The 72,089-nt window shown below is 32.9% G+C and overlaps 5 protein-coding genes, 1 long non-coding RNA gene and 1 other non-coding gene across 37 annotated transcripts in view; 4 read left to right on the top strand and 3 right to left on the bottom strand.

Annotated features, from left to right (window-relative positions):
* Positions 1-4,807, top strand: part of LOC146940787 (inositol transporter 1-like) — a 5,591-nt gene extending 784 nt beyond the window's left edge. The window contains exons 2-6 of the mRNA XM_085754548.1: positions 517-587; positions 1,003-1,338; positions 2,837-2,944; positions 3,065-3,250; positions 3,660-4,807. Of these exons, the coding sequence (XP_085610674.1) occupies positions 517-587; positions 1,003-1,338; positions 2,837-2,944; positions 3,065-3,250; positions 3,660-4,310 (1,352 nt within the window). The 3' untranslated portion in view covers positions 4,311-4,807. The remainder of the gene's footprint in view (positions 1-516; positions 588-1,002; positions 1,339-2,836; positions 2,945-3,064; positions 3,251-3,659) is intronic.
* Positions 4,808-21,355: 16,548 nt separating this feature from the next.
* GAE6 (UDP-D-glucuronate 4-epimerase 6) lies at positions 21,356-23,491 on the top strand. The gene has a single exon (XM_085754547.1). It carries the CDS (start codon positions 21,753-21,755, stop codon positions 23,094-23,096), a length of 1,344 nt encoding a protein of 447 aa, XP_085610673.1. The 5' UTR covers positions 21,356-21,752; the 3' UTR covers positions 23,097-23,491.
* A 9,007-nt stretch (positions 23,492-32,498) lies between these two features.
* Positions 32,499-32,570, bottom strand: TRNAQ-CUG (transfer RNA glutamine (anticodon CUG)). The gene has a single exon. It is a non-coding gene; the product is annotated as a tRNA-Gln (tRNA).
* Positions 32,571-38,239: 5,669 nt separating this feature from the next.
* Positions 38,240-40,045, bottom strand: LOC146940784 (glycine-rich RNA-binding protein 4, mitochondrial-like). Its single transcript, XM_085754550.1, has 5 exons — positions 39,978-40,045; positions 39,345-39,503; positions 39,183-39,251; positions 38,695-38,798; positions 38,240-38,613 (listed from the first exon to the last, which is right to left on the bottom strand). Exons 2-5 carry the CDS (start codon positions 39,466-39,468, stop codon positions 38,488-38,490), a joined length of 423 nt encoding a protein of 140 aa, XP_085610676.1. The 5' UTR covers positions 39,469-39,503; positions 39,978-40,045; the 3' UTR covers positions 38,240-38,487.
* Positions 40,046-48,105: 8,060 nt separating this feature from the next.
* Positions 48,106-60,716, top strand: LOC146940782 (uncharacterized). 31 transcript variants are annotated; one of them, XM_085754521.1, is made up of 11 exons: positions 48,106-48,474; positions 48,677-48,745; positions 49,297-49,502; positions 51,507-52,689; positions 52,966-53,037; positions 53,336-53,407; positions 53,703-53,774; positions 54,071-54,142; positions 54,447-54,518; positions 54,811-54,882; positions 59,644-60,716. In XM_085754521.1, the coding sequence occupies exons 3-11, from the start codon at positions 49,425-49,427 to the stop codon at positions 60,120-60,122; spliced, it is 2,172 nt and encodes a 723-aa protein (XP_085610647.1). In that variant the 5' UTR covers positions 48,106-48,474; positions 48,677-48,745; positions 49,297-49,424; the 3' UTR covers positions 60,123-60,716. The 31 variants fall into 31 exon arrangements, with proteins under 31 accessions (XP_085610647.1, XP_085610643.1, XP_085610645.1 ...); XM_085754517.1 differs by having other exon boundaries at positions 49,250-49,502; XM_085754519.1 differs by having other exon boundaries at positions 48,620-48,745.
* On the bottom strand, positions 55,495-56,879 carry LOC146940783 (uncharacterized). Its single transcript, XR_015032152.1, has 2 exons — positions 56,017-56,879; positions 55,495-55,930 (listed from the first exon to the last, which is right to left on the bottom strand). It is a non-coding gene; the product is annotated as an uncharacterized LOC146940783 (long non-coding RNA).
* A 1,340-nt stretch (positions 60,717-62,056) lies between the features above and the next one.
* Positions 62,057-68,938, top strand: LOC146940781 (Rhodanese/Cell cycle control phosphatase superfamily protein). The gene is made up of 14 exons (XM_085754513.1): positions 62,057-62,094; positions 62,303-62,407; positions 62,503-63,291; positions 63,586-63,686; positions 63,792-63,906; positions 64,163-64,240; positions 64,406-64,498; positions 64,992-65,075; positions 66,043-66,141; positions 66,647-66,709; positions 67,090-67,120; positions 67,514-67,560; positions 67,764-67,822; positions 68,410-68,938. Exons 2-14 carry the CDS (start codon positions 62,330-62,332, stop codon positions 68,621-68,623), a joined length of 1,851 nt encoding a protein of 616 aa, XP_085610639.1. The 5' UTR covers positions 62,057-62,094; positions 62,303-62,329; the 3' UTR covers positions 68,624-68,938.
* The last annotated feature ends 3,151 nt before the right edge of the window (positions 68,939-72,089 follow it).

Raw genomic sequence — 72,089 nt, 5'->3', positions numbered from 1 at the left:
TTCTTTCTGTCAAACCGCAATCTCGGCGTCGTCGTGTCGATAGCTAGCTGATAGGATAAAAAGAAGGAGAATTCAAGGACGGTGAAGGAAGTGATTATGTGTGGGGGTGCCGTGAGAAGAAGTCACAGTTAAGGTTTGCAGACTTACAGTAGCAGTACTTGAAAGAAAGAAAAATATTGGGGGGAGCCGTGGCTACCTTCCGCCACCATGAAGATCCGCCACTGACTGCGACTGCACTAATCTTGATGATCCATAATTTTATGTAGTAATTGTGCTACCATAAATCACATTCATCTGTACCTTACTAGTTTCTACCATATCAAACATTGCACCTTAACAGACCAGTAACTGCAAATAGTTTCAACTTCAAATTTAACAAATAAATAGAGATGTACCAATTTTCAATTTAATTTTAATTTATGATAGTTTATTAAAATTACACATTTTGTGAGCAGCTAGAGTCTGAATGATGAAAGAAATTAGCTTCTCAGTTTTACTGTTATTTGCTCCGTGCAGGTGTTATATCAGGGGCCCTTTTATATATTAAAGATGATTTTGATGATGTTCGGAAAAGTAGCTTCCTTCAGGTACAAGCTTTTCCGCATTATTCAATGTTGTTGGCTTCAGAATGCATAAGAGGGATACACCCATAATTTTAACTGTTGAATTGGATTTTTTTTATGATGTCCAAGAATTCAGCTGTTAAAACTTGAGTGCATCGGTGGATCACTTTAATTTTTTACAAGTAGTATGCGGTATTTGTCACCAAGATTCATATGTTTATTGCCTTTTCTGTTTTCCTGGTTCTTCTGTCCTTTTCATTTTTTGTATACTAATGTGGGGGTTAGGGTGTAGGTGTTGGATTTTATCTCTATTAAGAGTGAGAAACATAACTATCTAACTGGATAAGCGAAACTTGCTGCTTGTAAATCTCATTTAGAATATATGTTCAATTATTGCCTACTTTGGATTCTAGATTGTTTTACATCTTTACGTTTGCAGGAAACTATTGTAAGCATGGCATTGGTTGGTGCAATTATTGGAGCAGCAACAGGTGGCTGGATTAATGATGCTTTTGGACGTAAGAAGGCCACACTTAGTGCTGATGTTGTCTTTACTCTTGGATCAGTTGTTATGGCTGCCGCACCAGATGCATATGTTCTCATACTTGGCCGTCTTCTAGTTGGCATTGGTGTGGGCGTAGCTTCTGTGACTGCTCCTGTATATATTGCAGAATCCTCACCATCAGAAATAAGGGGTTCGTTAGTTAGCACAAATGTGCTTATGATAACTGGTGGACAGTTTCTTTCTTACCTCGTAAATCTTGCCTTTACCGAGGTTAGGCCTATCTTTCTTTGCTTCCTTTAAATCTCCTCGTAAATGTGCTTATGATACTTGGTAGTCAACTTGAGTAGATAAAAGTTTCTGTGGAAGAGACCTAGTTTAATAGTATGTAGGAATGTATCTGGATTATGTTTCTTTTGATCACCATTTAGAAGTTTAAAGAGGTAAAGATCTCTATTTCGACTTTCCAATAGGTCAGAAAAGCCATAAGAGATATAAAAAGCATATATAATGGAGCATAAATCACATATTTTGAGGTTATCTTTTATGATTGTTGTTGTGTGAGGTTTAAAGTGATAGCATATATTGTTAGGAGGTTTAAAAATGTCATAAGTGATAAACTTTTGGATTACTATTCCTGTTGAAACAGAATCCAATGCTTGATTTTTTTCCTGTCTTCAAATAAATGTTTATTTCATACTCTTTCCCAAAAATTGCTTATTTCATATTTGCTGGCACATAAGAATTCCGTTTTTGCGCAGCTTGAAGGGGCAACATTCCCATCAGGATATATATTGGGGCAGCATCACTGAAGGAATTCTTCTGTTCTTTACTGCCTAATTTAGTGATTTATGGTTATTTGATTTTTATAATTGCATGCTTCTCTCTGTCTCTCTTACATATAAAAGGAAAGTTGAGTAATACCAGTGCAGTCCCCTCTCTAGTCTAAAGCTTCTATTCACGCAGTCCCCAATATTGCATGTTTTCATTAACACAGCATGTACTAGATAAGCGTGAGATAACCCAAACCATCCTTTGCGAATCTGATTTACCACCATTTCCTGTAGTTTTCTCTGCAATTGAATATTAAAAGAGTTTCCCTTTACATTTCTCTGTCTTCTTTTAGTATAGTAAAAGAAAATCATGAAAAGAAATGTCAGGAGCTTTGTGAATTCTTTTTTTTCTTCTTCTTAATGAACTTGTGTAATGGATGTTAGACCATGGTGTTATCTCTTCTACTGTCAATTGTCAGTTTGTCACCCAAATGAGCTTAAATTGCATAACTGCTGAAACAGTTTGTAAGTTAACTCTTGTGATGCCACTAGTCAGTAACTAATAAGCTATAAGTGGCATGTTGTTTGTGGGAAATCGTACACGTAATGTTTTACAGACAATTATTAAAATCTAAATTTGATACTTTAATTCTGGTTGGGAATATAGGAAACACCAACCTCTACTTTAGAGAGTAGAAAATAATTTTCTTTAAGAATTTTATACTATTTCTCAGTGATGTGCCACCATATAGTTTAAGTCATTAAAGGACTACACATCAATGAGTGATAATGTAAGACATTTTTGAATCACCATGTACTCAAATTGGGTAAACTTTTTATATATCTAAAGAATTGCGAGGGCTTTAATATTATTCGCGTAACCATTATCATAGTGAATGGCTAAATCGTTTTTATTTGGCTCAATTGTATTGCTGTTACCTGTTAGGATTTTTCTTTAATTATTTGAGAAATCACCTAATGAAATTTTAATAAAGCAGGTTCCTGGGACATGGAGATGGATGCTGGGAGTTGCTGGTTTGCCAGCTGTTATTCAGTTTTGTGTCATGCTTTTCCTGCCTGAGTCTCCAAGGTGGCTTTTCCTGAAGGTGATAAACTTTTTTTTTTTTTTATGCATTATGTTTGGGCTCTTGATTCCTCATTCCTTGAATGCTTTCCTAAATTCCTTATGCTAAAAGGTGTCTTACACTGGTATCTCTTATGTACAGAATAGGAAAGATGAAGCTATTTCGGTGCTTTCCAATATCTATAACTATGAACGCCTAGAAGATGAAGTCAATTACCTCACAGCTGTTTCTGAGCAAGAAATGCAGAAACGAAAGAACATTAGATACATGGATGTTTTCCGATCAACGGAAATCAGAAATGCTTTTTTTGTTGGGGCCGGACTTCAGGTTATTGAGACAAGTTTAAATTTTCTGTTTCTAAATTCCACTTTCTCATGACTTGCTGGGCCAATCTGAAACACCCATTTATTTAGAGGATTAATAGGTCTACTTTAATAAACTGTTATTTGTGATTTTAGGGCTATACTTTTTGGTTCTACTTAAAGAAACAAAAACAAAAACTTAACTGTAGTTAATTAGAAAACTGGCAGGGAAACAATAATGAACTTCCATTTCTTATTTCAATGGGCATGATTATGACTCTAAAGAATTCTTTTTCAAATGGAAAAGTTACAGTCAGCTGCAAGCAGCTTTCTATGATCTCAACACTCAAATGATATATCTGTAGATATTGAATGCATGTGACTATTTGCATCTTATGCTGGGTAACTTCTCCCATATTTTCATTATTATGCAGGCTTTTCAGCAGTTCACTGGTATCAGCATAGTCATGTACTACAGCCCCACAATCATTCAAATGGCTGGGTTTAATTCCAATCAGTTAGCTCTTCTCCTATCTCTCATCGTTGCTGGCATGAACGCTGCTGGAACAATTCTTGGCATTTATCTAATTGACCATGCAGGGCGAAGGAAGTTGGCCCTCTCAAGCTTGTCAGGTGCAACTGTAGCGCTGGCAATCCTTTCTGCAGGGTCTTACCTTCAATCATCTGACTCCACAAATACAACCTATGGGTGGTTAGCAATTATTGGGTTAGCCCTTTATATTATTTTTTTCGCTCCAGGAATGGGACCGGTGCCATGGACTGTGAACTCGGAAATCTATCCTGAAGAGTTCCGAGGTGTATGTGGGGGCATGTCAGCTACTGTAAACTGGATTTGCAGCGTGATAATGTCTGAGAGCTTTCTTTCAATTTCTGATTCTGTTGGCCTTGGTTGTAGTTTCGTGATTCTTGGTGTTATATGTGTGGTTGCTTTTTTCTTTGTGCTCTTGTTTGTGCCAGAGACGAAAGGATTGACATTTGAAGAAGTGGCCCTCATATGGAAGAAGAGAGCCCGAGGTAAAGATTATGACTCACAGAACCTTCTTGAGAGAGGAAGCCAGTTCTAAATGTTTCATTTGTGAGCTGCAGTATTATTGGACGCGAGCTAGGAAACTAGTCACAGCCATTTAAGTTGTTAGCTGCCACATTATGGGATGATGGTTGTAGCTTTTCTGTGATCATGATTTGTATCGTTACAAAGACATTATTGGTATGTATGATTGATATGTGGGATCTTGATCTTCCATAGCTTTTTGGGAGAATTTTAATTTAGGAAATTTTGCAAACTTATCTTCGATATAAGAATTAAGCGAAATAATGGTTCGTGGTTGGTTAAATACCAACTCGATTAACCATGTATCCCGACTTTGGTTGATAACCTTTTCAATTGAAGAGATGTTTGCTACTTCCGAAGTTAGGAATCTGCCAAGAGTAGTTAATTTAGTAAGAGATGGAATGTGTTCTTGGCAAATAGGAAAATTAAGTAGACTTGTGTGTGATTGACTACTTTTGTGATGTATGAGTATTTGATGTTTGAATATTGCATGTGTTTTTTGTTTTTGAAGACCAGGGTAGTGATATTTTCTTTGGATAAAGTTAGTACAATATCTCTCGGACCCAAATTCCTCGTTGTAAATCAGCACGCAATTATGTGGTATTTGGCGTCTCGACTGTTAATCAAAATTGGACGGTTCAAGTTGCACATTAACAAATCAATCGTAACAAATCAACTAAGCTGAATAACTGTGTTATCTTATGAAAATAGAAACCAAATAATAGAAACTAAATAATAACGTGAATGCATTCATTATTAGTTATTCTTTTTGAAAATAATAGGTTCTGCTTGCGACACACAGGGCTGGAAATTTACTAGTAGGAGCTAGGTTTTGCAGGTTTAGCTTGGTCTGATAAAAAAAAGTTAAAGGCCAAACCTGTCACGTTACTTGTGATAGGCTTATTTTAAGATTGAGTCTAGCCTTTTTGAAAGTCTGAAACACCTGGTAGCCTCCTTTAACGTTAACTTCCCATCCCAAACCCTAATCCTCTCTTCTGGCGAATTGGCCATCGAGTTTCCAGTTGTGTTATGTTGTAGGCAATCCAAAATGGGTGGTCTGCAGAGAATGGGCAGATAACTCAAATGTTTAATCTGGTATGAGTCACGAGTTCAATTATCCCTTTTTCCTCTTTTTCTATTGCTATTGCTTTTGCTAATTCACTTTGCATTCTCATTCTTCGTACAGTTGGAATTTGCTACATTCTGCAGTTTCACTCACCTGGAACCATCTTTTCTGCAAGTAATACATTAAACACCATTCAGTTTCCTCTCTTTATCTTTTCAACAGTGTGTTAGCATGAGTTGCTTTCTAAATTTATATTTGTCTTGCTAACTGTTGAGAAATCTAATATACCGAAAGGAAAAGATTGCACATTTTACAGAAAGCATTGTACACTTTTATGCTTTGATATTATTAAGATCATGTTACAGATTGAGGAAAACAACGTGAAAGTGATGCTGATTCTGGTGGAATGCATAAAAGGGTTCAGATGAAAGATTTCTTAGAAGTATGTTAACAATGCTTTAATTGAGAATTTGATATTTCCACTACTAAAATTGTACAATGAGAAATGTATTTACAGCCTAGAAGGTATTGTAACATAACCTAAAGCACAAACTCTCACAATGAAAAATATTATCTAAAAGATCTAAATGGAGAAAGTCTATATATTAATATATGTGCATCTAAATTGAGCAACTATGTTTACTAAAAAAAAGTTCTTAAGACAAAATATGACAATTTTTCACCTCATTCATCCATATACTATACCAAAAAGATAAAAATGTTGTTATCAAATTTAATATCTTCAATCCCTTCATTGATCATCACTACTTCCACACATCTTTAACCCCCATAGAAGTGTTTGAGAAGTGTCCAAGCAGTATTATGGTGTGTCAAAGCATTAGAAAAAAAATGTTTGGACACATGTTGTACGGGTATCGGGTACCAACACATGTCGGACGTCAAGACACACCTAATGTCAGATGTATTTGTGCTTCAGAGAACAGAACTAACACAAGCTGACATAGTAGCTAATAGTAACTGAAAGACCCATTGCTGACTAACTCAGCATGGGTGCATAGAAGGGTTGGGCTGCATCAACAGAGATATGCAATTGGGCCTGAGCAAATTGTAGAGAACATGCAGACAATTGTTTTTTTAACATCAAAATCTTCCTAAAAACACAAGTAAAATACTAAAATACCCTCAGCGGTAGTTAACTACCGCTGACTTATAACTAGAAAACCGACAGCAGTTAACTACCGCTGGGTTTTTTAGTCTTTTACATGTGTTTCTAGGAACTATTGAATGTCAAAAAAGCAACCATCGAACATGCATGCACGTACAAACATTTGATGCATAGAAGATTACAATATTACTAATAACACCCCCTTCCCCTTCCCCTTCCCCCTTCCTTTGCAAGCAGAGGGTAGAGAGGGAAATCTGAATTTGTCAAACAGTCTCAGTTTGTCTGAGTTGAGTGCATCTGTCTGTCACATGATCTTAAGATATAGATTGCAGGCCACTAGCGTGTCATGGTCGGAACATTTTCTCGGACAAAGAAAATGTTTGTGCAGCTGCTAGAATAGGGTTCAGAGATAATTGACTGTACAGTGTACACAAGTTGTCACTGCAAACAATTGGTGGTAATGAAGGGGGCCTGCAGATATGTAAGGAAATTCTGCATCCAAAGGACCCCTGCAGTGGTGCTAGAGGCAAGGGTGTGGTATTCTGCCTCACTGTTGGACAGCCTCTGGCAGTGTTTGTTTCTTGGCCCACCATGAAAATAAATTGGGACCTAATAACCTAATAGAAATAACCTAGTATTTAGGCTTTGTATTATCTACATATAGGATGATTGTAATTAGCAGAATGGTTGAATTTAATGAAAAAATCTTTTAGAAGTGATATGTTTATCAAAATGAAGAAAGCTTGTCATTTTATATGCTTGAATAATCCAATCATGATAACGATAAGATATTGATGTTCCTCCTACTCATCTAGTATTAGGGGAGATGAATCTTGCTCTCATTGTTCACTTGATGTTTCTAGAATAATGAAGAGTCTAAGTGATCTTTGTAAGTTCAAAAAGATTGTAGAAATACAATGATATTATGTTTTTTTTATTAACTGAGTCCTTACAGTTTGAAAAAGCAATACAATGAAATTTATACTGAAAGATTGAAATTTGAAAGTTTTGTAACTTGGCATTCATGGACTGAAGTCATCAAGAAGAACCATGTTTCAAAAGGAATGTGAGAAATTAGAGCAACTATGCTAGTGGGTTAATCAATTAAACTTGATTCTCTTCTATTGAGTTCAAAATTGCTATGTATAAAATTCCAAATTTAAAAGTTTACAAATTTAAATGAAATAAATTCACTCGTGTGTTACATAACTTACATTCAAGAGTTGTCTTGAATAGTTTTAAATTGAGATACACAAAATCCACAATTATTTGAGTAACATAAAAGTTTTGGAAATTCCGCAACTGCAACTAATTGCAGTTGCATTAGTTGCAATTTTCTACTTTAGCGAAGATCATGACATAACTGTATCTTCGATCGCAGCCACAATTTAAAACTGTCTATAAATAATCATGTATGGATTTAGTAGTATATTTGTAGATTTTTTGTGTCCTAGGTTTGTTTGAGTTGAGTGAAACACAGCTGAGGAAAGGGTTGGTTGAATGCATCTGTCACTTGATCTTCAGATGTATGTGGACCACCGAGAGTGTCATGGTCAGAAGCTTTTCTCGAATAAAGAAAAGGTTTAACTCCATGCGTTTAGTTTTCAATTGTGTATAATTGGCTTGTGAGCAAATTGACAGTACTCGAGTAATTACAATGCAAGATTGGTGGCTGCTATGTAAGGAAATCCTGCACACAGAGGACCTCTGCATGCAGTGGTGTTGTCTTATTCTGCCTATATGGTGGATTTAGCAGTGTTTGTTTCTTGGCCTACCATGAAATTGATATCTAAGATTTGCATTGTCTACCAATAGGAAGATTGTAATTAGTAGAAAGGTTGATTTTATGGAAGTGAAATGTCTTTCAAAATGAAGAAAGTGTTTCAATTTTTTGATTCAATAATCCAATTGTTCTTTGTAAGTTCATGGAGATCGATCGTAGATATATAATATTACTTGTGAGAAATGCTAGAGTCCCTTGATCTTTTAGTTAAGGAAACATAATATTGTTTTAGTTATTTGCGAAGTGGTGAAAAATTGTATATTCAACTTTTTAAAAGTAAAAAAATGTTTTTAATAAACCGTTTCTATTTTTTACTTTTTTAATTGCACCGGTTAACATGACCCTTATATTTCATTATAAACGTTGAGTCCTTACACTTTGAAGGAGCAACATAATAAGAGAAATGGAGTCCTTACACTTTGAGGTATTCTTAACTGTAAGTAATTGCAGCTGTATTAGTTGAAATTTTCTACTGCATTTAAGATTGGGATCGCATCTACAATTTAAAGCATTGTCTATAATATGGCATGTACAAATGTACAAGTATATTTGCAGATTTTTTGCGTCCCCATTTCTTGTTATAACTTTATTCTTTTCGTATACTAAACCAACCTGGGACTGCAATAGGAAAGTGCAGGATTAATTGCTAGTAGTATTCTATACCATGTTCTATCCTTCCTTCCCATTCCCAATGTGATACTTATAAAAAGGCATGGATAATTAAAGGTGAAGGGGTAGCTCTTACTGTCCCACCACAAAGAATCCCCATTGGTGAATGAACCTCATTGAATTCAGAGTTCCAATCACATTATTAATAATTGATGTTAACTCATCTCTTGCTTTACAATTGAAAGAGACCTGTTAATAATTAACAAATACCTTAAATGAGCCACTAGAATTATAGACCCGTTTACGTTAAAATTAAAAAAAATCTACGTTCAACAATTATTGAGTAAGTGTTACTGTTTATAGAAAGTTGTCGGTGTGTATTTTTGTCGTATTTTGGGAATGGGGCTTCTAGTAAACAAGAATAAGAACAAGAGCTAAGTAAAATCTAATTAAATATTGTCATATTAACTTGTGTCGTAAGTAATAAAAACATAAACTTTGTATTGAAAATATAAGTTTAATTTTAAGCTTCTAAGATATGTAATGCACACAATTTACAAGATTAAATTTATACTATGTTTGATTTCTTAACTTGTGCTCTTAGGACACAAGTTAACATTTTTAATAAAAAATTGTTGATGCCAAAATTCAAATTTACGTTTCTATAATGTTTCGTCCTTACTTGAAACTCATAAACGATTTGAGTTCGTTTCAAATTGCGTGTTTATGAAGGAAAATTCACATCCTATAAAATGTTGTATTGTTTTTATTTAATGTGATGCGTGATGAATAACTTGTATATACAAATATTCGTAGCTGATATGGAAGCTGTTAGGTGACTTATAGTCATCTTGATTTTATTCAGTACAATTGGTTATTGAATTATAAGTTGTGTGTATCATAAGAGTCAATTATTACAATGAAACTTTTAATTTACTATAAGGTTTGCTCAATATTTTTCTAAAAATTTTGAAAATAGTATTTATTGAATGAATGAAAGTTCTGTTTGTGCTGCCGACAGGGGAAAGATAGAGACAAAGTTGCTATCAAGAGTCATGTAGAAACACTTTAACTGCATCGAAAAAGACAACTTATTTCTTATGCCGGTGGCAAATGGAAAAATGAACACACAAACAGTACAATGCTCAGTTACGTGATTTTCAATTTATTGGCTAAAAAGAACTAACTGTCAAAGAAGAATCTCCTCAATCATTCAGAGCAGAGAAGAGAAAAAAAAAAAAATTATGATTATCAAATCTATTCGAACCGAATAAAGTTTATGAGTTAATTAGTTACCATATCTCTTATAGTTTTAAAGTCTAATACTAAATCCATTGTTGGATAATAAATATTTACTATCTCACAAGAAATTAATTGTTGAACAAAACATAACGTGTGGAACATCTTTTGAATAACACATTGGATTCTGAAGGGATGTTTCCTTGTTCTATAAGACATGCAAATCATATGGAATTCTAGTACATGGTCGACATTTACATAGTCTCATAACTATGACTCTATGAGGAAGCAAGACTTGGAGTACATGTCGTTTTCTGTCTCATCTTAAATTGTTATTAGAGTCAAATATTGGGATCCACCAAGCAATAAGCATATTCTTCAATCATAGCTTTTTTACAAAAGCATTGCTAATTGCACTTAATTTATATAGTAAGGTTGTAATAATCAACAAAGTAATAGTTCACACCTCCTATTTGCATTAATTAAATTACTCAAGTGTACTTAAAATGCACTTGCAATTAACGTATTCTATTCAATCTTCATCCATATCCAATTTCATGTTGCATTTTATATATGAATGGAAGTAGTTGTATCATGAAAATAATTGATTTTCTGCTCGGTGTTCACATTCACATTAATTACTAATAATGAATAAGATTTTGCGTACTTTCCCTACCAAAAGAGATTGTCTTCTTAATTATTGAGATGGGAAGATAAGGAAATGATCATAGAGAGATAAATATTGAAAGATACATCAAAATTACAAACAGATATTCTAGCACAATTTTTAAAAGCCAGTTAGTTGGGATTTGGAAATCAACTTTATCCCAAAGCAACGAGTTGAATACATTGCAATTTAAGCAAGATCAAGTCATTTTTTAATCTAAAGACATAAAGGCATAGTTCATTATTCTGCCAAATTTGAGTCGATCTCAGGTTGAATCATATTTATTTCTTAGAGCTTTTTAAAATATGTTGATCATAAATTATGTTAAATAGAACATACTCTCTCTCTCTCTCAATTTCAAAATGGGTGCACTTTAGTAAAAAAAATGTTTCAAAAGAATGTTTCAAAAGGCTCGCCAGTGTTGTTGGTTTTTGGGTTTTGGATGTTCCGTATATATGCGGCATCCAATTGTATTTTCCCTGCTTTTTTCGCGAGCCTTTTGTGCACCTTGCACTTACTCGACGAGAATAATATTAGCCGTTTCTAAAAAAAATAGAAGATTAATTTGTTTTTCCAATTCGGCCTTCTAGTAGTTATTGTGTACACTACTTCAAAAATATTATACTCGATTTACATTTATAATGGTGGAAAATACACAGATAATGAATTAAAGTTAGTTTAATAAAAGTGTATTAATGCCTTTGACAACATCATTGTATTTTTCAATTTATTTATGTATAAAAACTAATTTAAATGATATTCATTTTAAAAGGAGGAAATAACACTAATTCAATCACACATGCACACACTATCTGTGTTAGGAAGTAAAATTTTAAGATTTTGTTAGAAGAATAATATTTGGATGGAAAACAATGCACATTGTCATTATTAAAATTTGCCGTATATATCACACCACTCTTAGAATATACTTCACAAAGATCAATTAATATATAGTTTATCAAAATATTAATGGTAATTAACGAGTAGCCCATGTGGTGATGGAGAGACTATATGATTTTAGAGGGAATAAAGTAAGGGACAAAAACAACTAACCACAAAACTCCATTTCAAAGGCACCCTATGCCCTTGGGTTATGAACTTTCTTGCATGTTTCCCTTCATACGTGGTAATGTCATTTTTTATTAATGGAAAATGACATCGTGTACACGTCGCATTGGGTCCATCAATTATGAAAACCCCACATTTCTAAAGCTTGCCTCTTAGTCATACACATGTAAGTACATTTATCGATGGTACATAAACCTCATCCAAATTGTAACTTTTGTTGAATGATAGGCCCATTCCCATATTATCGATATTAAGACAATATATATATATATATATATATATATATATATATATATATATATATATATATATATATATATATATATATATATATATATAGGGGAATGCTACAACACACCCACTCACTTTTGTGAAGGTGTGTTTTAGCATTGAACACCTTTTATGCTTAGACAAAAATACCCTATTTTTCCTATTTAAAAGCAAATAAGTTGAAGGGCAATTATGTAATTCAATAGTTTAATTTTAATTTTTTCTACTCATCTTCTCCACTCATCTACTTAACAGTTCAACCTTTTTTTTTTTTTTAGGATTTACATTTTACACCACACACCATTACAAATTCATTCTTATTTTTTTAAATTTTCAACTCAGACTCTCTTGTGGGTTCTTGCTACCATTTGTGTTCCCTTCTCTCTTCTCAATCTCATTCCTCAATTCCATTGCCTTCCTGCATGCCAGTGGAATATGACTGCGTCAAGTGAGTTGCAGCGTGGTGGTAGATTTAATCAGACATTCAAGAGTTTTTTTGTTATGTTAATTATTTCTTTTGATTTTGATTTTAACGTGGAGAAGCAATATGCTTTTAATTGTTAATTCCAGGAAGCATATATTGGTTGCAGAACCTACAAGAGAAAGAGAATGAATTTTTGTAATAGTGTAAAGTAATTTGGGTGGATTAAATAAATTAAATTGTTGAATTACATAATTGTCCTCCAGCTTATCTATTTTTAAAAAGCAAAATTTGGTGTTTTTTGTCCAAACATGAAAGGTGTTCAATGCTAAAACACACCTTCACAAAAGTGAGTGGGTGTGTTGTAGCATTCCCCATATATATATATATATATATATATATATATATATATATATATATATATATATATATATATATTTAGTATACAGTGTAGTTTGATGTAGATTGTTTTCTAAAAAAATTGATCTCATCTGATCAGTTTAAGGGTGCTTTGAACTACATCCATACCAATAATTAACTTGAGGCACAAGAAAGAAATACATCTTATTTTGCAATTTTATAATGTGTGAACCTTCGTTTAACCAAGAGTCCTCCGCGTTACATACAGGCTCTTCTGCAAACTCATTCTAAAGCTTGATGTAATCTAAAGTTATTCAGCAGCATTTTGTGTACTGTAATATGCTTGGAACAACCAGAAGAAGAAGAAAAATCACATTTACTTGGTGTGTGTAAAGGAGTCATATCCCTGTCATGTGGTCGATATTCAATTGGATGATAAATAAACCTCTAATCCAGTATATGTCTTATCGATTTGACGGGAAAAATTTCTCAACAGAACCTTTGTAGGCCACAAACGCATGGTTTTATCGTATAGTAAAAATATCGATCCCACAAGAATTAAAGTTGATTACCAATTACATTTTCTAAGTTGATTTGCTAAAAAGATTTTGGTTTTTTAGAAGTTGATTGTTCATAAAAAATAAACAATACTCCCTTCGTTCCAAATCATCTGTCACTTTGACAGTTACACATAAATTAAGAAATACAATTAATGTTGAATGAAGAACATAAATTATAACTCACATTACGAAAATATATTTCATTAATGGTTTGGGACAGATAAATTAAATGAATTGTTGGTAAACGATAGAGTAATAAGTGGTAAGTGTAACACCCCGAATTTCTATTTTATTAAATTAATGATGTTAAATAGGCGGAGTTTTAATTATTGTTATGATGATAGTGCAATCTTGCTTAAGTATTATACTATTGCCAAGAAAAATAGGTTTGTGATAGTGATTGATAGGTGATGAGAATTACTGTGATGAGAAAATAGAAGTGAGAGGTGTGGAGTAGAAGTAGTAAAATAAGTGGGGGAGGAATAAGTAAAATTATGGTAAGTTGAAGAGAGGAAAGTAATAATAGGTGAATAGCCCAATAACCTAGTATAAATATAAAGATAGAAAATCAGAATAAACATTGTAACGCCCGTTTCAATTATTTAATTATTTTAAATGAGTTTTAGAATATATTTATATGATTAGTGTGATTTATAAGATTTATGTGATTTATATGATTTTAGAGAAATTTATGAGACATTGTGACTTATTTTATTGTTTAATAAAATAAGATTCGAAAATTAAATAAATATTAAGTTGTGGGGTTATTTTGTGTAGAAATATATTTGTTATTTGATGTAGAGATATATTGTTATTTTGTGTAGAAATATATATTTTATTTAGTGTAGAAATATATTTGTTATTTTATGTGGAAATATATATGTTATCTGGTGTAGAAATATATTTGTTATTCAGTGAAGAGGTATATTTGTTATTTGGTGTATTAATATTATTAAGTGGCAGAGATATATATTTAATTTAGAAATAAATAAGATTATGAGGAAAAGAGTAATTTTGAGGTGTAAGAGAAATTAGATGAGGGGTTATAAATAAGAGAAGTTAGGTTTAGAAAGACATAGAACGTACGATCAGTTTTTGGAGAAAACAAGGTTTAGAGAGAAGAGAAGAGAAGAGAAGAGAAGAGAAGAGAAGACAAAGAGAAGAGTGAAGGGCTGTCAATTGATAATTCTAAGGTAAGGGTGATACTAACTTTCAGTAATATTAAGTCAATAATTCTGATAATTAGATTTAACATGTTGTAGGTTGAGTTTATGAGAATTTGAGAATTAGGGTTTTGAGAGATATTTGATGATTAGATGATGAAAACTTGTTGAATTGATGTAGAAATTGTGTACAGACCTTAGATAATCCATAGGATGATTATTGGAAGTAATTTTGAGGTTAGAACCATGAGATTAGGTGAAACTTGGAGAAAATCTGCATTCTGCCCGAATTTTGATATTAAAACTGGTATTGATCGGTGCGACATTGGTCTTAGGTGTAAACACGAAAGTTGTAGGTATGGATGTTAGCTTTCTAATGCCGTTGGTCTCACGTCAAAACGATTTATAAAACTTGAGTTATGGTCAAATTACTGCACCTAGGTCACGGTGAATTTTTATGGACTTTCAGCACAACTTTTCCGAATTTAAAATGAAAACTGGTATTGATCGGTACAGAATTGGTCTTAGGCGTAAACATGAAAGTTTTAGATAATTTTGTTAGCTTTCTAGTGGCTTTGGTTTGACGTGAAAATGATGTTTGGTCTTTGAGTTATGATGAAAATAATACAGGGAGGTCTCAGCGAAATTGCACAGTGACAGCATTCTCTGTTTCATGTTTTTGCGTTTTGTTCATATGTTTCTGTTTTGAATTGATCTTTGTTGTAAACATGAAAGTTGTTGATATTTGTGATACCTTTCTAGTAGCTTTGGTTTGACATGAAAATATGTTGTGGATAATTTATTATTTTTTTACAAAGATACATAGTGAATTATTGTTGATGTTTAAATACGATGTAATATGATGTTGTTTATGATTGATGAATATGATGTTTTAAGATGTTGTTTATTATCATTTGATATTGTTATATTATGATATGACATGAATTATTTATGTGATCCATATGTTGTTAAGATGCTAAGATGTCAATATGTTAAGATGTTAAGATGATAAGAGTTGTTAAGTCGTCAAGTCGTTATGAAGTCATCAAGTTGTTAAGATGTTATGTTGCCAAGATGTTAAGATGTCATAGATGTTCATGAAGTTTCTAAGACGTATGATGTTGAGTCTATGCATACTCATTTAAAGATGAGGGTTCATGCCCTGGAGCTTTTGATCAACCACGACGATGGAGCTTTTGCTCAACCACGACGATGGAGCCCTTGCTCAACCACGACGATGGAGCCTTTGCTCAACCACAACGATGAGGGCTTATGCCCTAGGAGTATATTTATGCTCAACCACGACGATGAGGGCTTATGCCCTAGAATGGTACCACATGCATTTGCATTTGTCAAGATGATTTGAGAAGTTGAAGTTGCATAGTCGAGTCGAAGTTGTTAAGATGTTAAGATGTCAAGTTGATGAGCTATTAATGAAGTGCATTATGAATGATTATGATGCTTATGATGATTGATTATGAAGTTGTTTATGATAAGATGCTATGTGATTTATGATATGATGCTATGTGATTTATGATAAGATATTACATGTTTACTAATGATGATATGTGATGATGTTCGTGATATTTCTGATGATATATATGATGTTATGATTAAGGTGATATATGATGTCATGATTAAGACGATATATGATGTTTATGATTGTTTATTATGATAATATAAGATGAAGTTTATGACGAATGTAGGAAGATTAATGATACTAGTTAATGAAGTTTAAGTTGTTAAATGTGATTGAGGAATTATATGCTTAATATTGTTGTTGGTGAAATCTCACCCCTTTGCTTGAAAATGTTGCTCTTCGTATGGGTAACTTGCAGGTAACCAAGATTAGTTGCGGTCGTGAGTGGACTCCTCACAAGTGTGTCTTAGGTGCTCTGATACGTAACGGGAAGGGATTATGTCGTTACTTTCTGTTCCTTACGTATTACTTTATTATGAAATTTTTATGTTGGGAAAACGGGGTGTTACAAACACTCTTGCTGAACCGGAGAAAAGAAGAGAGGAGAGGAGGAAACCCTAGCTAAAGAGAAAAGAGCCAAGCGTCGCGTTTTCGAAAAATTGGAGGTAAGGGGATTCCTTTCCCTTTAGGGTACCTTATTCTATGATGGGGTGGGGGGGGGGGGGGGGGGGTATTTTAACTCTTTAGATGTTAATGTTGTTATAATGTGAATTTCGATGAGAAAACAATGATGAAGGTGCATGTTGATGATGTTGAAAGATTAGAACTGAGGGAATCTAGTTTAGGGTTTTGAATTGAGTTTATTACCTTAAAAAAGAGTAGATAATCTGGTAGGTTGATGGAAAATTAGTGTTGGAATGATAGGGCAGCCTTATGGTGATGATTTGGGACGAGTTTCGCGAGTTTAGGGTCGAAAACGGACTTAGGAAAGGTTCCCTAAGACGAAAAAGCAGAAAATCTGTGATTTCTGAAGCTTGTCACAGGCGCATGATCGTGCCACATGGGAGCATGACCTGTGCGCATGACCTGTCTTCATGAAAGTTCTAGATATGGATGTTAGCTTTCAATTTTCTTTGGTTTGACCTCATTTGAAGATCCACAACTTGAGTTAATATCAAAATACTACGCATGTGTCAACACGGTCGTGCACTCTTCCCGGGCTTAGGGAAGAGTATGAATAGAATCATTGTTGTCACAAAAAGGTTCTTCTTGAAGCTCTATATCCCCAACAATGTAACCCTGCACCAAAGAGGAAGAAGCTAAGTTGGGGAAAGATAGCCTTCCAACCTCAGAAAGCTTCTCAAGCTGTTTAGTACCATGTACAACAAAAGGATTGCACCCAGCCTCAACATGAGCAAGTGACTTCTTTGGTGTGCCAAACACTAAACAAGCATCCTCTTGAGGATCGACAACCATAGATTTACTAGCATCTACAACCAACACAATAGTGTCTATAGTGTCATCCAAGACTTCATTCAATGCATCCCCTTATATCCCCTTTATATCATATGGCAACATATCAAAGGAATAATGTAGGTCAACATAATTCTCAACATCACGATTTTGCTCATATGAAGCACTAGAAAAAGTAACATTCTTCTTAGTTATTGCTACATTTGCCAGGGTATTAAGATCAGAAGCCTTATCAGCTACACTAGCATTTCCTATATTGTGTTTACCTTCAGCATAGGTAACTAAAGTAGAAACATGTTGTTGAACTACCTTGCTAGCAGTCAGAGCAGAGGAGCCTGCCTCCAAATTAACAGCAGGCTCTGGTTGTTTGTTAGAAAAGCTAACCTTTGATGCAATAGATGGTTTTGGTTGATGAATTGGAGCCTTATTTACACCCTGCACGGAACCTCCCTTACTATGAATGGAGCTAGTCTTTTTACATTTTTTGAATACGGTGACCTATAGCCTTGCAGTGAGAACAAAAGTCAATATGTCTCTCATAGTGAACCTCAACAGGGAAAGCGTGTTCCTCTCTTTGCACAAGCACATAATCAAAGAACTTACCCGATAAATCGACATCTGCTAACACCCAAGCATAGAGCCCAAACAATCTAGCTTGGGTAGCACCATCGATGACCAGAGGAGTGCCTATACCTGATGCAATTTCGAAAAGGTTTGCTTTCACTAGTATTCCTGTGGAAGGTGCACAAGGCGCACCCAAATTTGAGCATGGATCTGAGTTTGCTTTTTGGGATTGAAGTCTTTAGACCAACAATAGAAATGGATGATACCTGGTTTAAGATTAACCACACCCAGCGCCCACACTTTCTTCATATCCAAATACAATTACTTGAGTGATAAGTAACTTGTTAGTCTAACTAACTTTATAACTAGCAACCTTAGTTTGAATTAATCACAACAAGGTACTTGTAGTACGAACATATATAGTTAGGATGACCGCCTATAATGAAGCTTTTGCACTTCCTCTTGGCTTATTAAAAGACGACTCTTAATGAGGTTATTAAGACGGATTTTGATGCTCTAATTTGGCACGGAGATAGTAATATACTACTAGGTTTCCAATCAATTAACATTAAGATACAAGATCTCATTCATTCTCTTCCTCCTAATAATCCATTAAATATTTTTTTTTGAAAGAAATAATCCATTAAATATTAGTTACACGTACCGGTAAAGATTCTCACGGATGTAAGAAGTAAATATATGTGTAAAGTTTTGTCCCAGATTTTTTTTAATAAAAATAAAAATAAATGCTTTCTAGTTTCTAAAATTAGCTATTGAAAGTTTTTGTCATTGTTATGGGAAGTAGGTACTATGCGTCAACAAAAACGTCTAGAACGTACTTGTTACATTTATCGAACGCGTCATGTAATTATTCCCAGAATGGACTCTAGCTGTAAAGGATAAGAATTACCATATATCATGCTTCAAATACGACCAAAATTATGTGTTTGTTGCTATCACCTATCCTGTTTATATATACATGAAGAATGTTTATGTTTTTGTACAACACTGATTACCAAATTGAACACAAATACGCATTGGATAAATATATGCCAACTAAATAAAGTGAAGTGTTAGGTTTGATCACTTTCACCAAAATTATGTGTTTGTTGCTATCACCTATCCTGTTTATTGCTTATTGTTATTTTTCGCCCCCCGATATTTTTTTCTGGCTTCGTCCCTGTTTATGTTATTATAAAAATATATATACAGAGCTACATTAAATAAAGTAGTAACATAAATAAATTTATATTTTTGATGGAATACCAGTACTACAAATATATACGTTGAATCTATTTAATACAAGTGGGGCTAATATATAATGGATAATTTATTAGACATGATTTATGACAACCTCATGCATGGAATCAGAATCCAATGCAATTCCCAGCCATTGGAAGAGTAAGTTTTGGGTAGAAGGATGAAAGAGATGTGTGGGATACGAGTTCTTACACTAGATGATCATGTTGTTTTTTTTTTTTATAAAAGTACAAGAAGATTTAAAACGTTCGTATATCGATGAACAAAGGTGACAAACAAGTTGTACTGCAAGTTTGATTTTATTCAAGTTTCGAGTCGGTCCAAAAATATTGATGATTTAGACAGCCGACTAGAGACCACCCTCATCCGTATTTACATCAATTTCTAAGTCCAAATAGGACTACTAATTAACCAAGTTTCCTAATTAAGACTAAGATAATTAAGCAACCAATTAATTTTTATCAAACTTAACTTCTATGAATGAATAATGCATTATTCAACGTCATGACCGGAAAATGTTGTAACAACATAAATAAAGATGCTAACTATTTATCTAATACTATTATTAGATAATTAATAATGATAAATGGAAAAAGGATCGAATTCTTAAACATTGTCGGTGGGCATTTGTCACATTCGCACAATCTTAAAAAATCTAAACAATTATCTTGGTCGATAATGAGGTTGAAAATTCTGGGCACAGTCAGAATTTGAACCCTTTGACTTCTAAGTAAATCTGATCATCCACCATTCAGCATAATCGTTTTTGATCCACGCAGAATTTCTTCTATATTATTTGGGTTTGGTTATTGGCCAAACCAGCCAAACATGTTACAAAATGCTCTTATAACAAACAATTTAACAGTACTGCTATTAAAATATTAAAATAAATAGTGTAAAAAAGGAAAAGGAAAGAGCAAGAAGAATTGAAGAATTCATTTGTCTGGTGTTTGCCTGCCCACAAGCTAATGAATGCCATATGGTAGCTTATTGGATTTGTGAGTTTAATTAGACCAGAGGGTTGACATATTGGCACGTGAAAGGCACATGGTGTAAGGGCAAGTATTTCTCCATTTTCATAGCTGGCATTGGCAAGGCCCACGCAGCACAGTACTTAATACAACAAATACAAGAAAGGGTTATAATATGACTTTGCAATTACATTACCATAATTAAGAAGTTTAAACACACTTTGGTGCTTTATTAGTAAAACAAAATTATAGCCATATCCTTGCTAACTCTGAAAGTTTAGAGTATCTTTTCACTAACTTTTTATGATGTGAAATTAAATTTAAGGATTGTACATCACTAATTTGAACGAAAAACATAATGTTAGAAGAATAAATTTATATTTGATTGATGAAATTTGAATTTAAAAAGTTGTAATTACATTTCAAGTTTAAATTAGCAATAACACATTATTTGTCTATTTCAACTTTGATATTTAACCTCAAGATCAACTAATTTAAAAAATCATTCTTACCGTCCATAAGTGGAGTTCAATTGAAGTCGGTGTAAAATTTTAAATAGACAAATCAAACACAAAATTTGCTAGCATTTAAAAGATTCAAACAGGATACTTAAATATAAATATGTTCTGTAGTCTACATTAACATATCCACGATCTTGAGGATTAGAAATAACACACTATAAAATATAATTTCACAACGTTAATAAATGTGACAAATCATATAAGTAAACTTCAAACTAAATTTGTACATGAAAATCATGAAACTTGTAAAAATGGAAGAGTAAAATCTCATATTTAATAAATGTAAAATGTTAACAAATGTTATAAGAGTTTTTTGTTTGGAAATCATATATTTAGTAATATTTTATTAAAATGTGTGTAGTTAACTCAGTTAAAAACATAAAAAAATAAAAAAAAAATTGTATTTCAACATAAAAAATTTCCTTTTAAATTTCATAAAGACACTTAAAATCACTTGTTAGTTGTTAACATAATCCTTAATATTGAGAGACTAAAAGTACCAGTAGGAAGGAGGTACTACAATAGTAGAGCAAAGAAGTTGATCCAACTGTAATTAAATATTTACACACTAAGCATTATTACTACTAGCACTTTCTAATTCCTATGAGTGTGTGAAGAGTTAAGTAGAAAAAGAAAGTGGTCTCCAACCAACACCAACCCATCTCTGTCTCTCTTTCCTCCTTTTCTTCCTCTCACACTCTCTCTCCTTTATATTAATAATCCTCTCACACCCTTTGAAACTTCAGGGCTCAACCTCAAATCATCAGCTCTCACACACACACATTTTGAAGAGGTAACCCCTTTTTATCCATCCCTTTTGCTGTGATCATAAAACAATCCAACAAACACTGACATCAATACCAATTTCATAATCCCAAATCCACTCACTTTGCAGCTTTTACATACAAACCAAAATGGCTTCTCCACCAGACACAAGCAAAACCATAAAGCTTGAACGTTACAACAGCTACATCAGAAAAGTTAACAGCACTAAACTCCTTAACGCTTCTTCCAAACTTCTCTTCCGTGCCACACTTTTAATAGCACTTGTTCTTGTTTTCTTCTTCACCTTCAATTATCCACCACTCTCCGACTCCACCAGCCACCACTTCCACACCCACTCCCACTTCCTCACCTCCGCATTCGGCGGTGGCGGAGCATGGGAAAGACAAGTCCGTCACTCCGCCATTCCCCGTCGTCCTAATGGTTTCACCGTTCTTGTCACTGGAGCAGCTGGTTTCGTCGGTTCACACTGTTCCCTTGCGCTTAAAAAGCGCGGTGACGGTGTAATCGGCTTAGACAATTTCAACAGCTATTACGATCCATCGTTAAAACGCGCTCGTCAAGCTTTGTTAACTCAACATCAAATCTTCATTGTTGAAGGTGATTTAAACGACGCGCCATTATTAACGAAACTCTTCGACGTTGTTCCGATCACTCACATCCTTCACCTCGCAGCACAAGCCGGAGTTCGTTACGCAATGCAAAATCCACAATCTTACATCAAATCCAACATTGCAGGTTTCGTAAACCTTCTAGAAGTTTCCAAAGCCGCAAATCCTCAACCAGCAATCGTTTGGGCTTCATCAAGCTCAGTTTACGGTCTCAACACTGAAAATCCATTCTCCGAACTTCACCGGACAGATCAACCGGCGAGTCTCTACGCCGCAACAAAAAAAGCCGGCGAAGAAATCGCACATACTTATAATCACATCTACGGTCTCTCCCTCACCGGACTCCGATTCTTCACCGTCTACGGTCCTTGGGGAAGACCAGACATGGCGTATTTTTTCTTCACCAAAGATATCCTCCACGGAAAAACTATCGATGTTTACCAAACACAAGAAGGTAAAGAAGTGGCGCGTGACTTCACTTATATCGATGATATTGTAAAAGGTTGCGTGGGAGCTTTGGATACGGCGGAGAAAAGTACCGGAAGCGGAGGAAAGAAAAAAGGACCGGCGCAGTTAAGAATTTACAATCTCGGAAACACGTCGCCGGTGCCGGTGGGGAAACTTGTTTCGATTCTTGAGAATTTGTTGAGTACGAAAGCGAAGAAGCATATAATTAAGATGCCGCGAAACGGTGACGTTCCGTATACACATGCGAATGTTACAATGGCTTATAAAGATTTCGCGTATAAACCAACGACGGATCTCGCGACGGGGTTGAGAAAATTCGTGAAGTGGTACGTTCGTTATTATGGGATTCAGTCGAGGCTAAAAAAGGAAAATGAATTACCCGAGGATTCCGCTTGATTATTATTGTTATTCTCATTGCATCACATCACATCACATCACATGCCTTCTCATTTTCAACAGCAACAAAAAAAGAACCTTCTCTCATTTTTCTTGTTTTTTTTTTTTTGGAATTATTTGTTGTTAATTATTATTGTGTCGGTGAATTAAGTTATATAGATATATAAATCTGGTATAGAAAGAAGAAGGATATAAATGTGAAAGAAACAGAAAGCAAAAAAGCAAGGAAAGAAGGAGGAAGTGTAGATCTATGAGTTGGAAGGAAGGAAAGAAAGGGGAGGTGTAATAATTATGGGTGGGGTCTGCTACAAAGGTTGTGGATCTCACTCTTTTTTTTATTTCATATATATAAATGAAGAAAAAAAAATGAAACAATGTTGTTATTATTGAACAAATATTACTCTATTTACATTTACATTTACATTATATGTTGAACAGTTATTTTCCTAGGTTACTTTTCTAGCTAATTATTGCTTGTCATTATATTTTGCTTTGGCTTTTTGGTTTGGTTTGGAGATGCTATCTTAGTCATCACTCTTGATCAAAAAAACACAAAATACTACAAACGGAGTCATGTGTGGAACTCAAAAAATTAAAATGAATTGTCATGTTAAACTGATAGAGTTTGGTTGGCTATATCTGTACATCCTGACATGGACGGTTGGAGTATGCAAAAATGACATTTGAAACTTGTTGGGGCAAATATTAGTTACTTTGCTATCAACTAGGTAACGACAGAAAGTGGTGGTTGCTGAAATGATAACATGTCTAGTGTGAAATATGCTTGATTGGTCTCTACCGTGTTAATCCTTCAATTACCAATGTGATCGTTCACAACACATGTATGAGTGTGTGAGTGAGTGTTATGCTACCTCTTCATCCCTCGTTCACAACCATATAATCAAACCATATCATCGGATTCCTCTCCAAAAGTTTGATATTATCTCTTTCACAAGATACATTTCTTTTATCTTTGTTGACCAAACTCCAAAGAGGTCATTTGTTTATACTTGAAGTAAAAAAATAAAATCTTTTTCAATTAGGATGAGGGAAATGTTAATGAGTGCCTCCGGGGCACTTTTTAAGACCTTTAAAAGGTAATTTTTTTTTGAATTTTTTTGTAATCAATGCATTGGAATTGAAACATTTGACTTTTTTTATGGAATAATTTCTCATTTTGGAATGTTTAAAGAGTGCCTCAGAGGCACTCGTTAACAAGACCCGATAATGGAAATATGCAACAACATTATGTTTAGGGATAAGAATAGACTTGATCGAGGTAGATATATATTCCTTAATATGTCAGGTTTGGTTTAAAAAATTAGAGTTGAGTCTAACTTATTACCTATTAAAGATTTTATTTAAAGTTTGGTTTAACATTTTTAAAAGTTATGATCTATTAGTTATGTAAAAACCTATTTATGATGACACTTTTAAAAAAAATATTTAACCTATTTCTCAAAAGGTTAATATACCAATAAATAGTTTGACATGTCTAATATTTACATGAGTATAGAACTGTCTGACAAGTCTAATATGTTTTTTAACGAATCTAAGTTAACATATTTATATAAAAAAAAAAAAGACTATATAGTTATATGATTCAAACTTCAAAATAGAGACACTAGGTGTGATATTGCATGTGTGCATCTCTATTAATCTATCTATCTCATTTTTTTTATCTTTCACAATTTCTTTGCATTTTAAAATTACACACATGATAGCCAAATGGGTTAGATATAAAATTGGTTTTTGAGGTGTAGACTATCCCCACTTTTTGTTGAGCTATTTGAGGTTTATCATGGTTTGATATTGGTAATCAACAACTCTATTCAACGAGTTATTTGCAAAAGTGATTCTTTAGTAGTCTTCCGTCTTCTTCAAGATTCGGATCACTCTCATATGCATGTATAGTATACGCTTCTTTGTTGGTGAAGATTTTTGGGTTAAAGGAGCATATTCCTAACCTTTTTTTCCAACATGTGCTTCGAGAGGATTACCATTGCGCAAATTTCTTGGCCAAACTCGGGCTTGATAAGTGCTAGAAAGTGCTAAATTCATAATGTAAAGTGAGCACTTTTGGTTACTTGTTTCACAAGTTATTTGAGGAAAAGCTATGATAAAGTGAGAAAATGCCTCATTATGCTCTTTATATCTTACTTAACCCATTTGTGCAGGAAAAGAAGTGATCAAGACATGAACAAATGAAAGAAATATAAAAAGGAGCAAAAACAGCAAATGTCGCCCTGGCGGGAAGTGACTTCCAGAAGCTATGTTTTTCAAGACCAAATGTCACCGTGGCCACAACCTGTCGCCACGGCGGGAAGTGACTTCTTGAGGCTATGTTTTTAGAGACCAGATGTCGCCATAACGACCAATGTTCTGCCTGGCGAGGAAAGGCGATTTGAGGCAAGTGGATGATGACGTGGCAGAAACCCACTGACAAAGAAAGCTCATGTCGCCATAGCGACATATGTCCTGCCTAGCGAGATTTACAAATTATGCAGCAAGTATAAAAGCTCATTTCATTCATTTCAGACAGGTCATTACATTTTTTAGAGAGAGAATAGGGTGAAATTGTACTGTTTTCATAGAGCAATAGTGATTGAGTGTGGATTCATCAAGATTCTTTGAGAAATCAAGTTCTTGGCATGGATTCCCAACTTTCCTTCCACTTTTGTAAAGTTCTCATGACAATGATGAGCTAAATCTCCTTAGTTGGGATTAGAGGTACTTGATTAGGTTGATAATGTAATCTTTTGATCTTATAAATATATGATTCTAGCAATTTACATGATATTGATTATATTCTTGCATTTCATTACTTATCTTTGATTCAAATGCTATTGAGAAATACTTTTGAATCTAGGTTTAGAATATTTATCTATCAAAACAATGATTCTAGACATAGGATTGATGTTTTGATAATCACACAAGTATCAGAACTTAGAGTTTTCGGATCGTTTGATAGATTGGGAAATCGTCGATCAAACGATATGATCGACTATTGGATTGTTTAATAGTTTGGGAAATCAACGATTAAACAATATAATTGAATTCACAAGATCATTTGGACACGAATGATGTTGTTGAGCGATACGTGATAATATCGGTAAAACACTAGAATCCATATATGTGATTATTAGGTTATGTTTGACACTTAATCAACGAACTCTAATACCAACGTTTTTACGCCTTATTACTCTCAACTTTTATTTTCGTATTTTAGTTATCATAGCTTTAAACAAACAATCAAACTACTCTTTAACTTAGAATGATAATCGATGTTGAACGGTCCGTGATATCGCACTGGTCCCTGAGGAGACGATATATAAATACTTACTTTTGATTGATAGCAAAATACTACATCAACGCTCTTCAAGATTAGGTGAGACTTTTTGGCAGGCTCCTCCATCGGATTTGAAGTCGGTGTTGAGGCTTGATGCCCCAAGTTGAGCCCTGTTTTTAGGGTTTTTTCTTTTCTTCTTTTTCTTTTGTTATTCTACAAACAAACAAAAAAAACACTTTTTTAGGTCATATCACTTCCAACATGAGGCTCTTAACACCCCTTCCTCACGTCAATGCTATTTGGTTTGGTGCATGAATGTAAATGGTGAATGACTCAATAGCGGAAACCTAATAGCAGATGATCCAACAGATCTTGGATAAACTTTGATACTATCTTAAAATAGTGGTTGGATTCAACATAACCTCACAAAATCAACTTATAAACACTTCTTAAGGTGAAATCACTTCAAACTATAACATTTTACATCTAAATATGATATTTATATTTAAATGTATCTTTGATTTTCTATTTCAACTTATTTTGGTTTTCATTTTTAATTCTTGTTTCACAAATTTCATACTTTTTTCTCACAATCTAATTTATAGCTTTTTTTGTGATGTAATTCTTTAATAATGTGAAATTCATGTGATGATGTGATATTGCTATTTTTTTATGATGTGATATTGCTAATTAAGGAGAAAAAGGTCATGTTAATCTGAAGTTTGGTCGTAAGGTAGGGATAATCTAATTAAGAATTGTTCCATTCAGGAACTAGGGTTCTCCTGAACGATTCGTCTTTGATGAAGTTCATTAACCACTTAAGTTCAATTACTTGGTTTGTGATATTGTTAATTTAGATCATAAACAATGGATTTGTGATATTGTTAATTTAGATCATAAACAATGGATTTGTGATATTGTTAATTTAGATCATAAACAATGGATTTTAGAATAATATGTTTATATTTGATCAATGCAACCGGAAGAAAAAAATGTAACATGGTTTTCAATCTAAATTAACAATGTGCCACTATTAAATATAGTGTTTTTTTTTGAAGGACTATTAAGCATAGTTATACATCATCAATTAAATGCATTGTCATGAAAAATAATCTCAAAATTGTGGAAGAACTAAAATTTTGTTTATGGTTGGTTACATATTGTTTATGTTTAAATAGAAGTAACAGAAGTACATTTAGCCCTTAAAAAAAGAGAAATGATATTTGTAATACCATTTTGTGACAACTTTTGTACAATTTTCTCTTTCATACTCACATGATATTCTTATTCTCTCTTTTCCTTTTTCTCTCTCCATTGTTTTTGACCAATCAGAAGAGAGAGAAACAAGGTTGTCACTATAGTTGTCAAGAAATGGATGACAAATACCAATGCTCTAAAAAAACAGAAGTACACTTCCATTATTCCAGGCTGGTCCCTATCCAAGCGGCGTTTTGGTGCAAATCGGCAACAAGGAGGACACTTCCATTAATTTTTTCCGTTATATTTTCACATATAATAAATGTTAAGAAAAAAGCATAAAGAGAAAATGGAATAAAATTAAAATTATATGCATGCAATTGCAAGCCAATATCATTTCAAGTTTTATATATTTATTTAGGTCATAAATTAATTTAAATTGAAGATATAACAATTCAAAAGGTAGTGTCTTCTTCTTTAGTGTAAAGTTTGGATGCTAATGATACTTAGAGCAGAAGGTTTAACTAGTTTTTTAAGTACTTACTAGTTACTATTTATACAACAAAAGCTGAATCCTTGGAAGTTTTTAAGTACTTACTAGTTACTACTTAAACTTACTAGTTACTACTTATACAACAAAAGCTGAATCCTTGGTTACTACTTATACAACAAAAGCTGAATCCTTGGAAGTTTCTGGTAGCAGACAGCGTTGAAGTTGAAGGCTTACGCGTACAAAAAGGAGCATTATCTTAGTTGTCTAAGGGCACTAAGTCGGTATTTGGGGGTCCTCGTTCATTAATTAATTAGGACTTTCTTCCTTTTATGGGTCTTTTTGTACGACACATTCTTTAGTTTATAAGGTCATTATTTTACCTGACAATTTTATCAAGTACTAGAAATTTAATCAATATGTTTTATTCCAATTAAACTATAATATAATATTATGTCGATGATAGTTTGAGTGTTTATCTCATATGTCAAGGTCAGATACACTTACAAGTTACCATCATATTTTGAGAATTGTTTTTTACATTTATTGTCTCCTAGAAATATATGAAAATGATCAAAAACACTCTTGTAAAGTTGGTTTATAATTAGAAAACCGACGATAGTTAACCGCCGCTAGATTTTTGGTCATTTTCAAGTATTTCTAGGAAACAATGGATGTCAAAAAAGCAAACCACTTATATTTTTATGTATTAGTTGAATATCTTTTACGCTCAATTGTAAAACTAATTTTAATATATTCTATGCACAACTTCTTTGAAAAGAAAACTTTTACGTATAAGTTTAAAAACTAATCATTTGATTTAGATAAATTACGATGGACGACAAAATATTTCTCTCTCTAGATTAATCGCGGCTATGTTCTCGGGACATATTCTAACATGTTATAGTTATTAATCACGAGGCAGCATGTGGAGGAGTTTTTAGATATGAATCAGATGTGTGGTTAGGTGGTTTTGGTCGGAATTTGGGGTATTGTTTGGTGCTCATGTCAGAACTTTGGGGAGCATACTCTGCTCTTGAACTTGTTTGAGATAAAGAATATCTAACATTTTCTCTTGAATCTGACTCGGCTATTACGGTATCTTTGGTTAATAAGGGGTGTCCCTCGACTCATCCTTGTTTTTCTATTGTCTTTCTCATTAATCGCTTTATGATGAAGGATTGACATATTACAGTTTCTCATATTTACAGGCAGGCAAACCAGGTAGTTGACTGACTTGCGGGTTATGCACTTTCAATACCTACGAGTACTTATTATTTAGATCATCCACCGCCGAATTGTGTTAACCTTTTGTGGCAGGATGTAGCCAATATCTATTTTAATCGTCGTGTTCGTATGTAGTTTGATGGCCTCTCTTGTATCGGGAAAAAAAAACTTGTGACCTCTATTCACTTACATTTTCGTGGATACGTGATGGTTAAATCAAAGATAAATAAACCTCTGAAAAAAGGTGGTTATGTTTTTATGCAAGTAAATAAATGATTCCAAAAGTGCACAAGGAATTAATAGTGAGATAGGATAAGTTGGGTTGGTCACATATAAAGCATATAAATTTTTTAAAAGTTTGAATATATTCCGCATATATAGCTTCTTTTTTTCTTCTCAATTCCACGACACTGTGTAAGCCTCACAAATGGTCATAAAGTGAGAATATCCTATAATTTGCTGGCAGTGGCATGCAAGTGCCCAAAGCAGTAGGTATATCTTGAAGTGAAGCCCATGTGACTTGCTCTCCAACCTGAAAACCTAAAGATAATTTCCCACAGAATTTCCCAGAGTTACCTAGTTACGGCACAGTAAAGACTTGCACCTGGTTATGCATAATGCATCCCACAACTCACAAGCTTCTTGTCATGCACAACACTTTCCCTTTGCATGTACAGCATGTGATCATCATCTACATCAATATTACTTCCATTCTGGATTAAAAATGTCAAATTATATAAGTCCTTTTATTATATTAATGAATCATTAATGTTTTTTTTCTATCATATCTTTTCTTATTTATTATTTTCTCATCTTTCAATTCTTTTAATTTATCCTATAACATTAATGAAAATAAACAATTCATAATTTTCTTACCCCAATTAGTTATCTCTCGTTACATGAAAAACCAAATTGCTAATTCTATCTCCATCAGCAATGAAAAGATTTAATGAAGAAAAAAAAATCAAGGGGTCCATCATATTAAATCTTATGTGACTTCTCACAGTTACTCTAAAAACATGAAAAAGAATGTGTTCATGAACTAATTTTAGTTTCAATTTCTAAGCATGTGAGACTTTTTGCCAACCAAACAAATAGTAGTGATTTATTTAAAAATTTAGATGAACTTTAAGTCCTAAGAACCCATGTTAAGAAATAAAAATATTATTTTGAAAGTCGTATATTAAATTTTTTTAAAATTTAAAAGTAGTATGTTATTTGAGCAACAATTTTTGAAACAACTTATAGGATAATAAATTTTTTACAAGAAATATGGGTATTGTCATAAGAACCAAAGCAATAGAGAGAAAGTAGTATGAGTTAGAGTTCTATCAAAAGTTGTCGTAAAATAGTTGTATAAATATCATTTTTCAATTTAAAAATGGTTCTTTTAATACAAAATTTAATTATTTTTAAAATTTTTTAACATCCCACTTGTAAGACTCTTAAATAAAACAAGCATTAGGTAGGTTATATTCAATTGAAAGAAGAAATATGAGAATAATTAAGTATAAGTAGGTCAATGTCAATTGATTTATCCTTCTATATGCTTGTGATGAATGACCGACTTAAGAGAGCACATATGTCAACTACAGAAGATATTATATAAATCAATATATAATGCCGTATATACACCAAAACAATGTCCCTCCAATTCTATTTTGTAAGGCCTAAATTTGACTAAATGGAATATAGATCTGACCTTAATTGGGGAGAAACGCGTGGACTGCAATATTGTATTATTGTCACCTTGCATTTAACTTGTGGGATCCTCAGTCATAGCTGACACTATACAAACTCCTATTTTATTTGGATGGATCCAAGACGGATTAAATGTAACATGAATCATGAGTCCTGTATAAATTTGATATTAACTTTTTCTATAAGCAAAAGTTATAGAATAGTAATTTTATTTTTGAGGAATATATCGAGTAAAATTTAATAATAAGCTAATGGGTTGAAATTGGGTTAATATTGCCTATATGTTTATTCCATGATCATGATGAAAAACAGTGTAAAAGAGGATGCCCTCTCAAAAAGGTATAAGAGGATGACAAACATTATGTTTACTGTTTAGGGGTAAAGAATAGGCCAGATCAAGACTTTTCTTAATAGATTAGGCCTAGTTAGAAAAATTAAAGATTGAATCTACTTTACTTTTTGTCAATTTTGTTTAAGGAACATAGTGGTTAGGAATTTACTTTTTTAATTTTAAGGTGAATGAGTGAGATGTTCGGGGTTCAAACTCATGCGTATATTATTAAATGTCTCTATCAACTTAATTAAGTTCACTTGCTAAAAAAAATTAACAAAGTTTACGGGAACGAATCTAGTTTATTTGAATACTATACTTTTTTCATCTTATGATCTTCTCGCGTGCCCTAATTATTTTTTGTCGTGCAAGTTTATAAGCTAAAGTTATAAGCTTGTTTTTTTGTCATGCCAAACATACCCTATAAGAAAAAGTTCACTTTTATATTTATTCAATAAATCATTTATTGAATAAACTTAAATAATACACTTTATCTTACAATAGAGATTGAAGAGAGTACTTAATTACTTTTCTTTAAGTCATTTTATATTTTTGGTCTTATGCTCTCGTATTTGTTCCGGTGGCCTAGAGCATCTCCAATAACGAGCATAATTTATTTTCTAATGGGTGTAACAATGCAACTTTTTAAGAATTTTAAAGTGATCTTATAAGATTAAAATTATGGTATGCTAAATAAATGGTGAGACCAGTAGACGAAATTAGTATATAACTCAAACAAAACAGAAAAATAAAATATAAATTACTATCTAATAATATATTCTTCGCCCTATATGTAGTGTATACTTTAGCAGAAATATAAAATATGACTATTAGCCCTTTGGAAAACAAAAAAAATAAAATAAATATATATATATATATAGTAGCTCACAGGTGAAATGAAATGCAAAAATAAATTAATTTGAATTTTTTTGATAAGATAAATTAAAATTTTAAATTTTTTTAAAAAGGAACTAAAATTTGTTAAAATTGCATCGATAGATTTTGGGCGCAAGAGCTTACAAGGGAAAAAAATGCTAAAAAAAAAACAAATAAGGTCCCACCGAGAATTGAACTCGGGTTACCAGAAAATGCTAAAAAAAAAACAAATAAGGTCCCACCGAGGAATTGAACTCGGGTTACCAGAAAATGCTAAAAAAAAAACAAATAAGGTCCCACCGAGAATTGAACTCGGGTTACCAGATTCAGAGTCTGATGTCCTAACCGCTAGACCATGGGACCGATTGTTGATGGAGCTGTGGTCGTAAGCTATATATTCATAAATTAATTTATTCAATAAAAATTTAAAAGTCATACTACAATCAGGATTTAATTTGTTACGACTTTTTTTTACTGGTATGTCTAAAAAGTAAATTAAAAATAAAAAAGAAAAAAAATGAACATCGAATTGAAACCAAAATATAATAATTTTCTGTTTGTGTACTTGTGTGTAATCTTTTCTTTTTATTGCATGTAAAAACCATGATTCAACTTAGGCTTTGTTTGCGAGTTGGGTTTTGGAGGGGAGGGGAGGGAAAGGAAAGACTTATGGAGAGGTAAACCCTTGTTTAGGAGTTTTAAAAAAACAAGGGAAAGTTTTGGGGGGTTTAGAAGGGCTTCATTTGTCCAATTTTAAAGTTCCCCCAAATTGGGGGTTTTGGGGGTTTAAACATACAAATTGACAATTTTTTTCTCAAAATAATTCAAAATTCCAATTTTAGACATGACCGAATCATTACTATCTATTTTTCAAAAACAACTTATTCAAAACAGCTTATTACGATCTCTTTTTCAAATAAAACTTATTCAAAACAATTTATTTATCCAAAAAAAGCATATTACAATATTTTTTTTTCCTCATAATAATTCAAAATTCCAATTTTAGACATGACCAAATTATTACAATCTATTTTTCAAAAACAACTTATTCAAAACAGCTTATTACGATCTCTTTTTCAAATAAAACTTATTCAAAACAATTTATTTATCCAAAAAAAAGCTTATTACAATATCTTTTTCAAAAACAACTTATTCAAAACAGCTTATTTATGCAAAACAACTTATTACGACCTCTTTTCAAAAAACAGCTTATTTATACAAAACAACTTATTACGATTTCTTTTTCAAAAAACAGCTTATTCAAAATAGCTTATTTATACAAAACAACTAATTACGATCTCTTTTTCAAAAATAGCTTATTCAAAGCAGCTTATTTATAGAAAACAACTTATTTCGACCTCTATTCAAAAAACAGCTTATTCATAAAAGCTTATTTCCACAAAACAATTTATTGCGACCTCTTTTCAAAAAACAACTTATTCAAAACAACTTATTTATACAAAACAACTTATTAGGACATCTTTTTTGAAAACAACTTATTCAAAGCAGCTTATTTATGCAAAACAACTTATTACGATCTCTTTTCAAAAAACAGGTTATTCAAAACAGCTTATTTAACAAATAAAACTTATTACAACCTCTTTTTCAAAAACAGCTTATTCAAAACAACTTATTTATACAAAACAACTTATTACGACCTCTTTTCAAAAAAAAACTTATTCAAAACAACTTATTTATACAAAATAACTTATTACGATCTCTTTTTCAAAAACAGCTTTTTCAAAAAGAGATCGTAATAAGTTATTTTGTATAAATAAGTTGTTTTGAATAAGCTGTTTTTTGAAAAGAGATCGTAATAAGTTATTTTGTATAAATAAGTTGTTTTGAATAAGCCGTTTTTTGAGAAGAGGTCGTAATAAGTTGTTTTGTATAAATAAGTTGTTTTGGATAATCTGTTTTTTGAAAAGAGATCGTAATAAGTTGTTTTGTATAAATAAGTTGTTTTGAATAAGTTTTTTTTTTAAATAGATCGTAAAAAGTTATTTTTTTATATATAAATAAGCTATTTTTTAAAAATAGATCGTAATAATTTGTTTTTTATGAGATACATTGTTTTGAATAAATTACAAGATAAATTAAAAAGTATAACACAATGTATTGATTTTAAGAGAAAAAAAGGTAAAATAGTAAAATTATAACATAAGCCCTCCATCTCCTTTCCTTGTTGGTTTCTTTAACTCCCAAACAAGGGGAAGGTTTTCCCTTCTTTATCCCCTCCCTCCCTTTCCTTCCCTTCCCCTCCTTAGCCTTTCCTTTTCTTCCCCTCAAAACACGTAAACAAAGCCTTAAGGAATTCCCTGAGGGTGTGTTTGGATGGAGGGTTTGGGAGGGGAGGGTTTACTTTTCATTTTTAAATTACGGACACTATGAAATGTTTTATAAAAAAGTTAACATATTAACATGATAAACAATCATATAATACTTCAATCACACTTAATTTATTTTAGAAATACATGTTATATAGTCCGTAATTTAAAAACGAAAAGTAAACCCTCCCAAACCCTCAATCCAAACACACCCTAAAAAAAAAAAAACTTAAGGAATTCCTTTACTGCAACACTTTGGTCTAGTAGTAAAAAAGACATATTTTAAAGGGTTAATTAAGTTTTTAGTCCCTATAAATATTTACAATTTTGTTTTTAGTCCCTACAAAATAAAATCACACTTTTGAGTCCATGTGACATTTTCCTTAAGCATTTTAGAGACCAAAATGTTGATGGAAATTTTTGACAGGGACTAAAAATGCTGATGGAAAATTTTTATAAGCACTAAAAATGCTGATGGAAAATTTTATAGACACTAAAAAGTGTGATTTTATTTTATAGGGACTAAAAACAAAATTCTGAATATTTACAAGGACCATTTACTTAATTAACCCTATTTTAAATTCAGTGGTCTCGATTTGCTTGTATGACTAGGTTTAATATTCTCATATGCTCGTGAGAACATAAGTCCTTATCTACAATAGATTATCATATTTCACGAAGGGGTCTATGAAATCGTAACTAGAATATGTCTTACTTTGTTAGACATCGTGAACATAAAACTTAAATAATATTTGTACTAGGAACATGTTCCATCCAACAAAGACATAGAGTTGATTCGAAGAATTCTAATCGTTGTCATCTCTCTGTTTCAACTTTTTATTTTTATTCACAACAACCAACCTTGCAAACCCCCCCAATTTACTATTTTCATTTAAAAGTTTAGTTAACTGTCAAGTCAAAAACATTGATCATTGTAAAGATTATAACTTACTACTGTACTTTATAATTCTAAACGGTTTGATGCATTTACCAAATTTATCATCGGTCACCATTTCTCAAAATTTTTACATATCAAAAAAGCCTTAAAGGGTTGTTAACTCGGAGGGTTGAAACACATGAGCAACATAAGTGGTTCGCTGAGTTGACCAACTTTTTGTCTCGAAACAGTTGTTGATGCATTCTCTCGAAACCCATTACACTCTGAATTTCCAATAGCAAATCTTTCATCGTGGACCAACTTTTTGAATTCTTTAAAGAGCAACCCCGCTTGGAATAAACTAGTGCACAAGTTTCAGGAGAGTCCGAAAGCTACCCAATTTTTCTTCAAACATGATCGTTGTCTATTACAAAGAAAGGGTTTTTGTTTCTGTAAAAAGCACCACATTTCTAATCTCTTCATGAATCGTCAGGAGAACCAAATTTGAATATTGATTGAAACAATCACCAGATAGACCTTTTGACGGAATTCCAAAATACAAGGACCACTCTCTCGTGAAAACCATATAGTTAAGGGGGAAAAACAATCTTAATTGAATGGGTTAATTACGTAAACAGTCTTTATAAATAACCAAAATTTTGTTTTTAATCGTTATAAAAAAAATTGCACTCTTTGATCCTTGTAAAAAAAAAAATTGTCCGCATTTTTTAGTCCTTTAAAAAATTTCATCAGCATTTTGTCTGTGTAAAATTTCTATAAGCATTTGTTTATCCCTAAGGTGTTTGGATTGTAAAAAAAAAATATATGTTCCGTTTAAATTGTCCTACGGACACTTTTGATGAGTAAGGTGTTTGGATTGTAAACCATAGATTAGACATACACATGGAAACATCGGAGAATTCAGAGGTACAAAGATCCCCCAACCACCACGTTAAGCAAGTGCAATATCGGTGAGACAAAATTGATTTTACTAGAGCTTTTGCTATCACTGGGGTACATAAGCACATGCAGCCACATTAGTGTGACATATCACTTCAAAACTCTTGACAACAAGATGTGCTATTTTGTTTGACCTTATTTTTGAAATATATGACTACTCACCTACGATTAGTAAGCCTTCCATCTCACACACCACTAAATACCAACATAAAAAACAAAGATGTGGGGTTAAACATTCCGTATTAATGTATTTAGTTTTAATAGACAAAAAGGTGAAAACAATTTAAACTGGCTTACCTATGTTCAGAAATTCCTTGTGCTTGGCGTTTTCTTTTGATGGGATATGAGATAACAACTCATCATTCGTTCAGGAAAAATAGCTCTTCGTGTATGTGTAACAGTGTAAGAAAGTCTTTTATGAACATTTTCCACGCAACAAGAATGAATTCAATACTTATTTTTGAGAGGAAGAATGAATTCAATACTTACCACTAACAATAAATATAGACGGTGTATGATATTTTACCATTTTACATCCACATGTCAACCTGCATCAAAGGAGGTATAGGCTCCGAGGCCATTTGAGCATAAGTCTCTTGAGGAGGTTGCTGCTAAGGCACACGGGTATTAGCACTGCTACCCACAGCTAGGGCACATCAGATCATGTTTGCAGGATAATGGACAATGGAGATATGGATGAGGTTCGTGGAGATACTGGATGATGATTTACTGTAAATCATTTACAGTCAAAGGCGGAGAGGTGGTTGGGATGATCATGCTACCAAGTTGTTTTCTGACATTGGGAAAATTTCCATTTGTAACCTTAAAACATTGGTGTTACTTTTTTTTTTTTTTTAATTTATGTTTAGTTAGTGTTCTCATTCATATGCTTCAATTTAATTCATCTTGAATGCAAGTTATCAATTTAGATTCCTCAACTTGCCGAATTTTGTTTCTATGCTAACATAGTACCATATATAATCCAAAATATGCATTTGACACAATGCCAAATTGTATATTAACATGATTTGGATAAATGGATAAAGCATATCAACGTTATGTGTTTTTTTATAAAATTTGAGGGGTATCGGATTATATAATCTAAGACTTCGCTCGGAATCCAGTCGGAGGTGTTTCTTAAATATTGAAAGGCCATGGAAGAGAGGAGGGTGGGAAAGACATTCCCTAAGTCTAGGAATTGACATTACGGTTGGATTTGCATGCAAAAATTGAGTTTGGGTCAAAATTTGACCTTCCATTTGGGCCTAGAAGTATTTCGACCCAAAGAAACAACATAGAGCCCAAACGTTCGTTTGCACTCAATTGTAATTTCAACCAAAAAATAAATAAAATAAGAGTCATTCTTCCATAGGCACAAACATAAATGAATAGTATTTGGTCACACACACAAAAAAGTGTTATTTCTTGAAACACTAAATAATTTTATTATCAATTTATTTTTCATTATTAAAAAAAATATTGTGATGTGTGTGTGCCCAAACACTATACATTTATGTTTGTGACTATAAAAGAATTTCTCATAAAATAAATGAACATTTTGTTTTCTAAACCGCAACAAAAGCTGTATTCAAATGTGATTGTTGAGCCCAAAACATAACACAGTGATAAGGAGAATAACAAGAAAATGCAGTAAATGTATTGTTCAAGATGGGTGTAATCATAATAATCGAAACAAAATTATCAATGCACCATCATCAAATGATGTGGTGTAATCATAATAATCGGAACAAAATTACCAATGCACCACCATCAAATGATGTGACCGGTACACAGTAAGATAATGGAAACATTGGTAATCATCTCCACCAAAAATATACCTAAATACTGCAGTTTTTGTGCCACGACTATTCTCATAAACAGAATAACAATTAAGAGTTATTTAAGAGTTATTGAAACCAACATTCTATTATCTTATTTTCAGAGTTAGAAAGACACAACCTATAAAAACACTGAAAAACCAAAATGTGCCAACGACAACAAAAAACCATAACATCTCACTAATTAGTAACTGACCACTCGCCATAACAAGTTCATAAAATTTTTAGACACAAGAACTCAACACAGGAAGAAAAGCGCATCAAATTAAAAGTTTGCATCACCAACCGCCGCCGCCACCGCCGCCATATCCACCACCACCGCCGCTGTAGCCACCTCCGGAACGAGGTCCACCAGCCTGTCTATCATTTGCATAGGACACACGAATGTTTCGCCCATTTAAATCCTAATGAACAAGAGTATGTCAGACAACCGACTAAAATGACAATTAAAATACAATCAACATTTAACAGCATAATATTACAACCTGTCCATCCATGGAGAGTGCTGAAGTTGCAGACTCTTCACTGGTGAAGTTGACAAATCCAAATCCCCTTGATCTTCCAGTGTCTCTATCAGTGATAACTCTTGCTGCAAAAACACAGCCAAAGTTATTTATTATAAAAACGCCATAATCAAACAAAGCAGATGCTTTTTTTTTTTTGTTTCAATAATCATAAACCAAAGACACTTTAATGTATCAACTACCGGAAATTTGACTTACTCTTCAGAATTACAACAAGTTACAGATATCATGTTTGCTTGCTAAGATTGTAAATAGCATGTCTACTCAAAATTCAAAGACAAAACATATTCCCCACTGAAATGTGTTCTTCAGCATTCAATACAAATTACCCAAATTTAACTTCTAACATTCCAATGTCAATGCAGTGTTATGTTGATACAAAAGGGGATAAACACATTGCAAAATGAAGCTAAATTTATTCACTTAACAATAAATTAAGATGAACTCACCCTCAACCACTTCTCCGTAGGTTGTAAATGCATCCTTAAGAGACTGGTCATCAACATGGTAAGAAAGGCCTATGATACCAAAATCCAAAACCATACATTTTATTAGAGCCATAATAATAATACTAACCAGCATAAAAAAACTAGATAAAACCAAATCAATACCTCCAATGAAAAGCTTGCTTGAAGACATGTGGCGCAAGTAGTTAAGCATGGATGAAACAGGAGCTTGAGTGCTCTGAGTAGCACCTTGCCTCAAGAGGTTTCCAATCTTGTTACAGAAAGCCATTTTGATTGAAGACTTAGCTTAAGCCTTCCAAGTTCCTAATACAAAAGTAACAAACCCAGATTATTGACATAACCACAATTATAACAATAACATAATCATAATGATTTGTTTATCATAAATCACAAAAATCAATATCAGGTAATAAACAGAAATATAAACAACAACACAGTAACAGTGATGAAATTGTTGAAGAAAACAACATCAACACAAAAACGTAAAACATAATTATTGATCAAAGATCATATTATTCATCAGAAAAAATAGCCTAATAGCTTATACAAATAAAAGACACAAATTTTAGACGAATTAATTTGTAATCATGATATCGGAAATGAAAACCCTAAAAAGCGAATTTGAATCATGAACAATGAAATCAAACAACAAATACATGTTAAAAACAAAATTGAAACCACGAATCAACAAAAAAGAGAAACGAAAATGGATCAAACTCGTGAAAATTTGAGTTATGAACCGAGAATTAGGGTTTTAGGGATGAGAAAGGAACTTACGAGAGAGAAGAGTGAAGCGGCTAGGGTTTAAGCAAAATCTCAGTCCCAGTAGAAAATGATATAAGCTCAGAAAAAAATCTTGGCTTCTATCTACTTACAATATATAAAAGGCTAAACTGCACTTTTCACCCCCTAAGTTTCAAAATGTTGCGATTTTGGCCTCCTATTAAAAAAAATTAAAATTTGGCCCCTTGCGTTTCAAAATTGCTGAGAAGACGCCACGTGTCCCAAAAAAGGGGTCATAATCGCACGTATTTGTAAAGATAAGGGGTCAAAAAACATATTTCCCTTATGTTAGGGGGTTAAAAGAGTATATTTCCCTAAACATGGAGGTCACTTTTTAATTTTTTTTAATAGGGGGCCAAAATCGCAACATTGTCAAAGTTAGGGGGCCAAAATCGCAACATTGTCAAAGTTAGGGGGTCAAAACTGCAGTTTAGCCTATATAAAAACAAGATACTACCAAAATGACTTAACTACCCATACCTAATTTTCTTCCAAACTTTTTCATTTACAACTTTAGGGTTATTTTTGTCAAATCCACTATCAAAACTCACTTTACTAAAACCCACTTTCTCACCTTTCTTTATTTAATAATAAACTTTTCTCTCTCATCTTTCTTTATTTATACAATATATAAAAACAAGATACTACCAAAATTACTTAACTACCCATACCTAATTTTCTTCCAAACTTTTTCATTTACAACTTTAGGGTTATTTTTGTCAAATCCACTATCAAAACTCACTTTACTAAAACCCACTTTCTCACCTTTCTTTATTTAATAATAAACTTTTCTCTCTCATCTTTCTTTATTATTTATACAATATATAAAAACAAGATACTACCAAAATTACTTAACTACCCATACCTAATTTTCTTCCAAACTTTTTCATTTACAACTTTAGGGTTATTTTTGTCAAATCCACTATCAAAACTCACTTTACTAAAACCCACTTTCTCACCTTTCTTTATTTAATAATAAACTTTTTCTCTCTCATCTTTCTTTATTTATAATAATAAACTTTTCTCTCTCATATATATTTATTTAATAATAAACTTTTCTCTCACCTTTATTTTTTAATAATAAACCTTTCTCTTTCAATCTCACTCTCCTCTCTTATCTTTTTCTTACCAACTTTCTTCATTTTTCATTTTCTCTCTTCATTTTCAACTCCATTTTCTCAACTAATTTTCAATTCGGTTTTACTGACAAGTTGTTTTTTAGAGGAAACTAACAAGTGTTGTTTTTTTTTTTTGACAAGAACTAACAAGTGTTGTTGTTATAGCAGAATATGAGTTTGTATTTTACGATAATACTGTTATATAATACGTTAATTATGTTTTTTATGGGACGCATATTAATATCAAACATATTAGTAAATAAAATCTATGATTATTTTTATTTATATCGTCAATACTAAAACAAGATCAATATTATAATATACTATGATTAATCATACTTCAATTTTTTCCCTTTTTTTTGAAAATGTATCACTAAAAAAATCATTGCAGTGTACAATTGTAACACGGGACCCATTTTAGTAACTATAACGAGTGATCAGTTTTAATTAGTATTTTTAATCTTTAAAAAAAATTAGTATTTTTTTAATATCTCTATTTAAACACCGCGGCTGCCTAAGTTTTTTTTTTTTTTGAAAGAACTGCCTAAGTTTAATTAATATATTAATAAAGAATATGTTGGTGTATGGACTATATATTAATAAAATATATATGAGTATTTGTTTGTTTTACGGGAATATATTAGTATATTCTTATTTATGAAATCTAATGAGGACTATATATATTGATAAAATATATATGAGTGTATGGACTATATATTAACAAAAATATATCTCACTGTATTTTTTTTTAGAGGAAACTAACAAGTGTTGTTGTTATAGCAGAATATGATTTTGTATTTTACGATAATACTATTATATAATACGTTAATTATGTTTTTTCACGGGACGCATATTAATATTTTTCACACTCAAACATATTAGTAAATAAAATCTATGATTATTTTTATTTATTAGCTTTTTTCATATCGTCAATACTAAAACAAGATCAATATTATAATATACTTTGATTAATCATAATTCAAATTTTTCTGTTGTTTTCTTTTAAATGTATCACTAAAAAACCCGTTGGAGTGTACAATTGTAACACGAGACCCATTTTAATAACTACAACGAGTGATCAGTTTTAATTAGTATTTTTTTAATATCTCTAATCAAACACCGCGATTGCCTAAGTTTTATTAATATATTAATAAAATATATGTGGGTGTATGGACCATATATTAATATATGAGTATATGTTTGTTTTATAGGAATATATTAATATATTCTTATTTCTGAAATTTAATGGGAACTATATATTGATAAAATACAAATGAGTATATATTAACAAAAATATATCTCACTATATGTTTTTTTTTACGGGAATATGTTAGTATATATTTATTTAATACAAATGAGTATATATTAACAAAAATATATCTCACTATATGTTTTTTTTATGGGAATATGTTAGTATATTCTTATTTCTGAAATCTAATGGGAACTATATATTGATAAATATACATGAGTGTATGGACTCTGTATTAATTGAAATATATCTCACTATATGTTTTTATACTGGAATCTGTTAGTATATGTTTATTTGTGAAATGTATTTTCATTTTTTTTAATATCGTCAATACTAAAACAAATAAAAAAAAATTATAATATACTATGATTAATCATACTTCAATTTTTTCCGTTTTTTTTAAATGTATCAATAAAAAAACTATTGGAGTGTACAATTGTAACACGGGACCCATTTTAGTAACTATAACGAGTGATCAGTTTTAATTAGTATTTTTAATCTTTAAAAAAAATTAGTATTTTTTTAATATCTCTATTTAAACACCGCGACTGGCTAAGTTTTTTTTTTTGAAAGAACTGCCTAAGTTTTATTAATATATTAATAAAGTATATGCTGGTGTATGGACTATATATTAATAAAAATATATACGAGTATATGTTTGTTTTACGGGAATATATTAGTATATTCTTATTTATGAAATCTAATGAGTACTATATATATTGATAAAATATATATGAGTGTATGGACTATATATTAACAAAAATATATCTCACTGTACTTTTTTACGGGAATATGTTAGCATATGCTTATTTATGAAATATATTTTACGATAACAATATTATATAATACATTAATTATGATATCTCACGGGATGCTTATTTTCACACTAAAACATATTAGTAAATAAAAACTATGATTATTTTTATTTATTAGCTTTTTTTTATATCATCAATATTAAAATTTAATATATATTTGTTCATATTAAAATTTAATTATTTTACAATTTTTCATTACTACCGATCAATATATACATTATTATGCTTTAAATACTTTACATATTTTCAATATGGACAAAAAAAAAATCACTATGCCAAGCGCAGCCGAAACTTGACACGCGGCGGAGCAGCGGCCATACAGCGCGGCAAAGCCGCGCTACGCGTGCTGTAGCACGGGTATCTCGACTAGTTTATAGGGGAAATGGTATTCGGAGGCCAAATCTTCTGCGGAAGCGTGTATGTGCCACTGATGATGATGTACGGTGTCTATTCGTTGATTATTTCAACACTTTACGCTTGATGGGCCTTGCTTCTTATTTTTAGGAAATGATGGGCCTTATTTATATTGCCCACTTATATCTAGATAATAAGTTGCTTTTCTCACTTCACAATTTGCTATGAAAAGCAAATTTCTGAATGTATTGGAAAAATGGATTCGGTTAAGTCCTCTTGCAAGGAACAAATCCTCCGTCTGGTAGAGTACCACCATTGCACCACTTTTGTGGGTGCATGATCATTTATGTCAGTGTCGGCAATTGAAATTGGCGCAAGCTTGAGGCCCTCTTCCATCAAATGTTTGTGCTTTGATTTCCAACAATAAGCCTTCCAACGTTCACTGGTGTTAACAATGTTTCTAGTTGCTCGCAGACTAATAATGATGATTTTTCAATCAAATCTGCTTACACTTACCTCTTTGTTAAATCTCATGCTACAAATATGCATGATTTTATTGTTTCTTTGGGAATTAGCATAAACCTTAGAAAGTTTGTGCTTTTTTAAAAGAAATAGTGTCATGGGACACTTCTTACGAATGAAGAGACGACACTTCTTATGGAGTGTATGTCTACATTTGGTGTAATGATTGGAATGTCTCATACACACATTTGCAAATAAGACAACACTTGTGTGAGCTTTCTTGTCAGTTTTGCTAACGGTTTCTCTTGGATTATCATTGATAATCCTCATGGATCGTTGAAGTCGCACCTTCATTTTTTTTCTTCTTATTTCTATAAAAAAAAAATAAAAAATGATTCGACTTCAGTAAGCAATTCATTTTATAGTGCAAAGCGAGTGATACCAACAATTAAAAAACAAACCAAACGTGGATATTGTTGGTACATTGTAACAATCCTTAATTTTCTCGATTATATTTTAGTCATTTTAAAAAAAGATGAACCACATCCAAATAAAATATAAAATGATTACGAGGATAAATTGCGTGTATCTTTGCCTGATTGAGTTGAGATACTTGAGAGTTGGATCGTTGTTGTATATTTTTGAAAAGAGAAATGATATTTTGACAACCATTTTTTGACAATTTTTTGACAATTTTCTCTCTCATACTCACATGATGTTGTTATCCTCTCTCTTCCTTTTTCTCTCTCCATTGTTTTTGACCAATAAGAAGTGAGAAAAACAATGTTGTCAACAAAGTTGTCATCAAATGGATGTCAAAATATCATTACTCTTTTGAAAAAGATAGATGCAAACAATTAAAATTGTAAGAAGGAATAATCATTTTTGTCTTTAAGAAAACAAAAATTGCCTCTTAGGAAAAAAAATGGGACAACTTAATAACATGTTTAACACGATGGTTGTGTCGAAAGACCCCTAAGGCCACTAGGTTGCCACAAAGTTGTGTGAAGCTCCAACTCTCTGTTTTTCCTCTGGATATTGTACGAAGCTATAACTTCCACGACTCAAAGGTGTAGCTTTCTAAATCTTGCAAACTTCTGTCTTTGCCAAGTTAATTCATTAACCACACTTTTCCACTTGAATCTCTAAATTCTTTCTACATGCTTTATTTACTTTCGAGTTTTGTTTTAGTATCTTAAAATCTTATTTTTGTTATTTTGTCATTTTGGATCTTAAATAACTAAAGGCATTGTTTGAAAATACTTAGAACTTATTCACTCCAATCACCGTGGGATTCACATTCTTCGTATTCTTTATTACTTGTTGCGACCGTGTATACATGCACGCTGTATGTATTTGAAAATAGATAATTGTTTTCCAGGCATCAATGCATCATTCGTGAGTACTAAATTTAATTATTTTAAACTTAAACTGATATAAAATAGGTGTAGTGGATGCAATTGAAGATCTTAAAACGCATTTCAATGAAAAATTAAGACAATTGGAGGCATATAATGATATGGGAGACCAACAATATGCTCACATGAATGCCGACAATTTTACCTCATATCTAGAATCACTATGATTTTCCACCACCACAACAATGGCCTGTAACAATATATACATAATTCAGCAAATCAAATTCAGTAAAGGGAAAGGTTTATCGGAAAAGCGTGTATGTCTTTCATTTATGATGGAGATCCTCTTATAAGTTGGAAGTGTGGTTAATTAATGTTGGTCATGAGGGATTATCACAATGAACCAAAAACAACCACACAAGTGAATTGGATACCACATATTTACATAAAACCTTAAGACATTGAGTCGACGAGCCCTCTCACCTGTATATTGTTGAACACTATTTTTTTTTTTTATCATATGTGGGACTTTTAACTCACCTTATGCTTGTCACAACAATCTCCTCCTTAAGTGTGAGTAATTTCATTCATTATGCCCCCCCTTATGTGAAAGTTTATTCATGCACATACATATGTATCGTCGTTGGTCACACTGAATGGAACATGCCACCTTACCATTATTGCAAGGAAGACTTTTGGCGCAGTGAGCTGGTCGAACACTTCGTCAAAATCACCGACTATGATACAATTGCTAGGCCATAAGGGGGAGCCTCATTTCATTGGATCAACACATTGGATTAAGAGTAACCACACAAGTGAGATTAGACACCGCATATTCAAACAAAACTTTAAGACATTGAGTTTACGAGTCATCTCACTTATGAGCAATGCTAGCGACAGATGCTCAGCCACTCTCTTTTAGTCACACGCTTTTTAATTGGTGCACGTCATCTAAATTTTGACTAGTTTATTTGGCTACCTGTTAATCAGGTTTTGCTTATTTTTTAATTTTATTTTTTTTAACCACTTCAACTTTTCATCCTTTACGACGCCGTAAGCCTGTAACAGTGAGAAGTGCCTTCTCCATCCAACCACCGCCACTATCCACCATTCTTTCTAATTAAAACTTCATCATAACCTACACATGTTCAATTTAGCAATGGGTGACCAAATAATCGTAAATTGAAAATCTTTGCTCAAGAGTCAAGGATCTGCTGAAAAACATCCTCTGTTATTTACTCAATGGAAACCATTGTTTGGAATTTCACTTAGATAGGTTTTAAATTATAAACCATTTGGGTCTTTGTTTCTACCATCAAAACCAGAACTTGGTAGGTTTGAAGATGGGTGTTTCAAAGAAAACTTATTTCATGGGTTTGATTTGGATAGTGATGATCTTAGTGGGTTGTGGATTTTGAATGAGTTATGGATTTTGGTTTGTGACTCTACTGAAGCGATATATGCAGTTATGGGTTTTTATTTTGAATGAGTTATGGATCAGAAGGTTTAAGATGTTAAATCTTGAAAGGTGGAGCTAAATAGTACAAGGATATGCAGTCATCTATGGAGTCTAAAGACCATCCGTAGTCGTTGTTTTTTTCTTTTTCTTTCAAAAACCATGTCATAAAAAAAATTACACTAACTGGTTTAGCCGGTTATCAAGTAATAGATGAAAAAAATGTGAATACGTGGCCCTGTGAATGGGCGTGTGCTAAAAAGCGACTGTACAAGCGGTTGTTATTAGCATTGCTCCTCACTTATATACTGTTCATGATTCGTTTTTTCGTCAAATGTGAGACTTCTAACTTACCTCGCCGTTTTCACGACAATTAACATGATCCTATTGAAACCGTTGAAGAAATCAGGTCACGATTGTCGATTAATTTTCATAAACCTCGACATGGTCAGTGGATTGTTTCGCGATTTAGATCGCATGATGTCTGACTGCTCGAGTGATATGTTTGACATGACTGATGAAGATGGCCTTGATGTATATTCCTCTAGTAAGTCCAATCCAGGAGTTAAGTCATAAACACATAAACACATTTTTTATTTTAGTTTTTGATTTAACATTGGTAACCTGAGAAATACTAAAAACACGTTTTTTCTAAATTCTAGCGGTCACTATTTTATTAGATGAAATGAATATTGGTCTCTTCACTTTAAATGAGATTCATTTTCAACGTAGGAGACCCACATATGTATTATTCAAGAGAGGGTACATAATACGACTCATCTTGCTAACTTTATTGAAACTACTAGTTATTACAATTAAGTACACCCTCCGGTCTCTATTATAAGCAAAACTTTGTATTTTAGATTCATTCATTAAATGATGTATGTGGTCTTTATTATGGACCACATACATCATTTAATGAATGAATCTAAAATACAAAGTTTTGCTTATAATAGTGACCGGAGGGTGTATTGGTTTAGCTCCTACATTGAGCTACCTGGTGGGTTTGAAATGATCCATCCACCCATGTGTGGAGGCAGGCAGGTTATGATTATGATAATCTAAAAAACATGAATTCGATTATGTTGACTCTATTGAATCTCTAACGGAAAGAAAGAAGTGCCAATGCCAATACAGTTTTTACAAGTCTGTGTGCCAAGTGAAAGTGCCGTTTTTACAATATATAAATACGTGGTATCTCTATCCGTATTTTTTTGCGTATAACACCCGAAAACAGAGAGAAAAGAACGCAATTTGGAAGAGAGAGAAAAACTAACACATAAATAACGAAAAACATATGATACGAGAAGAAGCAATTGATACATATAATTGAGAGAGAGAGAGAGAGAGGAGAACGCAAGAAGCAGAAAGAAGAAAAACGAAAACCAAAAATCTAGAAACTACCACAAAAACAAAAACCCTCTTATTATTCTTTCATACCCATAATCTTAATCCTAATTAAAAACAATAAACACGTTTATTTCTTTCTATTATAATTCTCAATTCCCTTTTTTATTTTCATTTTTACTCTTTTTTCCTTTCTTCTCAATCAAAAAGAGATCTTGTTCTTCTTGTTCTTCTTCCTCTTCTTCATTGCCCACTTTGCAGTGGAAAAATCAATCCCAATCTCGAATCAGAGTTTCCTTTTCCCCTTTTCATCGATACCTATTATTGCTTAGGTATCCAAATTTCGTTTTTATTCCCTTTTTCCAATCAATTTTAGTGTTTTTTTTTTTATAATTAGGGTTAAAATTAGGTTTTTTATTTTGAAATTTTTGTGGGTGTTAGCGATACTCAGCTTATTTGCGTTGCTGAATTTTCTAGGGTTTCATTGGATCGTTACTTAATAGTTGCTGAATTGGAAATTTTTGGACTGATTAGGGTTTTGATCAAAAGCAAAGGAGGAGGGGTTCTTGCGTGAAATGGGCACATGCTCCGATCTCTTTAGAGGTTCGAATTGTGGATTTGGAGACCATTTGTACTTGGAGATTGTTTATTCTTAAGATCATGGTCTTTAACATTGCTGCTTTTATGAGCATGGAAGAGGATTGTTTATATTAATTCTTGTTTATTCAGTGATCACCAATTTTAGACACAGTGTAAAGGCTGAATTTTTCGTATTTTGGCCTTTTTTTCGTCTTTGTTGGGACATAATTCATGTTTAGGGCCATCACTGAAAGGATAATCTGATAATTGTTTGTTGCCCCCAAAGAAAATATAGAGGATATAAGATTATTACATTATTGTAAAGATCTTATTCCTAAGCAATTAGTTAACGGGGTTGTGTTGAATCATTTAGAATTTTACTACTAGTTACTAGTTAGTTTGATTGAGTGGTTGTTCTTGTCGTACTCAACGTTGATTTTGAATCAAATTTCAGTAATATTAGTTTCGGCTATTTGCATATTTGGTGAAGGAGTAAACCGTAGTGGTTTCCGTAATTTGTGTTTGTAGTGAGTAAGAAGCTTATGGAGGAATATTAAAGCTTGAAATGAATGCAGTGACATGGTGCATGGTCAAGAGAATAGTTGCTGGTTCGATCTCTTTCTGGAACAGTACTGCTGGAAAGTGATTGAAGCATTCTCAGTTTTGCAGAGAGGATACACTAGGCATATCTGGATTTTGTGCAATGTCGCGTTGCTTTCCATTTCCACCACCAGGATATGAAAAGAAATCTAGAACAGATGATGTGGATTTACTAAGAAAGGTTAATACAATTTTCCTGTATTATACTGTGCAAATTGTTTGTGACCTATCATTATCTGGAATGCAAAACTGGATTTTTTGCGAGCTTAACGTTAAATGTGCATGAATAAGGTTAATTTTTCAAGTTACTCCTAAGACTTCTTACCTTTGATTGGATGCCACCATTTTGTAAGATTTGAAATACCAGGCTGTCCTGACCTTAAAAATAGTTTGTAAAAATGTCTGCCATCATTTCATGGTATGATTTAATTTTTTCATTTGTTTCTTTTGAATGGTAGATAAATCCAACTTAGTTAAAGATCTATGTAAACCAATGACATGTAGCATTTGAAATGGTCACTTTGATATTCCACACACACAGAAAAACAAAAAGAGAACTGGTAGATAAATCCAACTTAGTTAAAGATCTCTGTAAACCAATGACATGTAGCGTTTGAAATGGTCACTTTGATATTCCACACACAAAAAAACAAAAAGATATTGTTTGATTGGGGTTTGGGTGCAAATGCAATCAACAATGATTGGCTTTTTGACCTATCTTGATCAATTGTGATTGTGAAGCCTTGGTTGATGGAGTTTTGACTGACTACAGTGCCTGCGTGCACACTCATCTATTTTTGATTGATGTTAGATGTTGTTTATCTCCGAATTTTTGATTTTGGACTGATGAGTTTCCTAGTGCTGAGCTTGTGGAGGGGAGTTCTACCTTTGCCGGTGAAGAGACAGTGATTAAAAGTCTTTTTCTTGTTTTTTTCACTTTCCTCTCAGATTTAAATAAGATCTTGGTCTGTATAGTTTGCACCCATTTATAGGTTTGGTCTCTTCAGGTTTTCTCCATTTTTGGGATACTAGTTCTTTTTTTAATGGCAAATGTTGTTAATGTTAGTCAGGTATTCAAACCCACATTGACACCGCCTATGTTTGACCCTCCAAACCACCCGGTCACTCAATTGGAATATCTATCTGTTCCTATATTTCACTCATTTGAGTTGGTATATGGTTGGAATGCTCTGATCTATCATATATTTATAAGTCAATTGGCTTTTTTCTTCTTCTGATTTTATGGGGCTGACATGCTTGGTGTGGGCTAAGGGAAGGTCAAAACATAGTTTATGATTAGATGTAGAATTAATTAGTAGTCATCAAATTATGAGCCCTTTGGATGGGAAAATAAATAGTTCACCTATTTTGTATGGTGGATAATGTTATGATGAATTGAAAATACGGTGGATATATTATGTTGAATCGAGGATGTCTAGAAAATTCAAACATAGATGCTGTTGGACATTATGAAATCTGTTTTAGGCGTACCATCTCTTTATGGATGATAAGCACACATAGAGAGTTGGACAAAACATAATTTTGATGTAAAAGAATAGCCTATGGGCTTGACTGTGTACTGTCCCGTTCAGAATAAATGTTAAAGCCTTGAGGGTAAGATATTATACTTATGATATGCTGTCCGGGACTAGGAGTCACTATAAGTGCATTAGCTCTATTTGGAACCAATGCTCTGCCAATTTATTTGTTAGGATTATTTTAATTTTGATATACAAGTTGGTGGATATTATTTACTTGCATAGTAGAACTCTTGTTGTAAGAAATTTCACCTACACTGGTGGCCATCCTTTTGTTGAACTTGATATGGATTCCTATGTCAGTATGGATTTTATTTATTGCAAGTAAAGTCATTATCTGATTGCAGAGTACTTTGTGTGTTAAATTAGGAACTAATTTTGCTTGTTAAATTAGGAACTTATTTATTGCAAGTAAAGTCATTATCTGATTGCATACTCTACATCGTTATGCTGATAGATTGGGATTTTGGAGGTCTTAAATTTGTTATTAATTTTGCTGGATCTTTAAGGACCATGTTGTGGTTATTCTTCTATAGATGCTATTCTCTTTATGCTCGTTTAAAGGGAGAAGTGGTGATGTGAAGTCATTTTGTTTGTTTCCTTACTCAATTTCTATTCATGATATTTTTTTTCACTTGAACTTCCAGGAAAGGCGCAAAGAAAAAAAACATAAAAAAGAGAAAAAAGACAGAGAGAAGAAGGAAAGTAAGGAAAATGGGGAAAAGGAAGGAAGGGATGGAAAGCATAAGGATAAAAAGGACAAAAAAGAAAAAAGCAGAGAAAAAAAGAAAGATAAAGATAAGGACAAGGACAAGGACAATGGTAAAGATAAAAGTAAAATCAGTGCTGCAGACGGGAGAGGATCTCCAGCACAAGCTCAGGGTCTTAATGCTGGTAACCTACATCAAAAGGAAATCAAACAGAATGATAAGAAGGCTTTCTTGTTTGAAGATAGACTTACCAAACAGCATGGCAGTAACAATGGAGAGAAGGCCAGAGAGAATAATCATCTGGTTGAGGAGAACAAGGACTCTAAATTCCTCATGGAGTTGGACAGGAGGATTAGGAACAATGATGGAGGAGCTGGGACTCAATTGGTTCAAAAATTTACCACTGCAGACTCTAGAAAGGATGAAGAGACTGTTAGGCTGGTTGCTAAAATTAGTGGCGCCGGCACCTGGCCTGATGGTAAGGAGAAGCTCCAGAATAAGGGTGTTGATGCTAAAAAGATTGATGGGAGAGGAATCCGTGCCGAGGCCCGACCAATTGGAAATGCAACAGTTCAGAATGATGCTGTTGATGGTAAAAAGATTGGCACCTGGCCTAATGGTAAGGAGAAGTTCCAGGATAAGGGCATTGATGCTAAAAAGATTGATGGGAGAGGAATCTGTACAGAGGCCCGACCAATTGGAAATGCAGCAGTTCAGAATCATGATGGGAACTGTCATCCTAGACCTTTGGAGAAGAATTTTGACAAAACTTTGGAAGGAAGAGTTGAAGGAACAGACAGGACTAAGGAAAAAAAAGATGATAAACGACGGGATAAAAGGAAAGATGATAAACGGGGAGATAAAAGGAAAGAAAAAGATAAGGAGAAAAAAGGGCACGGGAAGGACAAAGACAGGGATAAAGAGAAAAAAAAGGAAGAGAAAGCGAAACAGAAAATTGAAAATAGAAATGGAGAGCAGAATAAATTAAAAGACAGCAACAAAGCTGGTCCAGTAGACCCAAATTCTTCTACACAGGTATCCAAGAACAGTCATGAGAATTCTATCATTGGGGAAAATCTCAAGAAACGGAATGAAATTGATTCGAATGGAGTTCTACATGGTGAGTGCCATGTGTAATGAATTATATTCTGATTGCTGTTCAATGAATTCCATTAGGTATTTAGGTTGTCGTTGGACACATATTTGACCTAATAGAAAAACTACATTCTATGAGATTTTCTCTGGTTTCTAGTGATGTCATAACTAATTCTCGATATTTTCATAGTTGCGAATTTTTCGAATTTTTCGCCAGTATTACAATGTTCATTTTCTTGAGTTTGCATGCTCATTAATGTGGTTAGCCAACAATTTTACAATTCTTTAAATTATCTTACAGCCCATGAGAATTCTATCACCGGGGGAAATCTCAAGAAACGGAAGGAAATTGATTCTAATGGAGTTCTACATGGTGAGTGCCATGTGTGATGAATCACATTCTAATTGCTGCTCAATGAATTCCTTAGGTTGTCGTTAGACACTTATTTGACTTTTTTCTTTCTGCCGAGAGTACTATTTTGTTGACCTAACAGCAAAATTACATTCAATGAGATTATGTTGGGTTTCTACCTCTAGTGAGTCGCAACTATTTTGATATTTTCATGGTTGGAAATTTTTTCCATTATTACAATGTTCATTTTCTTGAGTTTTCTTTGCTCGTTTTTTATTGGTTAGCCACCAATTTTACAATTCTTTACATTTTCTTACAGCCCATGAGAATTCTATCACTGGGGGGAATCTCAAGAAACGGAAGGAAATTGATTCTAATGGAGTTCTACATGGTGAGTGCCATGTGTGATGAATCACGTTCTAATTGCTGCTCAATAAATTCCTTAGGTTGTCGTTACACTTATTTGACTTTTTTCTTACTGCCGAGAGTACTATTTTGTTGACCTAACAGCAAAATTACATTCAATGAGATTATGTTGGGTTTCTACCTCTATTGAGTCGCAACTATTTTGATATTTTCATAGTTGGAAATTTTTTCCATTACCACAATGTTCATTTTCTGGAGTTTGCATGCTCATTGTTTAGTGGTTAGCCAATAATTTTACAATTCTTTACATTTTCTTACAGCCCATGAGAATTCTATCACTGGGGGAAATCTCAAGAAACGGAAGGAAATTGATCCTAATGGAATTCTACATGGTGAGTGCCATGTGTGATGAATCACGATTTAATTACGGCTCAATGAATTCCTTAGGTTGTCGTTAGACACTTATATGACTTTTTTCTTACTGCCGAGAGTACTGTTTTGTTGACCTTATATCAAAATTACATTCAATGAGATTATGTTGGGTTCTACCTCTAGTGAGTCACAACTATTTCGATATTTTCATAGTTCGAAACTTTTTCATTTATTACAATGTTCATTTTCTTGAGTTTGCATGCTCATTGTTTTTTGGTTAGCTAACAATTTTACAATTCTTTAAATTTTCTTACAGCCCATGAGAATTCTATCATTGGGGACAATCTCAAGAAACAGAAGGAAATTGAATCTAATGGAGTTCTACATGGTGAGTGCCATGCGTGACGAATCATGTTCTAATTGCTGCTTAATGAATTCCATTGGGTTGTCGTTAGACACATATTTTACTTTTTTCTTACTGCCGTTAGAGTCGTATTTCATTGACCTAACAGCAAAACTACATTCTATGAGATTTTGTCTTGTTTCTTGTGATGTCACAACTATTTTGTGGTTGGGAATTATCATAGTTGGGATTTTTTTTCCATTATTTCAATGTTCATTTTCTCTGAGTTTGTATGCTCATTGTTTTGTGGTTAGCTAACGATTTTACAATTCTTTAAATTTTCTTACAGCCCATGAAAATTCTATCATTGGTGACAATCTCAAGAAACCGAAGGAAATTAATTCTAATGGAGTTTTACATGGTGAGTGCCATGTGTGATGAATCATGTTCTTATTGCTGCTCAATGACTTTGATTAGGTTGTCGTTCAACACATATTTGACTTTTTTCTTACTTCTGTCGGAGTCCTATTTTGTTGACCCAATAGCAAAACTACATTCTATGATATTTAGTCGGGTTTCTAGTGATGTCACAACTATTTTTGGGATTTTTTTTCCATCATTACAATGTTCATTTTCTTGAGTTTGTTGTATGCTTATTGTTTTGTGGGTTAGCTAACAATTTTACAATTGTTTAAATTTAAATTTTCTCACAGCTCATGGGAATTCTATCATTGGGGACAATCTCAAGAAACGGAAGGAAATTGATTCCAATGGAGTTCTACATGGTGAGTGGCATGTGTCATTACACGTTCTAATTGCTGTTCAATGAATTCTATTGGGTTGGCGTTAGACACATATTTGACTTTTTTTTCTTACTACTGTTAGAGTACTACTAGAACGCCGACCCGTGCAACGCACAGGTCTCACGGGCAGGAATAATTTGATACATAATAAAACGAATAATTAATAAAGTTTTTAGTCCCTATAAATATATCAAATTTAGTTTTTAGTCCTCGTAAATTTTTTTGATAGATTTTGGTTTCTATAAAAAATTTCAGCACGTAGTTTAGTCCCTATTAAATTAAAATTTATTTAATTATGCTTAAAATTTTAAATTTTTTAATCATCTGTTACATACTTGTTTAAAACATTATAAAATGTTCCTTCGCTTAAACACATACTAAGCAAAGGCAAGCATACTAACTTGGTTTTATCAATCTGTACTTTTAATTTAACATGTGAATGCGTGGGATCTAGTTACTCAAGCCAAATCAGTATTGGGTTTTCTTCATCAAGCATACCAACTTGGTGAATGACTATCTAACATTCAGAAAAATATTAACACCTTCCGGAGGTAAATCTAAAAATAAATTTCGTACATTTAGAGGTCGAAGCGCTAATAAAAGACAATGATAATAAATTGTTGAATTAATACTTATGGCAATGAATAAATTTATTTAGGTGGACTGGAAAAAGTTTCCTTAGCTAAGTAAATATAGCCGACACAGCAACTTGAAGAAAATTAAAAACCAAACTGTAAAAAACAAAAGGAAAAAACACAGATTATTTAATGTCTGATTTATGCAGATTGAAGGAATTCGATAACAAAGCAAACGGCTCTAGCATTCGAGCAAGCTAAACATCTTTGTCGTCCTTGTGCTCAATTTTGACACGAACAACTCTGGTAGGTTTTGTGGCCGACGTCTGGCCAGCTTCATCATCATCAACAGCCACATAGTCAATGCTTTTAGAGGACCTCTTAGCACCTGTTTTGGTGGTTGGTGTGTCAATCACACATGTATTGCTGCATGAGTCCTCAGCCTCTGGTACATCCTGCAGACATTGGCGGCAAACAATTTGATCAATTGTGTTACGAATTAAACCTTTACGGACTCATGAAAGATTAATGTAATAATTACCATCTGAACATTTGAATTGTTTGGCGCAGCACAATCCACACTAAGCTCAACAACAGATCCATCGTCGGAGTTATTAATTGTATTTGTTTCTCTACTGACTTTAGTCTCGTAGAGCTAACGTGCCTGCATGCACCTTCCATTCCACCGTAAAGACTCATCGCCACTGTATCAGAACACTTTTCACCACTGTTGCCTCCATCGATTCCTCACCGAACAGATCAGTTACCATACATTGATTGATTAGTAACTAATTTAGTAAGGGAACCATAGTTTCAATTATAAAATTAAAAAAGTATACCAAAAATTATATTAGGAGAATACCAGCACACAGATTTTTTAGCAAACAAATGAATAGTCACGTAACCGTTTAAAATTCCAGTGTAAACTTAAAAATGTCGTGATTTTATAGGAACTAAACATATTTATTTATAAACATAAAATTTCATTAGATATAGATAAAGAAACTATAAATTGTAATAAGTTAAATATAAAGTATGTAAATAAATTAAAAATTAAAAATATAATTATGTCTATATATACTATATTTTATTACCGTGTTTTTTAAATTCGTTTAAATATTATTTTAATTAATGGTTAAGAAAAGGGAAAATTTCTTATACGATATTTAGTGTGACAATAACAATAGTTAAATATCATAGTAATATGAAATCATGAATATAAATATGATAAAGGGCGACAACGGATTATACCCATGTTGGAGAATCGACTTAAACTAAACAATTTTAGAAGCTACTATGCATGTGTTTGATTATGCGGTGACCAAAATTGAGTTTGATTGAATTGATTTTATATATTTTTTTTGAAAAATAAAAGAAGGATTATATTAATTGGAAATGGATCCCAAATTTCTTTTGGATTTTCTTCTACCCAAATCTTATTTAAAAGACTTAAACGCACTTTTGGCCCCTAACTTTATCGTAGTTGCAATTTTGGTCCCCTATTAAAAAAAAACCACTTTTTAACCCCCTAAGTTTACCCTTTTTTTTCAACTTTAAGGTCCCCTTAATCTTGACTCTATCAACGCCCACGTGGCTCATCACTTAAGTGAGTTGGACGCCACATGCATTATTTTTCAATTAAATTTAAAAGAAAAAGCCACATGTGTATATTATAATTAAAGAAACAAAAAAGAAAAAGGTAATGGGAAGGGGCGCACGTGACAATCTTCATCTAAAACACAAACAACGATGTGAGCAGCTCAACATCTTATAACATGAACAACAACAAACCACTTATTATCAAAAGAAAAAAAAACTATGGTCCTCTTTAGAAAGAATTTATCAGGCCACACTCATGCTTTCTCACCTACCATTTCTTCTTCTTTTTCATGGATAAGAAAATTCAAGGATGAAGGTGACATTCACAGCCATGGTCATGTGTATTTATAGTTATACCGTATGAAAGAAAGAAGTAACAAACAACACCTTTGTGTTCTTAGTAAAGTGGATGAAAAAATGGGGGGAAAAAAATTAGGTTTAGGGTTAGCTTTACGGATTAAGCATTTACCACGGTTTAGGGTTTATTTTTATCGAGAGAAACAGGTTTAGGGCTTCGTATATATAACCAAAATATTTGCTTCATAAAAAAAAGGCGAGGATAAGAATAAAATTTGTGCGATGCATTTTTTTAGATGGAATTTGTTATGTTAAATTGCAATCGTAAAAGTGTAGAAAATATTTGTTTCAAAAAAAAAAAAGGAGGATACGAATGAAATTTGTTAGGTTAATTTTTTTTTTTGAAAGGGAAATTTGTTAGGTTAATTAATAAATAAGGATTCGGATGGCCAAAACTATAGGAAAACAAATTTCGGATTTAAGTGAATTGATAACAAATTTCGGATATGACCAAAATTATAATTAGAGATAAATATGAAATAGTTGTTTCGGAAAATAGAAGAGATAAATACGAAATAGTTGTTTTGGAAAATAGAAGAGATAAATATAATATGATCAATGGCTAAAATTGAATGGCGCCTAAATGCGCAAGATCCAATGGCTTAGAAAAGTGGATGAAAAAATGGGGGGAAAAATTAGGTTTAGGGTTAGCTTTACGGATTAAGCATTTACCACGGTTTAGGGTTTATTTTTATCGAGAGAAACAGGTTTAGGGCTTCGTATATATAACCAAAATATTTGCTTCATAAAAAAAGGCGAGGATAAGAATAAAATTTGTGCGATGCATTTTTTTAGATGGAATTTGTTATGTTAAATTGCAATCGTAAAAGTGTAGAAAATATTTGTTTCAAAAAAAAAAAAGGAGGATACGAATGAAATTTGTTAGGTTAATTTTTTTTTTTTTTGAAAGGGAAATTTGTTAGGTTAATTAATAAATAAGGATTCGGATGGCCAAAACTATAGGAAAACAAATTTCGGATTTAAGTGAATTGATAACAAATTTCGGATATGACCAAAATTATAATTAGAGATAAATATGAAATAGTTGTTTCGGAAAATAGAAGAGATAAATACGAAATAGTTGTTTCGGAAAATAGAAGAGATAAATATAATATGATCAATGGCTAAAATTGAATGGCGCCTAAATGCGCAAGATCCAATGGTTTAGAAAAGTGGATGAAAAAATGGGGGGAAAAAAATTAGGTTTAGGGTTAGCTTTACGGGTTAAGCTTTAGTAAATAAGATTATAATTAGAGATAAATATGAAATAGTTGTTTCGGAAAATAGAAGAGATAAATACGAAATAGTTGTTTTGGAAAATAGAAGAGATAAATATAATATGATCAATGGCTAAAATTGAATGGCGCCTAAATGCGCAAGATCCAATGGCTTAGAAAAGTGGATGAAAAAATGGGGGGAAAAATTAGGTTTAGGGTTAGCTTTACGGATTAAGCATTTACCACGGTTTAGGGTTTATTTTTATCGAGAGAAACAGGTTTAGGGCTTCGTATATATAACCAAAATATTTGCTTCATAAAAAAAGGCGAGGATAAGAATAAAATTTGTGCGATGCATTTTTTTAGATGGAATTTGTTATGTTAAATTGCAATCGTAAAAGTGTAGAAAATATTTGTTTCAAAAAAAAAAAAGGAGGATACGAATGAAATTTGTTAGGTTAATTTTTTTTTTTTTTGAAAGGGAAATTTGTTAGGTTAATTAATAAATAAGGATTCGGATGGCCAAAACTATAGGAAAACAAATTTCGGATTTAAGTGAATTGATAACAAATTTCGGATATGACCAAAATTATAATTAGAGATAAATATGAAATAGTTGTTTCGGAAAATAGAAGAGATAAATACGAAATAGTTGTTTCGGAAAATAGAAGAGATAAATATAATATGATCAATGGCTAAAATTGAATGGCGCCTAAATGCGCAAGATCCAATGGTTTAGAAAAGTGGATGAAAAAATGGGGGGAAAAAATTAGGTTTAGGGTTAGCTTTACGGGTTAAGCTTTAGTAAATAAGATTATGTTGACCTAATAGCAAAACTACATTCTGTGAGAGTTTGTCAGGCCTCTAGTGATGTCACAACTATTTTGATATTTTTGAGATTCATTTTCCCATGACAGGTTCATTTTTCTTGAGTTTGTATGCTCATTGTTTTGAGATTAGCTAACAATTTTACAATTCTTTGAATTTTCTTACAGCCCATGACAGTAGGCCCAGTATGTTGCCAGGACCCTCTTCCTCTCATCCTTTCACTGAAAATGGAAGGTTATTGGAACCTTGCCAAATTTCCCTTATAAATGCTTCAGATGGGCCTGCAGCCACCACTAATGTTAAGGTAGAAAACAAGGATCGCAAGATAAATGGCATCATTGAAGCTCCAACATCCGTGGTTTCCCCAAACAAGATTCCCACTGCCACAGTGCCAGCTAATCCCGTGATTAAAATACCTAAACCACATCCAGATACCAAGTACATAAGTCAGGTATATTCCGTGCCAAAAGCAAATGAGTGGTCTGATTTTGATGACCAAGAGTGGCTGTTTGGCAGCAATCATTCCCAAGAAAGAAAACCTGTGGTGAAGTCTTCAGAGGTTGTGGATACACTGCAGGTATGGGCAGAAGCTGTTCATATAGAACCTGCTGATGTTTTTGCTCTGCCATATGTCATTCCGTATTGATTGGCTATTCGTGTGGCACACGATACTTCAAAATTATCTGCACAAAAAACCGTCTGTTGGCTCACCTCTTTGGGAGAAACAGCAGCCCTTGGGCTAGAAATTTACTTCACACTTTGATGATGCATTCTTTTATCATTTGTGAGCTAACTTGCCTTTATCGTAAGCTGTTTGGATGGACACTTATGCCTGGCTGACTACCTTGATCTAGAACTGATTTGAAGGGAAATTTGTGCCACAAAGTGATTGCATAATCTGCATGCTTGGTGCATTGCTGCAGGCCAAGTTGGGGGTGTGTAGCTCTCACTTCACGCCTTATAGCAACAATTCATTCACAAAGCAGACCTCATAAAGATAGCCACATGTTGTGAAGAAGGGATGTACAAGCTTGTGCAACTTTTGTTTTCTTCCTTCAAAAAATTATTTTTGCCTAGAGTTGAGCTTGGGCAACTAGCCTTTTCTAATTTAGAACGAGAATTTGAGAGAAATTAGATATGGCTTATGCAACTTCACCACAATTTTGATTTGTAACATAGAACTTTTATTCACAAAATATGTACGATAGCTAAGGGAAAAAGTAGTAGCCGGATTCGCTTACTTATCTGTGTAAAATTTTCTTGGTTATGTCTTCCTTTTGCACTAGTGCTTGCTAACAGAAAAGGCAAGGTTGAGTTGAAATTATTACAAGGGATAATCATACAAGGGTTATTGTTAAATTTACTTTCAAATTTGTACAGTAGATAATCTTAATTAATTCATCAATTTTCAGCTATAAATATTTATTATTATTTTTGTAAAAAAAAGCTGTAAACTTATTTTGGGTATACAAGTAGACATGGCTACGGGGTGGGTCGGGGGCGGGTTTAAGCGCCCTCGTCCCCAAACCGTATTGGGGGTAAAAATTGAACACCCAACCCATCCTCAACGGTGACGGGTCTCCTGGCCTCGGCCCCGCCCCCACCCGTGAAAACTCTATTTTTTATAAAATATTTAAAAAATGCATATTTTTTCATAGCAACAAAAAACAATATTAATAATTAAAGATCTAATAAACTTTTTTCAAAAGAGAAAAATAATTATAATAAACATGTTTCTAAAGAGTAATAATAAATTAAAATAGGTTGGTGCTTATGGAAATAAGATTATAAAATTTAATAATGTAAATTTTAAAAAGCGGGTGCGGGGTGGGTATAAGCATTCGTTGCCCCCGTACTAAAAACATAAATTTTCCCCACACCCGCACCCAGTTAAATCGGCTTTTTCCTGTTAAATTTGGGGAGGGGCGGCCGAGTCTGGACGGGGGTGGGTTTTGTTGCCATGTCTATATACAAGTAGGTTTGATTACCCAAATTAATCAAATAGGGGTGGCGAATGAAAGTTGGGTTGCTTCATATTTAATTTAAATAAAAATCTATCTCTTAACTCATGGCTTAGAGATGAAGTTAGTGTGACTAAAACAAAGTGATTGAACTCAAATGATTATTAAGTTTCATCAAATCAAATGACGAATTGTTTGAAAGAACTCGTATTAGATGTTTGGATGGAACAATTTTTTATTAGATTATACGTATGTTACGGCTAAACTTTGGATTATGGATCCCTCTTCTAAGAACAAAAATGTCATGTCAAAGTTTCTCTGGATTTATTTTGATCGTGGTTGAAATGATTTGAACTTTCAAAGTGTCTTAAGCAGCGAATTTGTTTCGGATTTAGAAATAAAAAAATGAGTGATCCATGTGTGATGTGAGTATCTATTTCTATCGTTACGTTGGTTCATGATATTACATTAGAGACAAAAAATTGTGGTAGCCAATAAGATGAGTTAGTCATGTTCAACCATACCCTCTATTTCCTTCTTCTGGATAATCAACCAACAATATTCCACAAAATTTTCTTATCAACACGAATAAATAAATAAGAAATAAAAAACTTCAATCAATTTATTACAAATAATAATACACTCAAAGGAGCTAAGGTGAGTGCCTTCTATTAAAATAAAACATTTAAATTAAATTAATTAAATTTAGATTAAAGTAGTTAGTGTAATTTGGATTGGAGATTGATTAATTCACTCTGAAACTCAAACATGATAATAACAATCTATCTATCAAGTGATTAAACTTCACACATTTTAGAATCTTTCTTCCTTTTATTCCAATATTGCATGCATTGATTTTAAGCAGAGGATGATAGCTGCAAAGACTTGATTGATGAGTTCATCCATTCAACTCAACATGAAAATGTTGCCTTTTTGCTCAGCCACACCGTGTTATTCCCCTTCTTCTCAGGTCTATTTCTATCCATTCAACTTTTATCATCTTTATCACTATTTGAAACTCGGTAGGACCAATCACTTATAACAGTTAATCTTTTGTTATTGCAGATTCCCTTATTTGGGGGACTTCAATCTCTATGTCCAATTCGAAAGGATTTTGAGAGTAGAGGCGTGGTAGAAGAAAATGTACATTTAGGTTTGCATTATGGAACACCCTCACTCAGAACTTCATTTACAACACAAGCTATAAACACTGTCTCAGTTTGGGAAAATTCACCACTTAGTGCTGGAGAATTCAGATATAGTTTATCTACCGCGCCCGAGGAATTAGTAGACTTTGCAAAACAATCAACTGAAGGGTCTGATGCATTAGTAGCACCTGCTGTGCAACCAGAAGCAATATTATCAAGTACTGATACAACGTCGGGGAATGAATCATTAGCAGCAACTAAAGCAAGTGCCACTGAAGTTTTTGCTGGAATCAATGAGACATTCAGCGACTCAATTAATAAGGGAGAAAATGCTCTTCGAAGCTCAGTGGATTCGGCAATTTCTTTTATTGATTCCGTTGTTAAAAATGCTACTACGTCTGCAGATAATGCTTTTAGTAAGGTGTTTTCTGCTGCTGATCAAACGGGGGAGTTAGCGAATAAGAAAATTACTAGCTTTTCAAGTGAAATAGATGGAGTCACCAGCAAAGCGCCTGGTTTGGTTATTGATGTGTTGCGCCGTACAGTGGTTGCAGTTGAGAGTTCTCTGTCAAGTGGGGCTTCTTATGTTGTTTACCTATATGGGTCGGCCAAGGAGTTTCTTCCTGCAGAGATCAGGGATACAGTCAATATATATGAAGATAAAGCAGCACAAGTCTTGAGGCCTGTTGGGTCTGCAACTCAACAGGTAACATATTCATAGAGATTCAACAGGATTCTAAGTCTTAGCTTCCCTAAAAAATTTCATTTTGTTTAATGTCTGTGAAGTTTGATTTGAATTGTCAAATGAGTCAAAACGTCTTATATATGGACGACTCTTCTTCAGCTCTAGCATAAGAAGTTCGTTGCTTTAATTCATGCTTGAAATTGTGCGTTCTTGTTCTTAATATATGCTGTTTCATTTCACAAACATTATGAATTTGCCAGCAATTTTCTAGCCTGTTCACAAATCGTATGTTGATAATTTATGTCTAATAAGCAGATATACATGGCTTTCTATTCACTGGAGAAGAGTCTTGGCTTGGATCCAAATGACCCAATTATTCCATTTGTTGTTTTTGTGGGCTCTTCAGCAACATTATGGTATGAAATTATCTTTCCTCAAAAGTAAAATTTGTTATAAATCTACATTGAAGAATTAGATTTTCATCACAAACACCATCTATAATAGATGTCAGATATATGCAGGACTATTTATTGGTTGTGGAAATATGGAGGTTACTCGGGAGATTTATCCCCTAAATCAGCTTTCGAGCTCTTGGCCGGGGACTCAAATGCTGTACTTATAGATGTCCGCTCCGAGGCAAGTTATGGTCAATTTTTGAGGCATTTTTAATTCAAAGCGGGAGAAACAGTCATACATTTTATGAAAGCAAAGTCAGGATATCTTGTGTTTTGAATCTTTTGATGCCCATTCTATGTTTGTTCCACTCTTTTTCTAATCTCAAACTATGATACTTTGGTGGAATGGAAGTTTTCCTATCTGTTTGCATTTGTTTGGCCAACTATTTTCATATCAATGTTGATCAATGAAGTTGCTGCTCCTTTCCTTTATGCAGGACTTGCGAGAAAAAGATGGTATTCCTGATATTCGACGGGCTGCTCGGTTTCGCTATGCGAGTGTAACTCCAATTGAGGTTGGTTTAAAACATGATGATATTTAAAAATTGTGGCGAGTATATTTATGGAATGCCTTACCTATGTGAAATGGAACAGGTCCAGAATCTTGGTCATTTATTCTATGGATAAGTAATTAATTTGTTATCTAGCACTACTAAAATAACATATCATGTCCATTTCAGGTTGATGGCTCCATACGCAAGTTGTTGAAGGGTGGTAGAGACCTAGATGACTCCTTGATCGCTGCTATTATTCAAAATTTGAAAATTGTTAAGGTATTTTGCCTTGCATCTCGAAACAGGGTCTATTGTTCTGAATAAAGTTAGTTGGAAGTGTATGGAATAACCCCTAGACGCTTGGCAAAATTTTCTTCCATATGAAACTCTCGGATATCAATGTTTTATACACAACCTTCAGTTTCATTCTTTTTACTTTGATATTATAACAATAGGCAATTGAACGTCAAAAGATATCTGTGTGTTAAAGTTAGGTTGTTTTTATAAAACATGTAGTCTTTTTGTAGTTTCGTCATTTTATGTTTATTTTTTGGAGGACATTAGATGGAGTTATATAGTGACTGTGTACTTTGTACCCTGCATGATAGGTGTAGGTCTGTTTAATATATATATATATATATATATATATATATATATATATATATATATAATATATATATATATATATATTCAACGACTAGAAGTTCGCCTAAGAATACCTTTTTATTTTCACCTAATAATCTATCAGAAACTTAATTTATGTGGTCTATAGGACAGTTCCAAGGTTATTGTGTTGGATGCTGATGGTACTCGTTCTAAAGGCATTGCAAGATCCTTGAAGAAAATTGGGGTTAAGGTAAGTCTGTCAATAACTGCTGAGATACTTGCTGCAAATCTTTAATGTGTTGGCGATATATAACATAAATTTACTGCTGCAATCCATTATGTAAATTATCTAACCTGCCATCTGTCCTACTATTTATTCGTTCATCTAAATTCCTTCCAAACCTTATTTTGTTGCTGAAGCCTGTGCCTAACAGAATGTATAGCTTTGTGGTAGGAGATTTGGTATCTAGATAACAAATAACAGTTTTTCCTGCTTCTATATCTGATATAGGATCATTGAAACTTGTAATTGTATTTCAAGGTTAGGGTTGAAGAGCCTTGGCATGGTGAAAAGTAGGATAATCTATTAATAATAGAGAAAAATTCTGGATTATTCTATATAACTCAAATATTTGTTAGTGTCTGCATGATTTCCTACAAAGAAGTATCTCTATCATATTATCTAATAGTATTGCGCATGTTCACCTCAGTTATGAGTGTAAACTGAACTCATGCACAAATGCTAATACATGGTGAGTTGCAGTACATAACAGCCCATCACTAGATGAGACACTCTGATGGTTTAGATTTGAAATTGTAAATGAAAAAGGCAAAAACTAGAATTTATGAATTTTAGATTCCCTAACTCATATATGTTCAAACTAAACACTTAGTCCTTTACTGTCAACATAAATGCTAATCAGATTTGTTTTCAAACTTGGGGACAGTTCCTTTAAACCATAGTATGTGCTTTAGTGGTGATTCACTAATAGACGCCCTATACTGACCCACTTGGGTTGGCCTGTTGGTGTTGGCTTGGGACCTTGGAGTGTGCTTCTCTCAAGGTTCAGGTTCGATTCTCGCAGGTGTCAATTTGGGCGGGCTAGTTTGGCTTATTAAAAAAAAAAAACTAATAGACGCCCTATGCACAATCAACTTATTCATCATTCATTGAAATCCGATCCATATATGTAACTAGTCATGTTGATATTTTACAGAATCCGTACTTGGTCGAAGGTGGCTTTCAGTCTTGGGTAAAACAAAGTCTCCGCATCAAGGAACTCAAACCTGAAACAGCACTTACCATACTCAATGAGGTATTTGTCAAACTATTTTTGCTCATACATATTGTTATGGATATGAATTTCACTAGGCACTAGCATACATAACCAAAAATAATAGGATGAAAGCTCGGTTCTGTAATACTAACAATTTAGGATGAATCCTCTTCTTACCCAGCCTACTGTTTTAGCTAATCACCTAATCAATTCTTTATTTTTAATGCATGCAAAAGATATTAAGGATAACCTAATTTGACTAAGGGTCCTTCTGTTTTTTTATACAAAAGCCAATTTTTATTCAAAAGATATGTTTTATAAAACTTGTAGTAGCTAATAAGTTTCTTTTTTGGGGGGGGGGGGGGGGGGGTGGATTCTCATGAAAAGCTATTTCAATGCTTTTCTTAGAGGTTCAAATTAGCAGCTTCAGAAAAAAAATGGCTCTAAAAAAAGTTGCATTGTGGGATCACTTTTTTTAAAGCTTAAGAAAATAAATATATGTTGGTCTTTTCATCAGTGCATATGCATTTTTGTATGTTCACAGGAAGCTGAAGCAATTCTAGAGGATATTAGACCTTCTCCTTGGCAATTTTTAGGTTTTGGTACGGTAAGTGTCAACTTCGTAATTTTTACAACCAGTCAGTTATTTGTCATTTTTGTTGGATTCTCTGTATGCTTATCGTTAAGTTAATTTAATGAGGTTCACGTTATTTCATAACAAAGTATGGAGAATACCTCAATACAGTAGAAAACAGGTTTTTAGTCAAGCAACTTATATTGAGAAAAATAAAATAGAAAAATGGAATTGATAGCACTTTCTATCTATTTAATTTATCCTATCTTCAACAATTTTCTTTCGTAAATATGACGTTTTCTTCCTTGATACCACGAAAGCATCCTTGTCATATTTTGATTTGATAAGAAATGCTTACATGATTTTATTTGATTGTTATTATCTGCTAATAAATGCAACTACTTTTTATTCAGGCACTACTTGCAGGGTCATATGCATTAGTAGGTATGTGCATGTTCTTTCCCATAAACTAAGAATTTATTCAGAATTGAATTTTTTTGGACTACATCTAAAGAGTGTGGCAGTTAGTCCGGGGTCGTGAGACTTTGTCCCTTTAGTATGTTCCTCTGCAAGCATATAACTAACTACAAATGCCAGTTTATATGTGAAGTTGGCTAGTTTACTTCTCACAAATGTTTTAAGAGCTTATATCGTGTTTGAAATTTTATTTTGATTCTGTAGCTTAAATGAAAGTTCTAATTCCTTGTAACATCATGCACAAGTGACTGGAAGTCTTCAAATTTTTTATAGTGAAAACCTGGTTTCCCCCACTTTATTGTTAACCATTCGTTTATTTGATTGTCCTGATCTGACAAAGCGCAATCATTATTGTCGCAGAGTGGGAGAAAACATTGCAGTTAATTGGTGTATTTGGCCTCAGTCTGGTATGTATATTTTCCATTCGGCAAGTGCTTCAATTAAATACTGTTTCTTTAAAAGAATATGGTTCATATATCAACTAATGTTGGGAATAGCATAATGGGCCCATAATTTTATCTACTGGGAAATTCTCATATTTATCCAGTTTTAAGGTCAGTAACATTGGAGATTTTTCATTTCCTTATATTTTTTGAATGTGCATCACCAGACCATATATCTGCGGGTTTCTTCGTATGAAAGGTCAGAAGATTTGAACCAAGATGTGAGGTGAGTATACTTCATGATGGATATTTGGTCATATAGTCATCAAATTAGACAATGTTTGAATAATTTAATTATCATCCCATAGTCATATATGTATTCAGTCATCTTAATATAAGTCATGGTAGATGTACACAAGCTTTTCATTTCTATGTTGTGAACTATTGGCTATATAGCAGTATGGATTGTGTTCATTAAATTTGTCATTGCATATACATAAAAGTCAGCATTTCAAACGTGTAAAAGGATCAGAAATTGTGTTTGTGTGCCTCGATAGACAGATATGAGCAAACATAAAGAGTGTCGCCCAAATCCACATGCAGTTTCCATTTTAGACTTCATGTAGCTAAACGAACTATTTTTTCCCTAATACAAGATAAACTAACTCTTAAGGCATAACTTTTGTTATCTTGTATTTTCTTCTTGAGTGTTACAAATATTGTAACATATCAACACCTAGAAAAACACATGTTTTCAATTAGCAAATAGCAACTAGTGAACTAACACTACCAGCTTGTGTACCCTATCTTGGCATTTTTACTCTAGCATCTGTAATGAAATTTAACTTGTTTGTCTTCTTCTGTCCTGTAAAGGTTTTTGTTGCTTGCTCCTGTTAAAATTGGAGGTCAGGCATTTTCATGGGCTGCTGGAAAATTGGAATCAAATGGCATAGGGTTACCTACATCACCTTCATCATTGGATGTTCAGAACCGGGTACTACAGGCTGCTGCCAAACATGAATCCCAACCATCTGATAGTGAAGGGAGCCAAGACCCGACTCCTGAATCCACAGTTTCTCTCAATTAAAATGTATGAGAATATTGTTCCAGATTGTCATGTGCTGACAGGGAAGAACAGAGATTTGTATGGTCACAACAAGATAACTCACATGACTTGAATTGAAGTATGCAAGTTGACATTATCCAATCTTTTCTAAACATTGTGCAGCCAACACAAAGATGATTATTATTTTTAGTGCCACAAGTTGCAAGATTGCCACAACCATCAAAATAGTAAGAGTGAAATGTAATTGTTAAATAAACTATTATTTGCATGATACAAATTGTACTGACTATTTCTGGTGTTGCAACAAATAGTTTTATAAACTATATTCTTCGATAAGTTCGTTTGATGTTTAGGTCTTCTACAAACTTCTTTTGCTCAGAGCCTTCACCCCAATCATCAATGTAAAATATAAATAAATACAAACTTCTTTTGTCCACAGCCAGATCCATTGTGTCAATACCCTTATAGCTAATCTAGATCATTGATCATCAAGTTTTGTTAAGAATGACAAGTATTATGCAGGAATAAATGTATTATATGATGATGATGATGTGTTTCCATTCTCTTTTACCAAAATATTAATCACATGTTGAGCCAAAACGGATGTTTTAGGCCTCATCTTTTTTTTTTTTTTTGAGAGAAGGTCTCATCTTTTTAAAAGACAAAAAATTGACCTTTTTTTTTTCATTTTATAATTAAAGACTTTGATTACAAATAATCATCTATGTATTCACACACTCAAGTAAAGGTATTGGGGTTCGAATTTCGATTATGATGTCTGACCTAACAATTTTAGTATTTTTATCAGTTGAAAATACAGATTTACACATCCTAAGGCGTAAGTAACCATCCTATATCGGCCATTGCCATCGTTGGTCACTATTGTGTTGGGTTGGACTACATCTCATTTTTTTAATATGAGAGACCAACGTACTATCACCACCAACACATAACTATAACGGGCAATTATTGCGATCAACCTCAACAAGGCGACAACCCACCTTCATATCAGCATCAACGCTAGCCAACAAAGATAACATACATTAAAATAAAAATTGAAAAATGAAGCATCATGTTGAGTAAGCTGAACACAGTGTTATGGTTGATTAAAAAAAAACACCGGTGTATTCAAGGATACTAAAAAATAAACATTGTGGTGTGTTCAAGGATTTCATCCTGCAAGGTTTAGAAACAAAATAATATGGGTTCATTGAAATTTATCATTAAAGTGAATAAGTGGAAAATTTGGAGTTCGAACCTCCGCCCGCCCCTACATACTACAATATCTCACCAACAAAGTTAAGCAGTATGATATGATAATAGGCCGGACCGAGCCGAGCTCTGCTTAAATAGGTCAGTACTAATTGAAAAAACTGAAGCCTAAGCCTCACCTATTAGCATGTCAAAGACTTTATTTTAAGCCTGACCTTACCTTCTTAAAAGTCCGACCTGGCCTATTAGCCTGACGAAAAGCCTAATTTGTACTAACAATTTTAAATAGAACATTTGACCTATTTATAAAATGGCTTATAAGCATATATTTTTTAAATGACTAATAGGCCAATAAAATTATGTAAAGCATGTACATCCATTCCACCATGTAGAGGCTAATTGTATTATATAATGGAGTATATATAATTACACCTATATAGACCGACCTGATAGGTCTAATAAGCTTTTCTATAAGCGTTAGTCTGACCTATTTAAATTAATGAGCTTTTTAAAAAGCTTAAACCTAACCTATTTAATAAACGAGCCAGGCTTTAAGTAGGCCGGGTCATAGGCCCCTTACGGTCGACATGACATATTCCCACCGTTACATTTTGAGTTAAATTTAATTAAAAAAGAAGCATGTTTCGGAGATGTATTCTTCTTTTTTAATTAAATTTAACTCAAAATATTGAGAATAATTTACACTTTTTGAGTTTTCGTGTTTTTTACATTAAATTGATTTCAATTTCAAAATAATCAATAGATGGAAATATAACATAAATCGTAACTAATCATAACGACAAAGTCATCCTTGAAATTTTGAGTATCAGAAAGTACACATGTATGGTCACACGCTCGCATGCACACGCTTCGAATTTCCAGCTGCACCAAGTTGTTGGGTCGTACTGTTTGTAGCACAATTCCGAACATGTATAATTGATCACATGTACATTCTGCATGTCCATCCAATTCATAATGAAGTGAACAATATTATTTTAGGATTCCCTAGCTAGCTATAGCAGAATATCATGTAAGTTTTAATGCGAGTGATAACAAATATATATAGTAAAGAAATATAGAAGCTCATGTTGAGGTATGGTTAAGGGTGGGAGTATGAACAGGTTCTATGTTGGTACCGCTCCCGTTTCCAAAAGTCCAAATCATTTTCTACTAGATGGTGATATGAAAGAGGAAGGCAGCCGATATTGTTATAGAAATCATGCCTTCGGTTAAGCTTGACACTATGTGATTTGTAGAGCATTGACTGACGTGGGCGAAGGACTGACATTGTTTTGAGGCCACATCCCATGGATGTTAAACCTGCTTGGTTTATGAACACAATAAGAAAGTGGCCACTGCGTTACCAAGAAATAATCATATTGAGCAGCAGAACTTAATGACAAGGATAAGACAATAAAAAAAACGTACACGTATGATAATTGATAAGAGTTGGAATATTATGAGTTTGATGATACCATGAAGAAAATAATTCATTATGATTAAAAGTGCTCAAAATTAAACAAATCATCAAGAAGGAGACAATCCACCTTATCACACAACTGGAGGAGATATGATTTGAACCCCGATCACGGCATCCGACTTATCAATTTCGGCATTTTTGTCCGTTGAACTAGAACTTATGAACGAATCTTAAATTTTGAAATGAAGTTTTCCTTATTTCACCGATTTGATCTACACAACGCTTTGTAGTTTGATAAATTATTTCCGGGTTAACACTGTTATTCAACGCTGTAGTGTTTGAGCATGTTGTACGTGAGGTGGATTACTTGATCCTCTTGTGCTCATATATTTTATGATCAAGACATTCAATTGATATAAGATGTAGTTTTTGGATAATGCGGCATCGTTTCTTCATAAAGATCACGGGCATGATTTGTAGCTGCTATTTTATTTTTGTTTGTTTACAAAAATCAAATCAAAGTCAAAATAAACTTGATTAGAACTACTACACGGTAGAATATAAGAATTACTACTAAGAAATAAGAATACTAAATAATCTAACTTTCACTAACATGTGCTTAAGAGTCAGTCCTGAGCCTTCCTTAAAAGGTTATTATGTATTTATGTTTCTAGAATTGAGCATTAACATATTTTTACGAAAGAAAAAAACAAAACATGAATGCGTCATAATTTAATCTGATGTCCATGTCAATCCTATTGTTTTGTTCCTATAAATGTTTAGGTCAAAAATTAGCTTTTTCTTTCAATTATTTCAGGCTGCTGCCCTTTGACCCATTGATGCTAATTTTGTTCT

Source organism: Medicago sativa, chromosome 3 (genome assembly GCF_051527215.1).
Source record: "Medicago sativa cultivar Bolivia chromosome 3, Bolivia_mono, whole genome shotgun sequence".
Lineage (NCBI taxonomy): Eukaryota > Viridiplantae > Streptophyta > Magnoliopsida > Fabales > Fabaceae > Medicago > Medicago sativa.
The sequence above is the reverse complement of the archived record's forward strand: the minus strand, read 5'-3'. Positions and strand labels throughout refer to the sequence as shown.

Bases quoted from the DNA above. Each gene is read 5' to 3' on its own strand.
- GAE6 (XM_085754547.1), top strand. From the start codon at position 21,753: ATGGCTTCTCCACCAGACACAAGCAAAACCATAAAGCTTGAACGTTAC.
- LOC146940784 (XM_085754550.1), bottom strand. From the start codon at position 39,468: ATGGCTTTCTGTAACAAGATTGGAAACCTCTTGAGGCAAGGTGCTACT. The intron at 38,799-39,182 runs GTGAGTTCATCT...GTGTTTTTGCAG, and splicing joins CTACGGAGAAGTGGTTGAGG to CAAGAGTTATCACTGATAGA. The intron at 38,614-38,694 runs GTTGTAATATTA...CTTGTTCATTAG, and splicing joins CACTCTCCATGGATGGACAG to GATTTAAATGGGCGAAACAT.
- LOC146940782 (XM_085754522.1), top strand. From the start codon at position 49,425: ATGTCGCGTTGCTTTCCATTTCCACCACCAGGATATGAAAAGAAATCT. The intron at 53,038-53,335 runs GTGAGTGCCATG...ATTTTCTTACAG, and splicing joins TTCTAATGGAGTTCTACATG to CCCATGAGAATTCTATCACT. The intron at 54,519-54,810 runs GTGAGTGCCATG...ATTTTCTCACAG, and splicing joins TTCTAATGGAGTTTTACATG to CTCATGGGAATTCTATCATT.
- LOC146940781 (XM_085754513.1), top strand. From the start codon at position 62,330: ATGAGTTCATCCATTCAACTCAACATGAAAATGTTGCCTTTTTGCTCA. The intron at 64,499-64,991 runs GTATTTTGCCTT...TGTGGTCTATAG, and splicing joins AAAATTTGAAAATTGTTAAG to GACAGTTCCAAGGTTATTGT. The intron at 67,121-67,513 runs GTATGTGCATGT...TTATTGTCGCAG, and splicing joins AGGGTCATATGCATTAGTAG to AGTGGGAGAAAACATTGCAG.